The 72,089-nt window shown below is 35.4% G+C and overlaps 1 protein-coding gene across 1 annotated transcript; it reads right to left on the bottom strand.

Annotated features, from left to right (window-relative positions):
- Positions 1–41,095: 41,095 nt before the first annotated feature.
- LOC119635814 lies at positions 41,096–43,095 on the bottom strand. Its single transcript, XM_038030821.1, has 3 exons — positions 42,844–43,095; positions 41,331–41,495; positions 41,096–41,272 (listed from the first exon to the last, which is right to left on the bottom strand). Exons 1-3 carry the CDS (start codon positions 43,093–43,095, stop codon positions 41,096–41,098), a joined length of 594 nt encoding a protein of 197 aa, XP_037886749.1.
- Positions 43,096–72,089: the final 28,994 nt, after the last annotated feature.

The following is a 72,089-nucleotide window of genomic DNA, read 5'->3' as shown; positions in this document are numbered from 1 at the left end:
TTTCTTTATGCTCCATTACTCTGACAAAGAAAGGGGAATAAAATCATTCTGTATTATTGATAAGTTAATGTCGTATGGTTGCATAACAAAAATATTTTATTTAATTAATTTTTTTTTTTTGCCCCCTTACTATATCACTTCAGTGTGGATGTATGTTACACCCAGAAGAGCTTGAGATAATTTCAGCTTTTATTATACCGATCAACTCGAAAAGTGATCTTGTCTGTCCGTCTGGCTGTTGTGAGTTCTTGTACTCAACCTATAGATGCAATTTTTCAGTTAATTTGATGAAATGTGTTTTGGCCTAAGGATGGACGCTTTTGGAAATGCTTCGAATCGGACGATTTTTTCTTCCACTACGCCTACGCCTTCTTTTCAAAAGACCAGTAAATGGTGGTGTAGGGTATTTCATAGTCGGCCGTGACCTACTTCACGGTTTCTACTGCTTTTCATATAAGTATTCGCCAATTTGCTTAAATCTTAAAAATTTACAATTTTTTCGCGAGCGCGCGCTGTTTGTCAATGAAATAAAGAATCCCTTGTTTACTCTTAACTTTGCTCAAAGAGGAAAAGGTAGATGTACCGTTAATTTGTGTATAATGCAAAGTTTTCCTTATACACATATCGCCTCACCCAATTAGGCAACGCTGTTAATAGATCCCTATGATATCCGTATGGTACCAACTTTGGAAATATCATGACATTGCAACCATTAGTTAAGTTACTCTACTGCTCGCTTTGGATGTTAGTTGCTGTCCACTTGGCTGATTGTCGATTTGATTTTGGAGTGTAGTGATGAATCCACTTTCCTTTCATTGTCTCATACCGCATGGAAATCTTTTTTTTCACACAGCTCTTTGAGCCGTCAACACGTTGTTGACAAAAGTGAACAAATCCGACATCCACTTCGAACAAATATTGCTTGTGGACACATGAGTAACGCACTGCCTTCTGAGCTCTTTACGATGCCAACTATTTCACGCCATTACGCTTTTCGGTCTTTCGCAAACGGTTTTATGCGCCTTCTTCATATTTCCCAGAACAACTGCCAAGTTTGAGCAATCAGAGATTTCAGTGGCATTGGTATCAATACGACTTTGTTTGAAAGTACCAAACCATGGACAAATTAATCTTTTTGACAAACAACTCTCGCCATAACATCTTCCAAGCCCATGTTTATTGCAAACTTCCAGCTCACGCCATGATTCTTTTACTATTATTTCAGCCAATAGGGTTTTTAAGCGTTCGGCATCAAGTTTCGTGTTATGGCGACGATTCAAGCAAAAGCGAAAATTGTAAGTAAGCAAGTGGGCAAAATCTTTACTGAGATTTTTTAGCTGAGCGACGAGAAACAACTGAAACGATTTCTAAATAACTTTAAGTACTACTTATATAAAAACCTAGCTTAGCTAAAGGTCATGAGTAAAGAGTCATATAACATTATACAGAGAGCGATAAGAAAATAAAATCAAGTTCTTTTTAAAAATTAAACCTTAACATTAGTTAAATACGATGTAACCCTAAGCAAGGTGTTAGTCCAATATATACATATATATACCTATAGCATTTAGAAAAACGCTTTCTATATATTTTCCTATATTCATCTTTTTATACACATAACTGAAGGATGAGAAATACATTCATTTTGTCAAAACGTTCGCAACGCCAAAAAACACCCTTCAGAGACCCCACAAAGTGTATATATTAATGATCAGCATCAAAATGTGAATCGATTAGAGCACGCCCGTCTGTCGGTCTGTGTAAACATTGCCTGGCCCGCAAGAAAACAGCAACCGGCTTCAAATTTGGCAGAAACATTTGAAATTCTTTCACGCATTTGGGTATTGAAAATGGATGAAATCGGCCGAAGGATACGCCCACAGTACCGCGTAAACCTAGAACACCTCTGTCTTTCAAAAGGCATAAGACATTGGTTTTTGGCTCCTTACCAATAAATTGTAGCCGATAAATTCACATAAATCCAAACACCTATTCTATGGGCAATGCACAAAGATGGAAAAATTGGCCACGCCTACCTATTATTATAATGTATCAAATTTCAGTTTTTTTTTAATGCCTTTATAACGGGCAGAAATAAACTTCGCAAAACCCGTAAAGTATATACATTTTTGGCCAGCTTCAAATTTGGAAAGCACCTAAGCAAGTCCGTCTGTACGTCTTTGTAGTATCTGTGGTAAACAGTCTCCATTAGCGAGTATAAAGACCTGAAGAAGTGACCTACATTTTTCGTAGAAAACGCCTACAATGCCCACATGCCTATGCCACAAAACCCTTTATTCTGAAGATAGAAAAGATCGTCCACTTTTTCCTATGGAACATGAAAATTTAGTTCTTTTACTTATTCTACTATGTCTTTTTTGGTACATCGTTGATGGGCATAAAACTTACAGTCACGACCGAATGTAATTTTCTGACTTGTTTATTATACGCCTTGTCATGCTATTCATTTATGCATTTCCGTGAAACGTCCATACACTGCAAATACCTATCTAATATGATATATGTAAGCACAATTCAAATGAAACAAACACCTGTCAATCCGTCTGAGCACAACTCATGTGTGGGAATTGTAATTGCAATCGTGTACGCTTAGTTTTATAGCTGGCCATGTCTCTAAATGCGGTGATTTCATTTAATTTATTATTTAACATTTTTATTGTTGTCCATTATTTGAAATAAATCCATACTTGAAGTAAGCACACACATGCATGTAATATAATCGTTACCTTTGTACTGCGAAAGAAAACACCAAATAAACGTTTAGCCCGAGGTTATATGATAACCATTAAAATCCTTGAAGGCGGCACTTTGTACTAAAATTTCTAAATATAGGTTTTGTTCCCTAATGGTATAAATGGAAGTTGATTAGAATTTAATTTCATAAAATATAAATGACCAGCTATTAGAAACAAGCAGACATCTAAGCGCACGTTGACAAATTCGAAAGGATAAGCAATTGATTTGAATTACGTCGCTAACCGGAAAGACTATTACAATAACTACTTCTATGTATTGTAGTGACTCTAAAAAACCTATGGAATATGGAAAGCATAATGCAAACTAGTCTGCTCGAGTTTTTCGATATCTATACTGATGTATTTGTCTCATGGATTTTCATCATCATGTTATGTGTATTAAGCTTTTTCACTCCGCTTTTCTACTTGCGAATCAACTCTGGTTGGTTTTATTGAATTTTCGAAGAAGAAGACGAATATTATTAATAAACACAAATTGATAGCATTTTCCTGAAATCTTCATCTTCGCGTAATTAATTCGCAAAACTTCACTAGGACTTGGTCAATGGAACTCACCAGAAGCACAGTTTAACAAGGAATCTGCTCGTCTGAGCAGAAGCATTTCTGAAAGTAAGACGTAACGAGGAGAGTGTTAAAGAAACGATCAACGTTAAGTGAACTCTTTTAATCTTCCAATGTATTAGAAGGACTGAAACCCAAGTTAATACGAAGAAAGTTGTTTTCTTCAATTCGAAGGATTTCTCTTCCCTTGACAGATAAAGTTCACTTAACGAGTAGTAGAAATTGGGATCCCGGTAGTTACGAGCTCAATACGCCTGAATTCTTGACATTTCATTTGAGAACATTTCTATTCAGTTCATGGATTGGAAATTATCGCCCCCGCGGTGATTGCTTAAGGTTTGTGTCTGGATATGGGAAACTTTGACTTTTCATCTCTTTCCATATTAACTTGGGCTTCTAGCATTCAATGAACTAAAACGAGTTGAAAAACTATTGATAGGCAGAGAGAGAGAGAGAGAGAGAGAGAGAGAGTTACGGAGGGAAAAGATGATCCTACCTACTTATCCCACTTCAATTTTTTTTATGTCATTTCAATTTCTTACATTTTGAAAAGTACTTTATAATATGATATGCGAATGAAATGTTTTCACATCGTAGAATATGATGGCTTTCTCATGTAATGCCACCTATTAAAGTGTCATTATATTAAGGATAGTCATTCAGTCATGAAATTGATATTCTTTGTTTAACTTGTCGTCGTATACAATACACAGGCACTTTGTTTAAGTGTGTACAGCGACATATACGTGCTATGAAATGTTCAGCGTCATTCAAGTAAAAAGGCATTCGTTTGCTGTTCATGTTTTGTTTTAAAGCGATTGTCATATTGCTGTGGTTGTTCCAGTTGTTCCAGTTGTTGCTGTTGTTGTTGTTGTTGGTATTGTTAATGTGAATTATCCAATTATGGTCACGAAAAATAATGAAATCATTTTAAAAAACAATCAAAGATTCAGTAAAAGAAAAATTGCTGACACACAATCAATCGTTTTACTCAACAGTAAACGGAAAAGAAGCCATAAAATGTTAATATCATTGCGAGGCTGTCGTTAATTGTCAATATAAACGTTATTACTTTATGATGATATACCGGAAAGAAACGTCGAATGGCTATCAAATTTGCTGATGTGTGTTAAAGTTCATACTTGAGGCGTTTCTTTCGAAAGTGAACTAAAGCCATTATCTTCATTTAGATATAAATTGCGGCTAACATGTTTAATGAAATATTTAAAAGTAAATAAGAAAATTAAAACTGACTTGGGATACGGTTTTGATAACAATTACTACGATCCTCAAGCAACAGCAAATAGAGAAGAGCGCATATGTGTATCGGCCCCACTTCCCGATTACGTACTCACATTACAGGTCTCTCGACTACATTTCATGGGCCGTTACAAACCGAGAAGCCAGCATTAATTTGATGCCATTTCTACGTGTGGGATGCAAGCCTGTAAGAAAGTAGCTAAGCCGCTGCATATCAGACGTGGACGTACAAGTTGGTCGATGGGAAGGATTTTTGCGATCGGGATCCTCCAGAGATATTTTCTGGTTTTGGATCTCACATTTGCTGAAAGTTATATTTGTTTGTTTATTGCCATGCCCGTTATTTTACTGGTATTTTAAATTCTTAGTTAGTTGTTGTCAAGTGTAATCTCTCCGCCCTGTGATTGTTGGTGTGAGCGTCAATTTTAAGGTTTGGCTTCTGGTCGTTAAATAATACCGTTTGTGTCACTTGAGTGTTTGCAACCATCAATATACAAGCAGCCATATGCGGTCACCTTACATGGTTAGACGGACGGACATAGTTAAATCCACTTAGAATGTAACGCTGTTTAAGAAACTCATAGACTTTATGGGATCTTTGACTTTTACTTATTTTTTTTTTTTTCACATAAACAACGCAGAGAATGTATTTTATATGTGCGGGCATGGTAGTGGTCAGGAAGGCTCGTAGGTCGAAAGAAGTGCGTAGTATATGCGTACGGTTGACTTAAAAGTGGAAATGTGCGGCCCGCTGGGATAGACCATTGATGATAGATTGCTCCAAAGGCGGACAGTGTGATTAAAGAACGACAAGTCGCTCGGGATACGCAGACAATTCCAGGAAGAGTGCGTGAGGACGTTGAGAAAGCCGTGTAGTCCTGCTAAAAGGACAAAAATGGTGGACAAACCTCTTTTATTGCCGTAGAACATTCGCCCTGGATGTACCTGCACGTACGCACAACATAGACCACATTACGTAGCTGCTTGATGGTATCGAGAGCTTTGGGCGCACTTTGGTCGTCCATGTGCACCTGAGACTTTCGGGTCGCCCACATGAGTGGGCGTCTAATTTTGGCCGGATATGTATATGTACATGTACTGGTAATCTAAAGGACATGTCCGTATATTCCCATTACATCAGTAAAAGCGAATAAATCCATTCTTCTCGTTACCAAAGTAAATCGACTTGAACCATTTTGTAAATAAGAGGTTCACGTCAGTTTAGTACAATAAAAAGATGGAGTGATAAAGTTGTAAAGTAAAGTAAAGATAGATTTTTTCGTTGCCATAATAAACTCTCCGATGTAATCTTTCGAAGAAGTGTCAATGCAATGAAAAATTTAATTTTCTTAATTTCATGAAAACTTAAATTTATTTATATGCCCTGTTCCATACCACAAGTTATTGTAATCAATGTACAGCTACGATTGTTACTCGAACGATTTCAAGGAGGGACTTATTGTACGTATGTATATTCGCTTGAACTTTTTCAAAGTTTATAATTGACAAATAATCGTTTACCGCGAAATGATCGCATAAACGCAATACACTTGTACTTATTAAAATGTTGTTCTGTTTATTTATTTTTTTTTTTTTTTACTTCTTTAAACTTCTAACCACTAATTGAAATAAATGAAAATTAACTTGTGTGCAATTTTCTAGAAAAAAAAAAAAAGATTATAATACTGCAAGGTTCGTTAGTCGCCTATATATATATATATATATTCCTGTTCCGTTTCATTCATACGTGCACACGCAAACAAACGTGCGCACTTTATTATGTTATTGTAACAACATTTCAACTTTGGTCCTGTGGAGCCTTTCAACATTTGTAAACATGACCATTGGATAGTGCACTATAATTGGTTGTAAATTATACTAACATGGCCTAAAATAATTGTTTCATTTACCAGATAAACATGCTGCAACACGCACCAAAAAACATACATTCATATGTCCCTATGTAAATACACTTATTTATATACAAATACATCTGTATACACAGTGCCATTATTATTTGAGTTTATATAACATACGTTGATGTGATATCATGCTGTTTTTATTACTAAAAATTGTATTTTTATTTAGTCGGAATGCTTTTAAGCTGGTGATTGAGTCCAAAATAGACTGGACGACTGAACACATGTTGGTCTACAATTATGACAAAACTATAACATATCTGCATTTGCACGCTTGAGAGGGGAGTTAATGTTCATGTCACGTGTACACACATACATATATATATATATATATATATATATGTATGTTATATACATATATAGGCAAATGAAATTAAACAGAAAAACATTCGATTTAATATCCAACAAATCTGGAGTTGAAATAAATCTTGAACGTTATAATGACCGCTTATATGATATTTCATACAGGGTGATGACGTACGTTGAACATCTAAATTTTGTTCTCACAAGCCGTCGTTAGGGTTCCGTTAATGGAACCAGACGCTGCAAATTCGCGTAACACCTTTGAGAGAGAGAACTTCCGTAGAACCGACCTCCTTTTACAATTTAGTCTTGATGTAGAGACAAGCAGTTATGTGTGTTCTGAAAATTGTCAGTATTGATCGCTGTCGGTCCTCTCCCTCTCTCCCTTGTACGTGTATTTGTGGGTTCTTCTTCCTATACGAGCCGGAGGTAGAAAATTCCGAAGGATACTAGTGGTCCGTACCAATAGCATTTACGATGCGTCTTCCATAGCGCCTAACTATTAAAAGTATCCCCCACCTACAAATTACTTCAGTCAGATCATATGATTAGTGCACCTCCTTAGTGGAATATCTTATTGGCTTCCACTTGGGTTTCATTCTATCGGTAGTCTCTTCAAGCGCCTTAATTTCTGGAGCACCTTAGTCAGTAAGCCGTTCACAGTGTCCCATAATTCATGAATTTCGGCCCCCATATGTATATGTCGATCTTACGCTTCTTGGACAATGAAAGATCGCGTTCTGCATATCTCCTTCCGCGTCTGCGCAGGTCTACTGGCGAACTCTTATGATATAGGTGACTTCCGATAAAGCCATTACCAGTTAGAAACTTCTCTACGTGCCTGTGCTTGTTCTACTCAAGAGGGTCGTCTCTGCCGTATCTTCTTCAAAGAGAAATTTGATAGTAATTTGAGAACACTCTTGCCAAAAGGCCAGGTTAGGTCAGGTAGTTATGGATTATCGTGAAAAGGAGTTTAGTCTTCTGAAAAAAGCCGATTGCGATTGTCGCTTTCCCGGCAAGCGACCGGACTAATTTAAACAATATGTGAATTCAGTTAAATGGGGAAAAGCATTACAACCTGCGGCAAAATACAGATTAACGCTTAAAAGGATAACAGTGCGTCTCTTTTGGCATCAGAAGAATATTACATCATGAACGGCTGGCGGAAATTAGAAGCGTAGTTTGGAAAATTTTTTGGCCACGGTTAGAGCAATTCTGCTGATCCAGGATAAATGTGAGACGCTACGTTAGCCTCAGACTACACATATTTCTCGTCAGATATTTTATAAAATTTTTACTTTAAATCTTTAGATCATATGTGTATATAAGTGTTAAAATACTAGAAAGGGTTTGTGCTCACCATGCGTTACAATTTTCTTAATCGTACATCACAGCAATTGTAGAGCAAGGATGTTGCGCTGTTTTAAGGAAAATGGCAGCAGATTGAAATATTCGTAAAGACATTAAATGCATTTTTAATTATGATCAATATTTCTGTTTAGGTCAATATTCAATCTTCAATTCAGTCAATAATTGCTTTGAAGGCATCGACTTGTGGCTCGATCAATTTGTGTCACTGTCTATAAACGCGGTACACACTCGAAACACGGCTCTTTCATGCCCAAACTATGCCTTCAGCTTTATTTTCTAACTTCAACCGACCTTACATGGTGCGTGCTGCTGCAATATCGGTGCGCCTACTGCTTCGTTCAAAATCAGCAAAGCAACGATAACCTAGTACATGCGATCGAAAAACTGTTGCAACACTTTTGAAACCCTGGCTAACTTCGAACGATAGTCTACCAATCAAAAAGCTACACTTAACCGGCATGCGAAGTTTTGCTTTTTGCAAACAATATTACTGGAACAGTGCAAGAGGGAAGTCCAGGGAAGTAATGACATATAAATTATCAGGGCTCTACACATCAAGTTTACGCAAGATCATAAGCGAGTGTAAGAAGGTAACTTGGAGATGGTTAAATTCTAAAAGATTATTTCTTAGGTCAATTAAAAAAGTTCTTCCTTCACTTTATATTAAACCCTGTATCAGCTTTTGCTTAATAGTTTAGATCACAATATCTCATTTTATTTGCAGTCGTAGTGATTTTTTATTCAACTATGATATCCTGTAATTCAATTTTATTGTAAACATATTTGTACGCGTGTGGACTTGATGAATTCATGACGTTGTCTAACCGCACTAACTGTCGCAAGTACGATTGATATGCAAACATATAAAAATATAAGTAGAATATCTTAATGTAGGCATATTAGTGCATACTCGTATAAGCTGCAAGGCTCGTGAGCACATATTTCTAAGTACAGTAAAATCTCTCCATAACGGGTAAACATTTTACATGTTCAGAACCATTGCAGTGAGATTTTAAAACAAACAATGTACCGAAAATTGTGCGGGTTATGCAAGAACGAAAAATGCATTCCAAGTCATAACAAAAGTGCATCCTGTCGCTAGCTGCAAGAGTTAAGTCTAGTCATTCGGAAAGTAATGTTTGCAGTGAACATTATTTTGGAAACGATATAGTAGTAAAAGGAACAGGTATATATAGGCGACGTGAGCGATTTGACCCACTTAGCCATATTAGTAAAAGCCGCCACCTAGAAAAATATAATCTTACTTAGGAAGAAGTAGAGTAAGAACCTTGAACTTTGGGTTGAGAATCAACCTTGTACTGGCAGTACAAGGATATATTAAGTTTGTGCGGATGTATGAAATACCAAGAAGGCCACGCGGCAGAGTCCATCTTTATTATTCCCGACTTGTCCGTCTGTCCACCCAATTGACTGCCTGGCCGTTTGCCTATATATCCGTCTAATTACACGTCCAGGTATTCCTGTGCTCGTCGTCGAGAGCGCAATTTTTGATTTATTCGGATGAATTTTGTTCTTTTAACGCAATGAGGAACGCTAGTGAAAATGGTGCCGATCGAACTACTTCTTTGACCACTTCATTTACAATGCTTTATATGGAAGAGTTGTTGTAAACGATTTAAGCGTAGTGGTGTAAGATATTTAATGATGGGCCGTAAGTCGCTATAATGTTTTCTCCCTAAAAGCAGACAATATGTACTTGAAAAACCTTCATTCAAAAGATATGTTAGACAATAGGAAATACTTTTTCGTTCTCCTAAGTGTAGGCAATTATATTTCCTACAGGTTCTATTTATTATATTAAAAATTAAATAACTGAGAAATTTGCACTTTGTGAACGGCCCGTTTTGAAAGCATTTCACTGTTTATTTAAAGTAAGTATATGGTGTGTTAAGGAACAACAATAATAACAAAAACAACGATAACATCATTATCATAACCGGCAATTGTAAGCATTTTTGCCTGCATTGCATGTTAAAATAGGGCGCTTACTCGCAACATACACTAATGCAGACAAACATGTACGAAAATTCTAGACGTTAAACGTTGTGCTGGGCGCCTTAGCAAAAGATTTTTTTTGTATTTTATAAGTAATCCAATATTTGCTGTAGCGCTGTATTTGTGTAAGCGCTGGTATGGAGTAGTAGTAGCGTGCTCCATTAGTGTTTGAAATTATTATTAAATTCCATTTGTGGCACAAATTACGAATATGCATGAATATCACACAGAGTTATATAAATACATCATCATGTACATATGATTAACAGATTTTTGAATTCCGCGAAAATAATTCATGAGCCGGCACCCGCGAGCTTTTATGATAGTAAGTTACAGATCTTTTTATACGAGAAATTACTGTTTTCCAACACTCAGTTTATACATTCGCTTCTACCGGTTTCATCGATCGTCTTGACACGCTATGATTTTTACGAGTTTTGATATATCAGTGTACTTCTAAACACTGATGGCTTTGGTTTTCAAATAATGTTAGACATTGGTCAGCAATTCGCGGACCTGATGAATGTATTCACATTTAGAGGCTGCAACGGTTTAAGCAAAACTACTTTTCAACGTTATTGTCTTGATTACACATTGCTTCTTAGTCCTAGAAGATACCATTAAAGCTTAGCATAGCATGTAAAGTGTTACGATGGCCCCTCTTCGTCGAAAACAGAAATTAAACGGTGCTTAGCTGTTTTTAAAAAGTGGGCATTTTGGGGGTGGACTTTCCACCAGAAACTATTGAAAAAGTTCGAAAAATCTGTCTTGATAATCGGAAAGTAAAGTTGCAAGTAACAACCTAACTGTATGAAAATTTTCATGGATAGAGGGATGTCACGTTCATTCATACTGAAGCAAAAGCCACGCAAGTCGATAGTCACAATGACCAAATTTGTCTAAATCAAAGTTTGAATTTTTACAACACCGTGCGCATTCATTAGATCTGGCGCTCAACGGCCCAAATTATGTGGGAATCACAAGAGTTTTTTTTTTAATGTGGGCTCTTAATCAGAACTTGTCAGTAAGTGCGTGCTCAATCTATTAATCTTGGTGCAGTCTTTGTCGACTGACCACTGCGAGTAAGCATGTTCTACGGCACTTCGATTTGCAATCACGAAGGCGGACTTTGCGCTGGCGATTGTTATCTGCTCGACTACTCATGCAGTAAAAATCTCAAAAGTAACCTTCATGCAAAGAAATGTGATCCAAGTGATGAAGTGATGGCAAAAACTGAGGCGTCCTTTTGAGAATCTTCACACATATCTATAGCCAAAGGTTAAAGAATTTTCGGCTCTGATTGCTTGTTTCTTGCCTTTTTCTGGAAAGTATTGGCTGAAGCAAAGGATGTTCGCTATATTGCTTTTAGGGGAGGAATTCACAAAATAAATCAAGTCAAGCCAAGTCGAATATTCAGACAACCAAGCTGGTTATCAAGTTGCAGAATCAAGGCAGAGAGAAGGAAACTTTCGCTAGATAGTTGACTGATATAAACAATCTGGCCCGATTGATTTGAGCAAATGCAAACCTGATCTCCTAGCACTGTTTGGCAGTATTTCAGGATCGAATTTATATATTCATTAATATTCAAAACCAAAGAGTGAACTAAAAGGTAGACGCAGCCCCCTCGCAAACGTTTTAATGATTCGTCTTTGCATATTCCAGTCATGCAAGCATGTTAATATGCATTCTAAATGAGGAGTGGTAAAAATTTCATGAAATCTGCTAACAGGCAGTTTATGAACTCTTTTAATTTGTTGACAGGAAAATATTTTTGAGCGCATGTGAAAAAGCATAAATGCATTCATTCATGTATATTGTTTTATACTATTTTGTTTATTCTCAACAACAAATGACACAGAGAAATTCGTGGAATTTTTATGAACTCGTTTCACTGCATGAAAAGTGGTAGCATTGTAGCATTCCTGAGGAAAGAGGTTGCTTTACTCTCTTCCTCTTCTTTTTTTTGCTTCTTCTATTTAAATTACCACAATAAATATAACTTTACTGTAAGTATATAGCCTAGGAATTGTTGAGCTTTTATTACTGCTTTCGTATAACTAAAAATAAATATGTTATGGAATTGTTTTATTGCAATAATTGTTACTTTATTCCATTTGCAATCGCATGCAGATGGAAAGGTGCTCTGTTCCATATTTTTTTTAATGACAATAAGTATAAGCCTAACAGTCTTTAGGTTCAGTATTCAGGCAAATGGAATAAATTATTAAATGATGTGTTCATTAAAAGGCTTTTGCTTATTTAAATGCGGCATGAGGAAAAACCTTTTTTATATTTTTTCAAACCTTCATTACTAATAGCAAAACCTGCATCAACTTGATACGTTTGCTTGAGCTAATAATGCGTAACTTTTATGTACCGGCTACGTATTTAAATCCTCTCTCTCTCTCTGTGTAACTATCAAACCACTGACTTTAGTATTTTTAGGGCTACGCTTAAGTTAAGTACACTTGAAGCGGATCGGAGGTTGTAGAGACAGACAGATGTGTTATTGCTGAGCTAGTTAATCCGGGAGATACAGTGAGAGTTATATTATTTTCCCCACGGATACTCTGCAGACGGCTTTACCCTTATAGGAGAAAACGCACGGACGGAAGCTACTTAGCAAACGGGCAGGTCATAAGCCGAGCGCCATTCTGTACCCTACCCTACCTATGATCTCTTTCGGCCTATGATTTGCAAAGGGAAAAAATAAAAGTTATTTTTGGGTTTCATTCAAAAATAGTGCTTTCTGAGCTGCCGGCAATGATTCATGTGGTCTAGCAAAAGGTTTGACATCATCAAATATTTTCGTCCGTTGGTTTTTTCGGCTCTTACCGTAATCCTTGTAATACCATTTTACATTACTGTATGAGCGATTTTGATTAAATTTCTTGTTCTTTCATCGCCGCGAAGCGCATCCGTTTCTTTTGATTAGTATTGCCTCAAAGAAAGTATTTTAGTCCTAAATTCAACTCAATCCCAAATTCGATATTTAGTAATTTTCTAATAAAGACAAATAAAAGCATGACATTGGGTCGCGGGTCACGATTGAATGCTGTACGTCATATCGCCTAAGACACTTATTCGGATAACAATTGTTCAAAACGAGCAGTGTTATGTGGGAAGTGGGCGAAAAAGTTTTCCGATCTGAACCGCTTTCAATAGCGTTCCCCCTTGGGCCCAAAATGCGAAATATATCAAAAGTTTTGGCCTGTAGTTCGAACAAACGTTACGCAAATCAGACGTACAGATGGACACACAGGCACTTCTATATCGACTCAGAAAGCGATTCTAAATGAATCGTATATGAAATTCGGTCCAAAGAAAGCAATGTATATAATATTATTGAAAAAGCGGTCCGATGTGAACCGTTTTCAATATCTTTCGATCTTAGGCCAAGACGCATCATTATACCAAATTTCGTCAATATCATCAATTTCATCAACGAATTACATATTGAACACAGGAATGCACGGCACACAGACGGACCAACGGACAGAGGGACAGAAAGATAGAGTAGCTCGCCAGGTATGATAAAACAAGTGGGTCTACGGGTGTCGTAAACATCTCCCACAGTTAATATATCATTTTACTATAAGTGGTGTAGGGTGTGAAAGGAAAAAAAGCCGATTACAGTTAACTTTACGCGAATAATTAAACTAACAGAAAAACTTTTTATTTAATGTAAACATTGAAACACTTAAATAAATATGTAATATATTAAAAAATTACTTTTTATTTTTTTTTTTGTTTTTTAATGACAAAGACACGCTTTAATAACATAAAAGTGACATTTTTTTTTCTGCCAAAACTTAAAAAAAAAAAAAAAAAACTAACAATGTTTTAGAGAAAAGGAAAATATAATATATCGCAGAAACAAAAATTAAAAAAAATTAAAAAAAAAACTGGCTGACTGCCAGTTTCTGTTCGGAAACACATGAAATACCGCAAAATTCTCAAAGAAGCAACAGAAAAAAAAAAAAAAAAAAAATGGAGAAACAGTTACCTTAACTGATGGCGGTTTAACAATGTTTTGAGTTGTGCCATCATAAGGACGTCTAACCGCACTTAGTATCAGAGTAAGAAAAAAATTTTTTCAAACGTCTACTTTTCCACAGGGTAAAGTACAAGATAAATTGAAAACAAGAAAAAAATAAAAAACAAAAAACCTTTTTACCTCAAACTCCAGTTCTGGGCAATTAGCACTTTTGGTTGCCAAAGACAAAGTGGGAACGAGAAGAGAAGCTAGAATAGCCTGGAAACTTATAGTAACGCAAAGCAAAACGAAGTCAACATTCTAATGAAATTTAAATAAGAAGAAGAAGTTATCCTATCCGTGAACTAATAGAATATGCATTACATTAGCAATGTGGAAAGCTGGTACAAGCGGATGTCATGGTAAGGATAAGAGAGCGCAAGCAATTCGTAATATTTCATGAGATATAAGTGATTTCGTTCATTCATTCGTACATATGTCCGAATCATATTTCTTGGAAAGCGTTTTCGATTACATGTCGCATTTTAACTGAAGTGAACTGTTTTGAGATTTTGTTCTCTTCTTGTTTTCTTTATTTTAGCACTTTCATCACTTTTTCTATAATCGACATTAAACGCTTAGTCAAGCATGTTACTGTGTATTCGTGAAGTGCTCTGAGCAGCAACTACATTTTCTCTTTCATGCTTTTTAAGTGAAGGCATAATTGACAATACTATCTACTACAAATGTGCACTGTGGAGTTGTGCTCAAAGCTATGTTGAAAATTTACTCCGGTACATAAAGGCTGTTAAAATTGTGAGTAGTGAAGTCTTTTTATTTTCTTCTGTTTTCCAGTTATTTGACCCATCTTTTGAATACCCTATGCTTGCTTTTCTACGGGCATAGCTAGTACTAGTACTAGCAAAAGGTGACAACCGATTTATTTTAAAATTAATTGTGTTATACGAAATCTGTTCAGAAATTTTTCCATGTGTGGCCCCAGTATAATATGAATACTTTAACAGCCACGATGATACAGACCCAACTTAGTATTAATGTGTACACAACAGCTTTGAGGGTTCTTTCTGTAACTTTGAAGCTCTATTTGCAGAGAGACATTTTAATCAAAGTATTGTCCATCGCGTAATTCCGTCTTGAATAAATTTCTCGGCCTTTGAGACTATACAAGAATCAACAAACATCGGCATCAACCGAATAAGTGTTAATTGAAAAAAGTGATGCCTGCTAACAACATCGGTGAAATTACGACATTCCATTAGAATTTCAAATATTTCCTGAACGAGTTTTGTTATATGGGTTTAAAGTCTTTCCTATTAAATGCTCACAATATCATGAGTCTTGGCTTATCACGCCCATTTTTTTCGCAATTGGATCAGTTATTACTGGTAGCACTCCTTAGTTAGTGTTTTTTTTTTTTTTTGGTTTGAATAAACCACTAGACATGGCACACCACGCAACCACTATTCGGCTAAGTGCGGTAAGTTCTTGATCCGTTCCAAATTGAGAGTCTGTCTTGGCAAACTAGTTAGTTAGGAGACTAGGGCGGTGAATACTTGTTATTTAAGAGATTGGAACAATAAATATTTGCGTAGCGAAGTGGATGTGGGGAATAGTGCGCCAACAGACAAATATCTTCTTAACTGTGCCATGGTAGAATGGCTAAGTAGATAAGATAAATAGTAATAGCGATTAATGGTTTCGACCTAAGACATGGTGGCATGACAGACCAGCAAGTTCGTCTGGTTTAGGGAAAACAGCGAAACAAGCAAATTAATTCGAAGAACAACGCAGCTCCACGACTAGTTGAAGCTAATGGGACCAAGCTGCCAAAAAGTAAGGCTGCATTTCTAACGAGATGCATTGTGGATTCCTTCAGCTGGGCACAATTATTAAGAAGGCATGTTGTTTGAGCGGTGGACGTGGAGTTATTTGCCAGAATTAAAGGCAATATTTGATGATGAATTTTCTTGGATAAGACATCATGCCAATGGGTCTTTCGTATGCGGCCTCAGTTCTGCCAGCCGTCCCACCTAGAGTTCATTTATATCGTTCCCGCATTGTCATATATGTTGCTTTTGCTCGATCTAACTTTGAGATAAAACAAAAGCCTTCATGTAATTCAAGTTTTGTCATCTTTCTATGATAAGCCAAACTCTTGCTTCCACTATGCATCATCTCTTGAATCTCTTTGGAGACCCATTATATATTCTGTTAATGGGGTCTTCAGTATTGAAGACCTCAGACAAGCCGTCCTCTCATTACACCTTTTCGAGGATTATCTTATATCTAACACACCTTATCATTAACTAAAGTTCTATTTAGTTTAATTTGGCAAACACTTGCAACACAAATATTAATACTCAAGGGCGAAGTTGAACTCGCTTACTATAGTTATTAATATTGGTTTGGCTTTCAAAGAATTTTCATTGTATCGCTTAAATTCGAGTGTTTTCCGGTAAAATCAGTTTTTTTTTTTTTTTTGTAAACAGGCTGAACTTGATTGCTTTTGAAATTTTAGAGATAGTTTTATAAATTTAATCAAAGAAAAAAATTAAAAAATACTTATATATATATATATATATCTATATATTCCAAAGAATTGTTAAAAGCCATTCTAAGCGGACGATAAAAATGCATAGATACTTTAGCAAATACGCAATAAGAACTACAAAAGCGTAGAAAGTTATTTACTCTGCTTTGTTACGAGTCGTCAAAATTGTTTCAAGTTTATGGTTAGCTGGCAGTGGATTTTGCTAAGTAGACTAAAAAACTCTTGGCAACCTCATAAGCGCCGCTGACAGCCAACGAAATTCGGCTTAATAACAATCATAACAATGATAATAGTGTTCGTGATGGCCAGAGTTTGTTTGGAGAGAGACCAATCTACTTTCATATATATATATATATATATATATATATATGTGTGTGTGTGTAATACTTGCAACAATTATTGTGACGATGATAATAATGATGAAATTGTTAATGTTTTATAAAGTTGGTCTTCGATGTGTATTTCATAGTGGACTTACTTGCCCGTTGTTGATTTTATATAATTTTTATACACGCACACACACACTCTACACTCTACTACACATTTTCTAGTAAAGAAGAAAATCCTTTACTGTCCGGTAAGAACAAAGAAAACAAACCAAAAGCAGAGAACACCATATGGCATTTGGATGATGGCGGTTAGTGATGATGGTGACACAAATTACAAATGTCCCTACGGAGCATAACTTTACAGACACACATATTTGCCCTTACCGACTATCAACGTAACATGTTGTTGTTTGGCTGTCGTCGTGTTATTTTTTGAATGCTTTCTATTCATTTGCACGGTATACAAGCGAGATACTGAAATAGATACAACATCAACTTTGCATTTGCAGAATATGTTGGACGTGGTAGTAGTAGTGGGCTCTCGGTTAATGTTAATGATGTTGATGACAGTAGATATTATATAGTTTTTGTTTTTGTTTTTGTTTTGTTTTTTTTGTTTTTTTACTTTCTATTCCTATAACAATGTCAACACTGGCTACGACGATAAGCTTTCATTCATGTGGTGAGTAGTGATGAAGGCGGGGGGCGGAGGAAAAAAAGCGCTACAAACAATAAGTACATAAAATAATTAATGTATATGTTTGCTTGTGTGTATGTGCATTTATTAGTGGTACATTTATAGCGAAGTAAAAGGCAAACACAAAAAGTACATCACTTAATTTACTGGACGAAAAACTGTGCAAATGCACACACGTTTGCCCTGGCATTTGAAAGTGTGTGAAAGAGTTTTCGAGTTAAACACACATCGGTTTTTATGCATAATTTCTCTCTCTCTCTCTCTCTCTCTCTCTCTCTGTCTGTCTATCTTTCTTGGTCTGGCTGCTTGGTTGCCTGCGTGTTTTAAAAGTTGTGTTGACCATGTCCTTCATTCTGCTTCTCTTTCTTTTTTTTTTGTTTTTTGGTTTTTTTTCGTTGTATTGTAATAACATTTACTCATATTAGTAGTAGTTGATGTGTAAGTAAGTTTTTTTTTTTTTTTTTCCATCTGATGCTTCATTATGTAGCACACAAGTAAGTTAACAACTTTAACGTACTTACTTACTTTCAGTAGAATTTCCTACTTCTTTATGCATATCATCTACTTATTCGTGAATGTAAATAATATGCAATTTTTTTTTTATTTTTTTTTTTTTACCGCATGCACTCAATCTTGCCATAAGCTTCTGTACATTTGCTTTGCAGACCAGTTGTGTGATACGAATTCTTAGTTAAGTGCTGTTTTAATTTGTTCTCCGCTAAATTGCTGCTGTAAAGTTTTATGCTTTTAAAATTATTATTTAACTGTTGGAGAGTATTATTGTTATCTTAGAGGAAGATTACCAACGCGCTCATTAGTATCATTAGCAATCAGTTAAATTTCGCTTTGCATTCCATCATCTTCTTAACGAAAGAATTATTCAAATTTTTTAGATCAGACAAGGGCAACATGTTAACGAAAACTTATGCGATTCAGTATAAGGGCGGTATTTAAGTGGATAGTTACAGGATGATTTAAGGTAAAATGAGAAAGAAGAAGAAGATTTACTTTAACGCTGGACGTGAATAAAAGAATACTTGATTTTAGTCACTTTATTAGCAACACACCAACGATCCTTAATACATTAGATAGTAAGTTTAACTGCCTAAAAAATTCTTAAGTCACGTGTGTGTATGAAAAGATCTTAAGACTCTGGTAAACCAAACTAACAATGTAAGATATAGAAATGCATCAAAAATAGTTATTATGCTCAAATTTCTCCGAATAACAATCCAAACGTTAAAAGTGAGATTCTGCCTCTGATTCCCGCCTATTTCTATATCACATTCATAACACTTTGTGGCAACGTTACGTAGCTTTTATATAATCCAAATTTACTATATAGTTTTCTGCCTGGCAATTTAGAAAAGAATGAAAAAGTTCGAACACTGAGATCAGATATTATTATATAATTATGGGTTCAATTATAATTTTAATACACTACACTACTTATGGCAAAAAAGTGCAGTAAGATTGTGCGAATATATGCAACAGACAGAAGGATTCGAGTTAAAACCACCTTGTATTATACCGAATCGATCGAAGCTTGTCTCTCCGGGTGCCCACTCTGATGCCTTGTGCTCAACTTACTTCCATAATTTTTAAGATATTTTAATGAAATATTGTACAACGACATGTTTTGATCCGTGAACGAACGCTATTAAAAATTGGTTCGGATTCGACCACTTTTTCGACCTCCTCTCATAACTTTAGGATGGTGGAGAATGGTTAACGGCGGGCCCACTATGGTGCTGCCACTTTTCTAAAGAGAAAGTGTTTCTAATAACAGGTTGTTATCTACAAAGCCTTTCCCAACCCTTTGCCGTAAAAAGGTTTAGATTGCTTTAGATTCTTTTAACGCCTCCGGAAAAAATGAAGAAAGGGAAAAGATAGTGGAACGTGGCGACCGCAATCCACCTGGTGCCCAATTAGCAAGTGTTATACTTTTATCGACTGTGCGCTCACTAAAGCTACGATGAAAGTAAATTCTTCCCCACCTGAGATTTGAATCAGCGAACACTGACTTGGTAGTCGCGATTCTTACTTACTCGGGTACAAATGCGAATATTGCATATATTCTTGCCTTGCAAAGTCAACCTGGTATCTATGAGTCTTTTTGTCCAAATTAATACCAATAACATGGTAGATTTTTTTACCATAAAATATCCAAACAACGCCTTCAAACGATCATAGAACGCATGATAGCTATCGGTATACAGATAACATTACAAGTACGAGGCTTTACTTTCTTATGTTTTCACGAGCTTCTATTAAACCGAACGTGCCTCATTTCGATGGTAAACAGGTTCTACGGAATCTTATCGAAATTGTTAATCATTGGTCAATCAGGGCATCGTTTATCTTTAACGTGGCAGCCTCTGAACGCAGAAGTTTTCACGAAAGCCTTTACCTGCTGACAATTTTAATAAGCCATTGTCAGCTGCAAAGCATTAGCGACTCGAACGGACCGATATTGTAAAATGTAAACAATTTTTGAGGAATTTTTGGGGGTCATTCCCAGGGCGTCACAATATTTTTTCTTAAATATTTATGTACTATCGACTTTCACATGTAATGCAATGTGACTTGATAAGGCTAAGCATAACGACAAAAAAAAGGTTTGTTCCTGTCAACTTGGCTTGCCCATTACCAGAAAGAAGTAATGCGTTTATTACAATACTTTTGTGGCATAACAGGAGTTTTCTCAAAAGGAATTATTCTTTTTTAAATGAAAAAAACCAAGAATTATCATCAAAAAGGAAAATTCATCAGTTAGTAGTTTAATAATAATGCCTATTAAAGTAATATAGTTTTATATTACGTCATTATTTAAATATTTTCAACGAAGCGAGGAACATTATAATGTTAAAAAAAATATGTAGATATATATATATAAAAATATGTAGATATATATATATAATAAAAGAATGCATTATAAAAAAAAAAGATTGTCCGCGAGCAGCGGACAAGTTACAATCAATCTCGCTGGTTACACCATTTATTAGCCAGTGACTTAGGAGGCTTGTAAGGAATTTATTATAAATATCAAATGACTTTGTTGAATACTACGCAAGCCTCTGGGATATGATTTGCTTCCGCTGAATTGGCGAACGTCTTGGTTGTGATTTTCTGTAACGTAGACTGTGTTAGGTCTCCAATGGACCATTTCTTGCGTAGATCACGCCTCTTTTGTTATAGACGGGTGAATGTAATATATTAAAATATTTATGTCAAGTTGACTGTGCATACTGTACTATGCCCCATGGCCGCTTCTTTCTTATCCGAAAAAGCTTCTGACAGCTTCTGCACATTATATCGACAAATGTTTATGCAGGCATTGAAGTTTCGCCTCTACTCGTGTATGCCAAACCTTATACTCTCTAATGCTTTTACCAATTTTGGGCCCAATTATCAGGATTACAAATTTTTTTTCTTCCAACCAATGTGTTTTATTGAAATATCTTTAGTGCTACAATCGGGAGAGTCCAAAGAAAATCATAAAGGCGTCCTTGAGACCTTACCACAAAAATTTTATCGTTTGTTGGTGTTAATCTTTATTATTCAGGAAAGTTATTATAATTGTAGAGAGGTATAACTACACCACTTTGCTTTGACGTTTCAATTTAATATTTTTTAAAAAGTCGACTTAAGCGAATTGTTCAATGAACGGCTGAAACTACATAGTAGGTGAACAATTTCTAAAAGTTTAAGCATGTAGAAGTGCAGAATGAGGTAAAGAAATGCAGTACATCACATGTCTAGAAAGTAATTTGGTCCTATACATCCAACATATGATGATCGTGAGAGAAAGACAATTAATAATAATCGGAAAAATCACTAAAGCTTGAAAAGTGGTTTGTTACAAAAGGCATAGCGTTCCGCTGCCTATCATTCTGTCTATGTTGTCTATACTAGGTTTCATGTTTTTTTTACCCCTCGCTGGAAGGAAGCGAAAAAAACGAAAAAGATAGGGAAGCGGATGTGTGTGTGTCCCCAACTGATAAGTGCTATGGCTTTACCGACTCACAAGCTTATGAACAAAGTAAACTCTGCCGTGCTTGAGACTTAAACGGGCGACAGTCGCAATTCTTACCTATCTGGCTACTCGTGAGAGAAGGCGATAAGAAAAATTTAGCACGAAGTTAGGGCTAAAATCATAAACCAACTTTTTAGGTAATAGGCGTTGTGCCTACGAATAGAGAGGCAGAAGAACGAAGAGGCGGAAACAATCGAACCTATTTATCTCAATTCTCGTTGAATATTTATTTCATTTTTTCAATCAATTCGTGCCCAACTGCGTTCCATTTAGGATCCGACAAATGCGATGTCCGCTCTTAGTGCCAAAGTTCTATATAATTGACTTGTGACTTCGCCCGATTTAACAAACTTAACATGCTCTGCTTTTTCCTAAGCACATGCGGTAATTACATGTGTTAGATGAAATATTTAAAATCAATTTGATGAAGATAGCAACTACTTGACAGTTTTCAATAAAATCCAAAGTATTTAGAAAGTTTTTACATCAATAATAATATAATAACGGTATAAAGAAATTAATGATAATGGATGATAAAGAGAGAAAACCACATGCAGACAAATGACAGCTCGTTTGATGTAGGTAAGTGGGTGTGTGAGCTTATGCTTCTGTGTCTGTGGCTGTGTCATTCACACATTATCGACCACAAGCCAAAAAAAGCAACAAATAAAAAATATAATAAAAAGCATTTTTTTTTTATTTTTTTTATTTTGTTTTTAAACTTGAAGACATGTCAACCACGCAATAATAATAAGAACAACAATAAGAGAGAAAAACACTTCAAAGTCATCAAATGATTTGATATCATTTTGATAGAACGTAATATTATGGGTGTTGAAGTAACTTAAGTAAAGGAATTAAGATAATGTCGGTTAAGTATTAACTGAAGTTGGTAAAGTGAAAAATTAACAATACATTTAGCTGATGTAGTAATACATACATACATACATACATACATGCATACAAAAATAGATGCGATTAGTTTGCGTTATGTGGGGAATAACTTTTGGAAGAAGAAGAAGAAGAAAGAAACACACTTTCTTAAAATACTTTGTATAACGATGATGATGACGATGATGATGATGATGATGATGTTGATGCCAAGATACGCAATAAGTAGGTGTGAGATTAAGTAGTTGGGTGCCTGCACTAGTGGTATTACAAATGCTGATGACATTTGTACTCATAAAGCTCTGACAAGCTAAATTGTTATTTTTATTCACTGATAAAAATATCAAAGTAACGAATGAAAGGAAAAATCCTTAGATGAATGTACGTTTGTTCGTAGTATGTCTTCTATTAGAGATAGAGAGTACGATATATATATATATATATTTTGCTTTCTTCCTTCCTTTTTTTTTCTTCTTATAAATGTGTTAAAAGCATCAGAAAAAGTTTTTTATGAGTTTTTATTTACTTTCTTACACACTTTCTTGGGGTTTTTTCTTCTCCTCTTGTTCTCTTTTAAAAAGAAAGAGAAAACAGGCCGCAATACATTGAGGTTTCTAGTTTATTTTTATATGCCTTAGCGAACTACTTATTAGAAAGTTTAACACGAATAAAATGTGTTTAGGGTCAGTGGAGCGTATGTTTTAACAAGTTGATTAAGTTCATATCTTATCTTATGATGACAGCTACTTTCATTTAGCCTATTGCCTTTAAATGAACTAAAATTAAAACTCGGACGGGATAGTGTTGGGGAAAATATTAAATAAGAGAGAGGAAAATAAATAAAAAAAAGTAGTTAGCAATACTTGTATTATAACTTAAGCAAAGTAGGCGTTAGTAAGTTTTGGTAAAGCGTCTTAATGTCGCCTGCTGCATACCTAACTGTGAGTGTATGTGTGAGTATTCCCTTTCAGAATAATCGAAGAACGAAAGAAACAAAATTGAACTATTATTTACTGCTTCATCTTCAATGTCAATCATTTGTTAGGAAAACTAAGTTTCTTTCAATCGCTTTTCTCTTTCATTTTTTTGTTTTTTTTTGTTTTTGTTTTCTGTTCTTTCCTATTCTCCTTTAGACGATATTGATTTTAAGATAAAATCTCTCGTTGGCAAACTTTATTCTTTAGCAATAACAAAGAAAAGGAGAGCTTAAGTGAATCTTGAAATTCATTTCCGTTTGTGTGTGGTAGGTTGGTAGGTACGATGTTTTTCTTGTTGTTATTGCATTAATTTTCTATCTTAATCTTATGTCTTATTTGTGATTTATTAGCTTTAACATTTCATTTAAGCTTTTAAATATGTTGTTCAGGCGATTTTACCGGTGGGCGCCACTAAAACAATTTCAAAAACTTTCAATACGTTCACGTTTATCCAAAGGTTCTGTAAGGTACAGGCGATGAGTATACCTCAAATTTAATGCACTTGCAAGGAATTGCATTCACCTTTTTTGTGAATATAAAACACAAATAGAGCTTTCAGCAAATGTTCTAATATTCCATTTAATGTATATGTTAAACGACTTTTGTGCTCGCTATGTAAACTCACATTATTTTCATGCATCGTTTGATATTATGTTCGGCACATTTATGAGAGCGAAGGACAACCGATCGGACGGACAATGGCAGGGGAGGATTAGGATAGAACAAGAAATATATCGATAAACAGACAGATGACATAAGGTGGGTAGAAGGACAGGCAGATTGGAGAATACAAGGACTGAAGAACAATCGAATCGTAGAAGGGACAAAAGAAGAAGACGATAGAAGAATCAACGGAGGTAGCAATAAGCGTGCGGCATGTATGACAGGCAGAGAAGTGAGACTTGATGGACACTAGAAGAGGCGGACGAAGGAAACTTGGGGAAAACAGAGGAACGGAAAAATAAATCGACAGAAAGTAAAGCGGACTGAAGGGGCGAAGACTTGAAGAACCAAATATAATGGAAGGCGAGCGGAGGAATAAAAAAGCGAATCGCAGGTCAGGAGGACAGGAGAATAGATAAGCCGTAAATTAATTGGACAGTCGAACACCCGGACTAAAGAATAGGAGTTTGGAACAATACAAAAAACGAAAGAACAAGAGTATAAAAGACGGATTGCCCAAGAGTCGAACGGAAGAACAGAAATTTGGAAAAGAACAGTGATTGGCACAAATGGTGACATAGTTAGGCGATCGTGTTCGAATGTCTCTCACTTGCATATTATAGCACTACCTCGCTATGTTATAATGGATTGAGGTATGATTCTATACCATATATGATCTATCTAATACTTGTTTGATTTAATCGGTACAGAACTTTCAGTTTCAGCGAAAAGTTATGCGAGGAAGAACTTCCCACACACATTCTGGCAGTGCAGTGTTTCGACAGCACACCATAAGTACATTTCAAGTTATAAAAAATTCACTTTTCTGAATGCTAGAAATGAAGTCGAAATGGCAGTTGAACGAATCAAGGTCGTGTGTGTTGAGTGCACGCATCGAAACTTCTCACCCAATCTTTCTGAGTTATGTGGCAGTACAGTGTTTCGACAGCATACCATAAGTATACTTTAAGTTATAAAAAATTCACTTTTCTGATTGCTAGAAATGAAGTGAAAAGTCTTTTACTTTCCATTCTTCTTCTCTTGTGGTGGTTGTAAAACTAATGCGAACGATTGACTCTTTATTGCCGATGGCAATATTGTACTGTACGTACTGTAAGTTGCAAAGGAAAAATGTAAATAAACATTAATACATATTTTAAAAGAAAATTGTAGAAAATTGAAATTTTTATTTTAGGGGTGTTTGGAAAACATGAACATGAACATCTCCTGCGATATTCTTATGAAGTGAGTCAATCAATTTTTATGTTTTCCATTTGTAATTCTAACGATATCGATGCCTATTCGCTTTCATAGCTAATATGTTATTCAAACTAATGTTCCTTAATACATATGAATACAACTACATGTGTCATTAGTGTTGGTGGAACGTAGTTTCGGAAAAATTATTTCTAAAGAATTTCAATATTGAAAAAGCACTGAGGAAGTAGTGCATCTACTATATAAATACTCAGGCAATAAACATTTGAAAAGGGAAAAACATTAAGCCGTGCAATGATTCTTGAGTATTTAAATTTTGCCGAGTCTTCATTCGAAAATATTTCCTTGTGCCTTGAAAGCCGCTATCAAAGAATTTCAACTTTTTCTTCCCGCTTCGGGGGAAGCGAAAGTCGCAGTTGTTAGCCGGAGGCAAGCATGAAAACAATGAAGAGCCTACGCACAAAAAGCTATTGGATCATGTAAGCAGGCCGTGAGAAACGTTACCCTTTAAAAGACACCTAGGATGGCATAGTGATTAGAAATTCGGATAAGGTATCAGTGTCGCTATGGCCAAAGTTACCGTTGGGATTGCTTTCCCCACGATCTCTCTACGCTTTACGACCCTTCTTGGATAATTTCCTCTTTCCAAGCCTTGGCAAATCGTCCCGTGACACACAATTTTCAACAAACGTGGTGCGGAGCCTGCCATAGACGGCTTTTTTGAACATCCTGACTGCGATAAAAATTATTAAGAAATGTCCATCGAGCTAAAAGGAGATTACGCTGATTATATATATTTTTGTCAAATTTTTTCATGTATTGTTTGCTAGGAGAGGTCGGTACACGGGTACGTTCAAATATTTAATAGGATATCATTTCTCGCTTCTGATATGAGAGAGTTTATTGTTCCAATGAAGTCGTCGAAAAATTATGCAGCTGATGATAGCACAATTAAATACTAACAGTTCATACATTGCTACACACCCATGCGGGTTTCTACTTAGCTTTTTCGAATGTGTTAAAGAACTTGTTTCTTCTTCTTAAGTAGAACTGATAGAAAGCACATCTGAAGAGATTATAGAGTTAAAAGTTATTCAATATTTCGGCGATATAAATGAATTTTTGTAGAAGATTACAAGGCGCTCATCAAACAACATTACAAAGTGATCTACAGGGACATTATTTTGAATATACATTTGTACACATTTTAATTACACAGAAGGAGCTTTTAAGATGTCTGTGTCACAACCATGCACGCAAAACTACATCGTATAGTTTGTACAGCGAGTAGGCAAAAAGTGTAGGCAGTCGCGACTAATGGCATAACATGCTCCCCGAAAGTGCACGAGTTGAGTAGTGTCGGACCAATGTGTCGAACCAATGTGTCGGTCGACAAATAGACTTAAACGTTCTAAGTTGCGAAAAGACTGTTAAGTCAAATTAGGATTAAACTTCCAAAATCATAGATAAATTTCTAGATTTGCTTCGCCTATTTGAAAAAGCATAACGCGATGGACATAGAAGTGCTTGCTACAAAGACCCATTCGGTGTCCAACGCAATCATAGAAACCTTCATAATTAGGCATAGGCTTACCAATGTATTGCATATTCAGCTTTTTATTTTAGTATGTGGAAGGGCTCAGAGAGAGCCAACATCCATTAAATGTTTACTTAGAAGCGATTGTTTTTTTGGGCGAACATTTTTCCATTTCATTTTTCATTTTTATGTTGTAATATTGTTGTAATATTTTGCAGCAGCATTTTGAGTAAACTTCGTAATGACAGATAAAAAAAAGACGCTTTACATTCACACACGTACGCATATTTAAATGCAACGTGAGAGAAAGATTGACTTTGTTAGTTAATGTATGTATGTATGTATGTACGGATGCGTGTAGTTGTGTACGCTTTTGTATTGCGTTACATTTAAACTGTTGATGTGACATGTCATCAGTTACTTTGTATTATTGTTATTTTTTGTCTTTGCTTTTTCTGTTATGCCAAAGTTACTCGTCAAATAAATTAATGGAGATAATGTGTGAAGTTGTGGTGCTTGCGTCTGTGTGTATGTATTTATATATACATGGGGAGGGCATATAGTTTGCATATATATTTTCAATGTCAGAGTAAATAACTTGCGTACATAAGGAAAAACATGAAAAGTTTTGCTGAGCAACAATGAAAACGATGACGATGACGATGACGATGACGATGATGATGACAACAATATTAACATTTTAAACAGTTATTTTTGCTCTTTGTTGTTGTTTTTTTCTTTTTAACAAATCACTGCAGACAAACGTCAGTCAGTCACTTGTCTGACATCGTTTAACATAATTTATCATTTTTATTGCTTGAGAGTGATTTTTATCTTGGATGAAAGAACCAAAGGGATACATCTATTTGTAGCTACGAGAGAACGTAGTTATCATATGTAAATATGAAATATTTGAATAAAGAAAGCGTTTGTCAATTTCCTTACGTACAAGAAAAATAAGATAAGAAGCAAATCTTGAACTTACTTTTGGCTATGAGTCTTCACAAAGCTCTATTATTTACTGCAAGGAAATCGTTTCGCTGAACGGACGCATTTTTCGCGTCGAGCCATTAACTTAACAAGGCTTTATTAAACCTGTAAAGAAAAGTTAAGTTTTGATTGCTAGCAATATCTATGAAACTTTTACATTTTTTCTTGCTTTTATCGCAATAGATGTCAGTCGTTTCCATCTGCGATCTTAGGACCTCAACTAAAAGTATTTTCATAAAGATCCAGCTTTTTAGTCTGCCGTTGAAAATTTCCTTTTTAGGCCGTGCACGGACGGACAGAAGGACGTTAACAGTTTAAGAGCTAATAATCCCTTATATAAGGTGCAATGGTAGAAAAAGACGACTTAGGGCGTGAGAAAATTTTAAATGACCTAAAAATGTGACTTTCCGAGCACAGTTGTACAGCGGTACAAGGGACTTGAAATCTTACATTAACGAGCGTCGTGACAAAAAAACATTGCCACTAGTAGTGCGATTGTAGTGAGTATCCTAAAACAGTATTATGTGGCGTTGGTGGCTCTCTCATCTGAAACGGTTAATAAGAAGAGATACAATGGCAGTTGTAAAGTTGGCAGAGAAAAAAGGTTTACTCGCAATGGAGAAACACGTTTCCTGGATATTAAAAAATGAACTCTAAATAATATCTTTTGTAACTAAACCGAGAAGTAACACCACTATGATCAAAACCTTTATCTAATCTAATTTATATAAACGTTTTGATCGAAAGTCGACCATGTTTCTTCTTTCTTTCGAATGATTTTGATATAACTTTTCAAAGGAAAAAGGGGGAGGTAAAGGGTGTGTGACTTTATAAGTTAAACATTACTTATAAGGAAATAGTTGCCTTCTTTGGTCGAGAATACAAGTTTTGTTGTTTACGGACAAAAGGTCACAAGTAGTTCTCCAGCCACTTGACATGTAGGTTAAGGGAAGGTCTTCGGTGTTTCTATTTGTTAATACTGTTCAAAAATGGTATATGTTTCAATGTCTAAATATACGCTTAGCAAACTCCTCGAACGGATGTATTGCATAAGGTTTCTGAGACCTATAAGAGAGTTTTACGTACTGAACTACGTTCCACTATTTTCTCGCGGACATGATCAGATTACTGAGATGAAGATAATTAGTGGCAAAGCCCAATCGCATTTTAAATAAAAGATGAGTTCATCAGCAATCGGATGCACGATGCCGAGTACGTTTGCAGTGCGCATCCAACGGATAAGGTCTATACTCAGCAGATCGATAATCTTCTGAACTGAGATTGAAATCTCTGGATAGAAATTTAGTAGATCATCTTCGTCGGATCTGAACTTCATTTCCTAATGTGTAACATAAGTATTGGTTGCTTCCTGCGTTGCTTTCTTCTGGAACTCATATCAAATGAAACGTTTTATCCACTGCACCTTACACGCTCTGCACTTCGTAGCTAATTGATGAAGAGTATTACGGGATAACCCCAAATAATGCATTCCACTTGTTTGTCTCGAGCTGATAACTAAAATTATCTGCAGATAGTGAAATGCTGCAGAACTTTCCCGCCAACCTATTAAATGAATATTAGCTCTAAGTAATTAATCGATGAAAGTTTTCCACTAGTATTATGGTCAATAAGTGCCAAAGGTAAATGAAAATGGATATTGCTGTGGAGATGTGTATTCGTTCGTCTACTAAGACTATTCAGTTCATGTTTATTAAATTTCTTAGGGTTTTTATAAAACAAATTTACTGTTATTTGAAAGTAAATTGTTTAAGTCTCCAATTAGAATCGATTTGCCAAAGAATGCCATCTCGAATAATTGAAATCGAATAAACTTTGCAGACAATGAAATAAATCAAAAGTTCAATAGCAGCAAATTTTAACAATATAATCCTTGAAAAAAGAAAAAGAAACGAGAATAGTTTGAACAAAAAAAAAAAAAAAAGAAAAAAAAGAATAAAAGAAAAGTTGAAAAGAAAAGCACTGTAAAATTGAAAATCGGAAAAACTAAAGTAAACTAAATAGTAATAAATTTTATTATAAGAGCAATTGTTCGCTCGCTCACTATTCATCACCAAAAAATATAAAATTAATAATAGATGACAAAAATGTTCTCAGTTGAAATTGAATTAAGATGTTCCTTAACGGAGCAGAAGGTGTTCTTTAATTTATTATTAATATAATGCCTTGAACAGTGGAACCATCGGGGTTTTTGCATAAACATATTTCTAGCAAAAGGGTTCATCCCCTATTATTGTCGACTGGCCACAGCCAACAAACAAAGAAGATAAGAAACTGTACATTGGCATAGACATTCCTTGACAGCAGACCGCCACCATAAATGAGAAACTAAAACTATCTTGAAAAAAGAACAAAAATCTTTTCATATTCCTGTGAGGATGTTTCGGAAAACCTGCAAACTAAATGGTCTCGAATAAGTCCGCAATTAACAATAAGATCGCAATTCCAATTTACTTGCAAATGGATTGGAAAAGGTGCTAGTGTGTGTTACATGGGAAAATAAATGGGAAATAAATATTAATAAGTCATTATTACACTTTGGGCTTATTTCGGGATTTAACATGAAAGTCAGCCTAATGCACACTTGGATCATATCTTGGTTTTCATAAATATCTCTACGGAATCGAAAGTTATAGACAAAGATAGGGAAAAGGTTATCGGCGTTTTTCCGGAATTGTTTCAGTTGCCTGCATATTGCGTACCTGCACATAAACGAAGCACGCTCAAGTTTTAACCTCACATTCTTAGTCGATCAAGAAATGCCTTCGCTGAATTTCAAGCTTCTAGCATTGGCACCTCGAAAGCTAGACCCCATAGGAAAATAGTGATTATAAGTATTTGACGAACCTTGATATAAACAAAGTGATGATAAAAGTCTTCGAACATTACATGCCTTATAAGAATTTTTGCGAAGATCGGAGAATAGAAAGTGTATAGACTCTCCGAATATGGATTTGATTTGCTCAAAATAAATCTTTGTAAGGTTTGCTAATAAATTAAGAAAATTTCCCAACATGTGTTGCAAACAAAGTTGTAAATATAGTTTACCCCTTGTAACTAACCAACTATTCTTCGTATTTTGTTTTTTTTTTTATTCTTCAAAGGATCTTGAAGGTATTTTATTTTATTGAAACATTCTTTTTTTTGTACATTTCTGTGTAAACAATTTCTTTGGCCAATTGCTAGGTAAATACATTTCGATACAATGGAAATTATTTATTTTTATGCATATTTTTAGTACAAAAATTTTTTGTTATTCTTTAATAACAACTGGTAAAGGAATTTTTTGTGGAAATAATTGTCAACAAATTACGGAGTTATTCAGTCAGAAAAATTGTTTTCGTATGTGCATAAGGGAAGAAGGAGGGGTGGGTAATAAATATCTAATGCCTGCTAACACAGGTATTAAAGTGTTTTGTCCGTGTTTTGGCGAGAGGAGCCCAGTAGACGAGGCTGTAATTTTCACAAGTTGCTTAGGAAGCAATCCGGCAGGCTGAAAAGATGCAAATATTTCCAATTGCTTTTTATTGATTGAGAAGATGGCTTTTCTTTTCAAAAACCAAAATTTTCAATATTTCTCTTGTTAAGTATTTAGCAACGTTACGGTTGGCCGGCAAACAATTTCAAACTTGCTCTAAGGCACCCCATGCTGTACATATGACAGGTAAAAAAACTTTCCTTCCTTATCATCTAGCGTCGTCGGAATCTGTTCGTCAATAGAATCTGTTTACCTTTTATACCCTATACCGCTTGTGATACGAAGGAACGAAGGCGGTGGACGAACCAGTTCTAATACCGATTGATCAGAAAGCGATGTTAAACTTGCTCGTCCGTCTGTCCGTCTCGGTCTCTTATGTTCAACCTATTTCGTTGAAATTTTTGTACACCGACATTTTTTGCCCTAAGCACGCATAACTATTGAATACGGTTTGATCGCACCACTTCTTCAACTATTTCTATGCAATGGCTGCTTTTGAAAAGTTGTTAAATGATGATATCTACGACGATGTAGAGTACCTAATGGTGGGCTGTGATCCACCATAGCACCTTTAATCTAATTAAAAAAAGTACCTGACAGGGTGCTTCAAAATTAGTTTGATCGCCTCCAGGGACAGAATCTAGTCATGATGCACATGCGCTGGAAATTTCTTTCAAAGATCACATAATTGAAAGTAATTTCAACATAATTTCTTATATATTTGGTTTTCTCCTCTGTCACTCTCTCATTAATTTCGATTACGTTTGAAATCAATCAATTGTCTGCAACAGGATTGCGATATGCCAACCGGCAATTTGAATCTACTTGCGGATAAATCCGGTCAACGAAGAATTGCTGTGAACAATCATCACTCGCATTTTAACTATGGTAAGCAGGCACAATATGTATCAAAGAATTCATCGCTATATATAATACGTAATGCGGTGCGGACTAATCGAAGTTTAACGACTTTGTGGATAATCAATATACATAATTTTCTCAGGCCATATAAAAAATGTTATATTATATAAAACGAACAAAGTCCAGCCATTAGCGCCTGCTTGCTCTCTGTATGCAAGCGAAATTGAAAAAACCTGAACTCGTTTGACGAGATGGAATTGCTGAGCCCCCAAAATCGGAATTATTGAAAAGCAAGTTCCGTGAGAGTTCCCTTCGCGATATTAAACAACTTATGTTATAAATCTTATTTACGCGAAAAGTGTCTCTTAACCGAAATCCTTTACATGTGGCCATATGTAGGGGGATATCTATCTATATACAATGTGTCCGTTTAATTCTTGTGTTTGATTTTTTAGATTCAAGTAAATGTTTTGTAAAGTTTCCGTCTGTCCGTCTGGGTGTCCAAGTGTGCCTTAATTCATTCGTTAAAGAAGAGATTGCAATCGTAAAAATTTAAGCAAAATTTGATCTTAATTTAAAGATAAAAGTCAAGTTTGTAAACCACCTTAGCTCACTCACGGTTAAACCGAAAGTTGTTGTCAAAAATTAGCACTACAGAGCAAAGCATATGACGAAAGGTGTCACTCGATCCTTCACAGAATCTGGATGAATCGGTTTCACACATAGCGTGGATATATTGCAGAGCTCCCTTTTTAGCTTCAGTACTTCGTGTGTTGTACCGAAAGAATTTTTAAGTCTTTCCACTTGACGGTGTTCTGCGTTGTCCTGCCAGTGGCAATCCGATTTTCTCTCTACCCATTGCGATATCGGCCTACTAATTTCCGCTCTTCGTACGCTACAGAAAGGTTCCCGACCTATCATGGTTACTCGGGCTACCCTGTTAGCTAGACCGTTAGCCGTTTCATTGCCTAAAATGCCAACATTAGGCGCAGCTAACTTCTCTTTTTATAAACGCCTTTTACTTTGTCACTACGAAATTTCTTATTTGCGAAACGTTCTTCCCTTCTCGATTAAAAAATGTACTCCTCTCCGAAGCGTTTTATTCGTTAATATTAGTTTCCATCTATTCTTTCGTATTATTTTCATTTCCTTTGCAGTGATTACGAGTAACTTAGAGACTAATTGACTCTGCTTTCATAGTTCATAGATCAAATTTGATGCAAGCAGAAAATTTGCTTGAGCATATCTTCAATGTCAATGAAGGTATTGCACGGTTTAAGATGTAAGGAGATTAAAGGGGAAAGGGAAGGAGACTATGTGAAAAAGATGCAATTAGTTTCAGAGGACTTGCATTTCTTTCTTAGTAGCGAAGCCATGGCTGACATTTCATTATGTTCTTGCATTAACTAAAATTTATTTAAAAAAAAAATCGAATGACGTTATAACGAATTGCATTTAACAAAATAAATCCGCTTTCAGCTGTTAAGCATTCTTATTGATTCCAGGCAATATACTTATTAAGTTTATTCAAAGGCTTTCACATATATCACTTACTTTTCTCTCTCTCTCTCTCTCTCTCTCTCTCTCTATCTATCTCTATCTCTCTTTATCTCTGTCGCTTATAATAAGAACTAATTAATTAAAATTCTTTCGAGCCGCCACAAAGGATCCTTTATTCGGGACTGCAGTTGCGGTTAACCACAGGCGACAGAAAAAGCGAAAATTAAATAAAAAAATAAAAAACCAAGAGGCACTTATAATAAGACGAAAATATGCAGCTGCTATCAACCATTCCTGAGATTCGGCTTCAACCCAAATAATGTCCTTGCTTCTGCCTGAGTGTGCTTTATAATAAAGTTCATTACTCCAAAACGTTAAAATAATGTCGCGAATGCGAATATTTATTCATATGAAAGTAACTTATTTGCATAAGAATGCGTTCATTACGCATTACAGAGCCTTACGGTTACATGGATCTGCCCATTAAATGCACAGTTACTGCCGTTTTGCGTTAATAAATCAATTCAGGCGGTATTTTTGACTTTTTTTATTTATTCATATGTATGTGCAATTTTAAGTGAATGAATTACATATAAATTCATGCAATTGCATATGAATGCGAATGCATTCAACGGAAAAAAGCGTCAGAAACTGATTTAAATTAATTGAAATTTTAACGCTTTTAAATGCCTGCAAGTGATCGGATCGCAGTGAAAGTGAAAATTCTTGATGAAAGGACAATGTAATGCTTGACAAGAAGAAGAATAAACTCAATTTGTTTCCGGTCGCATTTCGTTCGAATTATTCGAACTATTTGCAAACAGCCGATGATAGAGAGACGGGGGCAGTACCGGTGGAATTCTCACACAAAAGTATGATCACAAATACCAGAAAATTTCAACGAGCGGGTGATATAAGGGCACACAGGAGGACTGGTATCTTTTATCATACCGGTTGATTTTTATCTTGTCGGTCCGTCTGTCCGTTTTGTTCTCTTGCGTTCAATCTCGAGGTCTCGATTTGCTTTGATGAAATCCCGTGCACTGGTTGATTTTGGCTCAAGCAACAAAGCTATTGAAAATGTTTTGGATTTGAGCATGTTTTCGACCAGTTCCTCCTTTGAGAAGCCGTTATATGAATACCTTTAGGTTGATGTAGGGTATTTAAGCGGGGATCCTGATTCACAATAGCGTTTTTACTTGATTTTCAACTACGTATTTGATTTATTATAAGCAACACATTTTCACTGATCACAGCTAAGTTTTTAATCCCTCAATACAATTAATTCCTAAGAACATGTCAACGTCTGGTTATTTCGGAAGACAAATGATTCTTTTACAATATTAATATAAATTCCAATTCCAATATAACTAAGTTGTCGAATATAACTAATTTTTCAATAGCATTTTCGTTTCTACATTTGCAAGGTATACGGCTCCTACAAGACTTTCCTTTCGATGCGAATTCTATTCGATTTCAATAGAACGCGGTCGAATATTCTACATACTAAATTTTGGGCTGGACATCTTATTGGAAGAAGAAACAACTATTCAGGGTCGTTTCTTATATAGAAACATATTTGTAGAGAGAGAAAAAATTTTTATGTTCCTAATAGATGTGCACACATAGTATCTATATTCAAATCGGTTGCTTTATAAAATCGAAATGTGACGTTAATTTCTTCCAAAATTTCGGCTATGGATAACTTTGACATTGGTTCAGTTGTTTACAATCGTCGTTCAGTATATATAGATATATAAGGAGATGAATGCCATTTACGTAATTTGATCATTTTTCGAAAGTAAGGAAAAAAGTGGGAATCGTTGTATTATAGAGCATATTAATCTTCTTCGGTGTAATGTTGGTGTCGGCGCACCCATTCTAAGCGGTTCTTTTTATTGCACTCAGTCGGCAGAGGCTTTTTTCTGGCTTTAAACCATTTTAAGCTAATAGCTGCTAGTCTTCTTCTTGCCGTTCGGTAATTAAATCACTTTCCGATGTCTTATCTTATGAAGCCATAGTAACATTTTTTTTTTTTGGAAATACCTTTAAATGAACTTGCTAACACTCTCCAAAGACCTCCATTTGTGGGTCATAGACGATAGAAATCAAACGGTGCAACATTAAGTTACTACAAAATACTCTTGTGGTGCAGCTCGGGCGATAGCTGCAACTTTTCAAGGAAAAAATCGTTCGCGGGAAATAAATTTTTTCCCATCTATTCCACGAGGTCCAAAGACTCTATTAGCTAAAACAAAAAAAAAAATCGATTTTTGAAAAATCTACCGTAGTTCATCCCCTTAATTGTAACTTGATTTCAATTCTATTTCTATGCTATTCGGATTGATCTCATGCTAAGCAATGAATTTTTATTCGATACCATTTCAATTCAAATTTAAGTTTTGCATGTTTCTCAGTTGATTCCCATTCCAATTTTATTTAAATTTTGCTTTTACTTTTTTTACCTTTATTTCTATTTCGATTTTATTTGAAGCAAAGTAAATGCATTTATACTTTACCAAAGAGAAGATATTTTGCTACTTTATGAATCTGGCCATATGTTATGCTTTTGTGTTTGCTGCTCACAAAGCAAGAAAGAAAAAAATTAAAGTAAGCTACGCACGAGTTGATTTAAAAGTAAACGAAACCTCGACTATTACAGTATGAAAATGATGGAATCATCCATCCATTCATTCACCATCAACCACAATTCTCAAGAGATTTTTAAACTGCAGAAGAGAGAAGACGCAAAAAAAAAAAAAAAAATCAAGTTCTTATGCGCAGAGAAGCGTTACAACCAAAAATGCTGAGGAAACGAAAAAAAAAAAAAACAAAAACTAAGGATAATACCGCAAAGAGTTGTTTTGACGCACGGAAAGAGGAAAAAATTGTTAACAACGCCTTCTCCGAACAATAGTCGACAACGAATGCTGATACTTCGCTAAATCAAATCAAATGATTTCAATAAATACATGTGTATTGAATAAAGTCCTCCAAGCATAATGTTATCAAATTGCTACATACTTCCTTCCTTCCTTTATACTTAACTGGTCAACTCACATGAGTACTTTCCATATGACCAAAGATAGTTTGTCCACATAATTGCGAGTTTCCAATACATTTGGCAAATGGTTTGTTTTACTTAATAAGCTCTATTTTTATGAAAACACATGCAAGCAAAAAAAAAAACGGGGAAAAAAATTGCAGGGAGGAAAGTGCAAAATCCACGTGGACAAGTGAAGCGGATAGGCGGTAAGCCATAATCTAGTTGTCACTCTCGACTCTAAGTAGAAGAGAATATGAAAACTTCTTAAATATTAAATCAAAGCGATAGAAATCCGCCACCACGGAAACGTACCTAACCTCAAAAAGGTATCACCATTAAGTAAGTTTTCTGTTCTCATATATCTTATGTAAAATATTCCGCTGCTTTGCTTTAAAAATGTTATGTATTGCAAACATATTTTTGTCCAACTTTAACGTCTTGTCTAATAAGTATCAGATTATTTCTTTCTAAATAGTTGAGAATTATTTCATATTAACCGTATTTTAAATTACTTTTGAAAGTAACCTGTTCTTCCTTTAGTTTGAAATGAGTTTTGCAATAAATAGAATTTGTAATTCCTTACAAGGTACTGTCAAGTCTTTATTAAGGCAATTTTGAGCTGTAATGCTACTCTGTGCTCGGTTTATCATTCCCGTTATCGAGCTCTCGTAAGCTACAAGTTCGATAGTTATTTTGCTTTCAGTCATCCTCCACATCAATCTCATTCGTATTAACGAGAACCATCGACCCGAGAAGCAAATTTTATATCGCGTTTCTTCAATAATAAAAATCATGAACTAATCTCGATATGACATTTCAATTCGGTTTGTTTATTTCTTGTCATTCCTTTGTGAATGATTACAATCTTTAAAAGCTCAATGACTCAAATCACCTACAAACATCCTCCCAAGACCTAAGCAATTTTAACCACCGAGATATTTTCTCCACCGACTCCCATATCGAGCCAGTTTCGACCTTGTATTATTTAACGCTCTAAATGCTTTTCCTTTTGAGCTTAAATTTGATGACTTTTTGGCAAATTAATTAAGGCATTAATGGTAAGCGAAAAAAAAGAAAAATTAGGAGGTAAAAGGGATTAAAATTCGACATCTTTTAATATAAAAATATTTTTCCAAGTATAAATATATTTTATACATTGTGACGCAAGAGTATATTAATATGCAACGATGCTTGATATAGACCCGCCTTTTATTATATAGGTGGATTCAGAAAGTAATTCTGAACTTCAAGTAGAGCCGCCATTTTTAATACGCTAATCCAAGGGCGAACGCTAACACAAAAAGCTTCGGATCGGATCTGTTTCTCATACAACGCCTTGTTTGAAAAGGTGGTGAGCAGTGCTCTTTAATTGTTTTTAACTGACTAAAAGAAAGAAATTCTAGGTCTACGGAGTAGGAAGACCACTAGGGGTCAAGACTATATATCTAATGTATTCATCATCATGGGTCGAAAGTCCTTTGAAATCATCTGGATTCGTTTTTGGCCCAAGCCGAGGTTTCGCTAAATACAAATATTAACTCAGTGTATGCTACGGCAGTCAGTTTTTTTATCTTTTTCTTTAATATGATCGGCTAATTAGAAGATATCGCCTATTCGTGCAGCGCGAGCGGAAAGAAATGAAGAAAGGGAACCAGATTTGAGGTGTCCGGTGTGTGCTCAACCAGTAAGTTTTATGCCTTCACCAACAGACCACTATAGCTACGACCACTGTAAACTATACCGAACTCAAATTGAAACCCGAGGATAATCGCCCTGTGACTGTGACTCTTACCTATTCGGTTACTCTTGAGGATAAGTTGTTCACAATAAAGTCCACAAATTTCCCATTCAATATCTTACGTTTTCTTACCCCTGCTCTGGAAAGTGTCATGCGCACCGACATTCGCTTAGGTGATGGGTGGATGGGTAGAGCGACCTAATGAAATAAGTTCGAAAGACGTATTCTTTCCGCGACTTGGAAAAAGCATTATTGGGCGTCCCAAGTCAAAGCCATATTTATGTTTTCGCTTTGGGGTAACTGCGGGTACTTCAGTTCTCTTACTCGTTTCAAGGCTTTTTAATTTTCCGAATATTGTTTTCAAAATTTTCAAAACAAGAATCATTTAATTTATTATTGTTGAATATTTCTAAAAATATTTCAATTATTCTTTACTTTAGAGTTTTCACTGTAGATAAAATTTACTTTTCTTTATATTATTATTATTATTATTATTACTCTTTTGTTTGTAAAGAGCTTTTCATTGTCATTTGATATTTTATTACTGTACAATGTTTCATAATAATACGAGAGAGAGAGAGAGAGAGAGATAGAAGAAAAAAAAAAACTCATAGCAAATTGTAGCCAAGGGCAACAATCCCTTCATAAATAAATCTATATGCATCTGTACGTATGTGTATGGGTGGTATTAACTGCGAAAATTCTGTAGAAAGGCTAGTAAGTGAGTGAATGGATAACTGAAATATCTCTCTCAAGTCAAGCAATTCTTTAATATCAGTATTACAAATGAACACTGTCATAAAGTCTGACAATGACAACCAACTATCTTGTAGCGGTAAAGTCATCATGTAACGATGTATCTACGATAGCTTCGTGTAACGGGTGGATATATATTATTCGCGTTGTATTGTAAATTGCGCACCCACCGTCTGTCTGTTCCACCAAACGGAGGCCGCAATGCATTTTATTATTCAGGTGGCTGTATACGCGATTTCCTTTTTTATTTTTACATTTTTTCGCAAGAGTTTTCTTAATAAAAGTCTGCTCATAAAAAAAAAATTATGAAAATTTTAATTTTTATTACATTTCACAGAGCAAGTTATGAATTTATTCTTTCCCTGCCTTCTTCTTGTTTTCTCCACCCTATCTCATTGCTTGGTCCTTGAATTAGTCAGCTTACGGAAAATTTCGACAATTTTTTTTCCTTTTTACGCGGTAAGTGAAATGATGTAATATTACATAATTTGCTCTCTTATTTTTGAAAGAAACAGGAATGTTTACGTTGAAGTCATTAGTGGGAAATGTTTTTGTTACATCATATTGAGGTATCGTAATCTGTATTAAAAAGCATTCATTCTTACAGTGTAAGACGGCAAGTTTTATTTTCTTACCTATCATAGGCGGTTGGGGTTGGGATTAGATATATAGAAGCACTTCGCAAAATAAACCCGACTCTCGCCGAGTTCGATGTTTTGAAGCGTTCGAATTGTCCAAGAGGTACGGAGGAGAGAAGGACAGGCACTAATTTCCAGTGATTTGACTCGATGGGTTATCGGACAGTCCATTAAGTTGTAAAATCCTTGACTATGGCCCACGATCTGTCAGCTGTGAGTTCATCTCCTATACCTAACATTAATCGGCGGTCAACTCCATGAGCTGTATATAAATGGTTTCTTGGATTAACTTGTGCATTGTGCTGCATTTTGGCGAAATGGAGAACAGTCACGATGCCTGATCAAATTAAGAAAATTGCTTTCTATCCTGAATTCAAGATCACATTTGTTGCACTCTGTACTTCAATTTAGTAACTATTTTACAATATAGTTAAAGCTTTTCATACCCTACAATATTTGTGATGCAAGGGTGTATTGAAGTTATGCGTACGCAACATGCAGAAGGATCTTTCAACCCAGAAGCGATCAAACCAGAAAATGATTCTAATGTTAGGTATCCGTCCGTCTGTCTGACGTATGTGTGATGTATTTTTTCAATGTACAGTTTGATGTATTTTTGGACACGGAACGAACACTATTGAAAACGGTTCGCGTCGGACGAGCTTTTAATTTGAAAAGTCGTTACATGAATAACTATTATGCTGTATAAAGCACCATTGGTAGGCCACTGGCCACTGCCAGCTTAGCATGAGTGTAGTCGAAGTTTCCAAAAATGAATTTTCATAATAATCTTCGGCCGTAAGAAAAAACAAATATTTATTATCTTCGTAAAATTAAAAGAAATTGAACAAAACTGATGTAATGCTTAAAAACACTTCAATAAAATTAAGATGACCAAGAGGGTCGGATAAAGTGAGAAAGAATTCTCCCAAATGTAGAATTCTTATCTCCTAGTTTTAGCTCGCTATTTGACTTTCATAAAGTCGCCTGGAACTTCCAGACAGGCTGACTTACCAGGTTTCAGATTACCGTTCTCATCATATACACGCAAGTTTTCAACGGCTCTGTAGCGGCCTTTAAACGCGTAGTTTTTTACCTCCACTTCAACTACACCTGCGAACGGTTCGTGACGATACCTTGTCTAAATTTAAAAGATAATTGAGAGAATTTTAAACTTAGAATTAGAAGACGGAACGTACTCCTTTCTCGAAACATTGGCGATCCTCTGGGAAAATATGTCTCACCCAGACATTGTGAATTTTTGAATTAGGATCTGTCATTTCCTTACAGAAATCCTCAACAAACATCCCGAAAGGGGTTGGCTGCCAGGAGCTACGGCTGAACTTTTCTAGTTCTGCATGTACCTGTAAAAAATAAATAATTCTCACTTTCATAATTAGTTCAAATAAGTCTCTAATAAGAAGACGCTGGCGAATGTCTGGACTGTTGATTTCTAGGATCTTGAATACATTGGAAAGCGTGTTTAGATAACGTTCTCACGATTCATTTAAATACATTTCCAAATAAAATGTCAATGGGGTTGAGAACGATTTTAAAACGTCAGTGTCTTTTATATTCTTGCTTTCAACTAAACTCCTTTCCATAGAGCCTTAACAATTAAAGATGCTTCGCAATAATTCGATGTCGGTGTTGCCATTTTTACATATTTTTCAAAAATAAATTTTGCATCTAATACTTGAACATGGGGTTAATAGTGTTCTCGAATGTTATTGTTTTATTAGCGTTTCTTCCATTCCAAAAAGCATGAAACTATTTATTTAAAAAAATAATTTAAGAAAAATGAACAAAGCCACTTTTGGCCAATCCTCAATCATAGCTAAGATCCTGCAGAATTGTATATATAAACTGACAGTCTAACTGAATTAGAGACGGACGGACAGACATTGATGACAACAAACGGACGGAGATGGAGTACAGCAGCTTAAGTATGTTAAATCGATAGGCAGTAGAGCACCCCAGCTGCTATAGCTCGAATGTTCTTTTCTTTTGAATTTGGGTTAATGTTCCCTATTGGTACAGAAAGAAGTCAAGGAACAGAAAGCGATAGGAACATGGTGCTCACAGAGTAGTGGGTGGCCCCCCACAGAGTGAAGTGTTATCCCTTTACCTAGTAAGCACTGATTCTAGCTGCGACCACAGTAAAGTCGTACGTCTTTGTTTAACGTTTAGAGTTGTTTGTCATTTTCGTGTATGGACGGATATTTATCTTCAAACTTATTTTATGCCTGTGATTTAAAAATTTTAAAGGTATCGCTTCATTTGTAAGAATTATAACGCCCACTGACGAAATTTCCCGTTAATTAGGCACATCCTCCAGATGATGTCCTAAACAGTTTATTTAGGTGTCGCAAGTAGATTGGTAGAGATTCCAAAGAGACATGCATTCTTGGTTTGGGGTAATACGCATATATACTTGACATGTTCCAAGCTTGAGTGGGTCCTTATATACCCACGTAAGACTTTTATCTAAAATCGAACATTAATAAGTCGCGTTTTTCCGAAATTATGTTTTCTATCTGGTCGCACCTCTAATGCACCTCAATTCTCGAATCCAACAAATGTGCATTTAAATTTACCCATAATATCGTCCTTCCCTGATACCATCATCCTCTAAACTGAACCCATCGAATCCATCGTTTTTAAAACCTTTAATCAAGAAAAGCGTGCAAGATTTTTAACTGGAAAATTTACCGTTATACGATCAGTTTGTTTCACATCCCAAACAACGGTAGCAGTTCCGTTAACATAAAGTCCTTCGTCATTGAAAATTATCTCCAAATCACTCATATCGGCCATCTGTTTGAAACCTAACATTTCTGGTGCATGACGACAGTCTCTGTATATTTCGGGCTCGTCATGTACGAAACGGTAACGTTCAGCCGACTGCCTTTGCACAAATAATAAAACTGCAATTACTACCGTTATAGTGGATAAGAACTTCATTACGCTTCTTTTGAGTCACAAAAATTTACTGGCGAATCTGATAGTTGAAAACTTCTATTTATCGTTTAGAGTGCAGGAAGCAATTACTGTTACTATATATTCCCATCGCATGTGGAAATGAAAAAACCCCAATTAGTATTTATCCTATTAATCTCGATGCCGCTGTATGACATGCACATAACCAGAGGTAGATGGAAAAATGCTTATCTGCTAATTTCGACTAATCTTCCGAAAACAATTATTTGTAGCCAAACTCGAAATACTTAAGTGAACAAAGTATGCCACAGGGTTGCAAGCCGAGGCATAGCACTTATACATATATTCTGTGTCTCCGAAATCTGTGGATGCTTCTTAACCCGTGTCTCCTTTCAATTCAAACTGGTGCAGATGCTGACTTCATGCGTGAGTTTTGTAAAGGTTGGATGAAATAATAGATAAGCTTCATATGGGAAAAGGACCAAGAAATAGAACTACGCGGTTTAACTTATTACGTTTTTCGGGCTTTATCAAGATTTGTAATTTTTTAAAGCAGAACGTTTCATGGAATGTGGTCATGGAAATTCTCAAATTTCTTCGGCTTTGGGTCAACGCATCCAATTTCATCATAATATCTCGAAAGTTACAAATTGTACGTGGAACGCAAAGCTCCTCATACATATATAACAGGTAAGCGGATGAACGGACGAGCGGACACGGATCAGCAAACAGGTTAAGCACGCGATTTGTGTTTGGTTGGTATAATATCTACACAGCGTTTTGGGTGCTCCATAATATATACCCGCACAAACCCAATATACACACTCACCATAAGAGGTGTAGATTGTGTAAGAATGGTAACAATTAAGAAAATTTGTTACATACACGTGCGGGTGCTGTAGCCGTGTTCTTTGAGATGTTTGGGTCAAGTTTGTAAGCGATATCTTCATTACGGTCAACAGGAGAATGCTTCCCATAGAGGGATTGCATTTGAATTTGAAATTGGTTAAGAATTTATATAGCTTGCTTCTGTGCGTTATATATAAGGTTTTGAGAAAAAGATGAAATTGTCACAAACTATAAAATTGAGTACGCGGGACAGATTTCTTCCATTTCCATAGAGGTACTGCAGCATCGCCCATAGAATACTTGTTGGAATTTGTTGAAGCTTTATTTGCTCTAGCTTATGAGTAATGGGCAAACAACAATTTTTATTCCTGCTAACAAACACTGATGTCCTCACTTTACGGAGTACTGTTGGCGTGCCCTTCGATCGATTTGTCCCAGTTCCAATACCAGACTGCGTGCAAAACTTTCCAATATTTCTGCCAAATTTGAACTCGTTAGTTTCACTATTGCAGCCAGGAAAAAGTATACTATACAGGCGGACAGACATCCATTCAGAATTTGATGTTGCTCAACAATATAGATACTCTGTGTGGTGGCTGAAGCGTCTTTCTGGGCATTGAAAACGTTTTTACAAGATCAATAATCGGTGATCGATATAAAACAGCTAACGGTGTGAGCATGTGATTGCTTGTGAAAATATGTGTTTGTTTTTGTTGCTAGTGCTTGAAACGAAGCTGTTTATAATTTAGTATAAACATGAATATATAATTTGGTCGTCATTAACACGCTTTTGGTTGTCCGTGTTTGTCGATCAATAATGTCGATCAATTTGCAAGCACGAATCTAGTCTAATTAATATTAATTAAGTCGAACTGTGTCATTTCTGACTGATTGTTGAGAGTAATTAAAGTTGATAAGTCCTTACGTTCCATAAGGCAGCAATCTCGCTGTGGCGTAGACCAACGTTGCGAATTAATTGAGTCGAGGGAAGCAACCGCGGTATATGTAAGTGTTTTAGGAAAAATCGAATGTAAAGTTTTTAACATGGAAAAGTGGAGACAGTTGTCAGTGTAAACCATAATATTGTCAGACTTTCGCGAAAGTTACTATGAATTTCTTCTTTCGTTTCTACCATACCCTAAAGTCTCTATCGCAGACTAAGATCATTTGCTTATTTGAATATTTTATAATGGCTTTGTTCCTTAAGTTTTTAAGATCATGTATGGTCAGGAATGTTTTGAGATTATATTCGTTACACTAAATTTCCTTCTCCACATTTGGACTAAATTAAAAAGTATTAATTGATCCAAATATTTTCAAAACCAAGTTGAGTATTGACTGAAGTATGCGATAATAGTAAACATTGCTTTCAATTAAAACTGAATTCATTTTCCGATGATGAAAACTAAAACTGTTTTCATCAAAAGATCGCAATTCAGTTCAGTGTATGGTTTCGGAAAGTCATTAACTGTAATATTACGGCAACAGAAGCTTGCGATCCTTATCTGCATTTGTACACATGAAAATAAATAAGAATTTGGCTGAATGAAACAATACCACCTAAAAAGAATGATTTTTCATGAGCCAACTGTATACTTAAATTTTTAATCAAACCTTAGTTCACCTACTTAAAAAGAAATTGAAGCACAAATTATGGTGTGGCACACCATTGAAGCAAATACTTCGTAAGTGGTAATGATAGTCGGCCAAGGCCGATTACATCATCTCACTTAATGCAGATACTCGTTCACTTTGGGGATAATACTTTAAAAATTATACATTATTATGATGTGAAGCCATAATTTTCATGAAAGCCCTCACATTGAAGGTCGCTCAAAAAGTCAACTAACGTGGTTCAAATTTAGCAAACTCAATTCAATTGTCAAAAGTGTTAGTAATTCCCACTTTCTTCCATCCCAACAAACTACAGATTGAACTTATTGGTCACAGAAGTGTTTGCTTTTCATGAGAGCCCCTTCGTACAGTTGGATCTTCGTAACAGACCTATTTGATGCAACTTTTACATCAAATTAGTCTTACGAACCAATTTTCATCATAAAATACCAAACATTGGTCATTTTTGTCGTACACGGGTTTACTTTTCATTGAAATCGTTTTATGAGGTAGGATCCAGAAAACAGAGCTATGTCGTCCAAGTTCGGTAAGATTGTGGTTAATGTCAAATCATTATTATGAACAAATTCTCATTAAGAAATATTGAAATTGAGGTCTTTTTACGGCATAAAGATTCAGTGCCCATAATAACCTTTATGTATCAGGAGTTTCAAAAAATTACCTCATTGGATCCATATTGTTCACACCAATATAAGATGCCGAGATACTATTAGTGCCTAACTTTTGTTGCGAAAGTTTAAAAACTACAGTATTTTATCTTACCATGACCTATCAAAATAACTAGTTATGTAGGAAGTGATCGAAAGTGTGGTCCAATCGCAACCATTTTCAATAGCGGTGGTCCAAGGTCAAGAACAGTACACCATATTTCATCAAGATATCGCGAAACCCGCGACATGTAGTTCGAACACAAGGATGTATGGACAGACACACAGACGAACAAATGGACAGACAAGCTTAGAAAATGATTTTAAATCGATCAGTACAACAAAAGATCGATCTCTCTCACGTCCTCCGCACAAATTTAATATACCCGGCACTAGAAGTGGTGTAGGGTATCATGAGAGTACTTATTTTATTCGATGATTGTTAACAAAATTCCGTGTAGCATTTTTAACACTATTTCATATTAAGCTATTCCTTCACATCTGTTAAGAAGTTTACAATATGTAGGTTCGATACGAATCACTACACCCTCCAGGCTAACATTTCAAATGATTGCATATGTCTTAAATGTCATTCAATATTGATTTATGGTCTATAATTTGCGTAATCACTTGCACCACTAGAAGGATACAAAATTGCTTTAGACTTTGGCTGTAATCAAGTACTTAATAAAAAAGATTCACTGATTCAGTATTCATTGCTTGTGAGACGTCATGTGGTGCTTCGCGATCAAATAGAAAACATTTCATTATTATTTTGGGAATTGTAAAATCTACCTTAAGGCTTTTTAAGGCTTTCACTTTCACTTTCATTTCCTTTTTTTTCAAATAATATTTTTTCTGTAAAAAAATCTTGACAGATGTATACATTACGGCTGTAAATGATTGCTAACATTTGTTCAGGTTATGCCCTGAACAATGTCTCTGTACTTAATTTATGCGGAAGATATGTTGCAAAAAAATATTTTAAAAAACTTGTACGTCAGAGTGCCATGCTATTGGGAATGATAAACTACGATTATTGCAGGATAATAAAAAAAAAAAAATAAATTCATAATAAGTTGGAAATATTTTGAAACGTTTCAGAAAAGGAAGATCTACATACTAAAGCGATCAAGGAAGCCCGATGTTTTTAGTCATTGTATACCTTGGCACTTCATTGTTGAACCATTTAAGTCCCACCCTTGCTCCCACCTAACTATATAAATAGGGTCCTCCGCAAAAGTAACTACGGAAATTTGTGCCCCCACAAGTTTTTACTTAGAGAAAGAGAATAATGTAGAGTTGGTGCTGTTCAGTGGGCATGTGCTTTGCTCAATTTGTCTTATTTCCAATGCCAATCTTCTTACAGGAGCTTGCAATGTTACTGCCAATCTTGCTGCCGATAGCTTTTCTTCTTTTATTAAGGACGTATACTGGATACAAGCGATTATATGCGTCTTATGATGTTATTGTGCACTAAGCTATTTTATTGACTCAAGCCCAAAAATGTTCTCGTCTCCTTGCTGCGTCTATGATTTCGTCTACGGTTCTCAATCCTCTCCAGTCTTGAACGTAGACAGGCGTACAGACTTACAGACGGACATCCTTCAATCGGTTTAAAATTTGATGCTGAACGCTCCTAAGCTTTCGACAGCGTGTTGTTGCCAACGTTCTGACAAACTGGATATACCCATCACCCTTGATGAAGAGAGCCAAAATCTAAATTTCTAAAGGTTTTTATTCTGAATCATTAAAGTCAAGTCCATCTACCGTTACTGCTTATGTTGCTTTATTAGTCAAGGTCAAAAGAAAAAACAAAAAAAAAAAAAAATTGAAAACTATACCTCTCACACATATTTTTTTCTTTCCTGAGGGCTGCAGTTTGGCAAAAAATTCGATCCGCTCGCAAAGAAGAAGAAGCCTAAATAAGAAATCAAATCGTATCGTCAATAAAAAGCAATCTATGCCAGATTATGTTTTAAAGTTTACAGGACGGTTCACTGCACAAATAATGCCAATTGACACACCCTCTTTTAACAAAATTTATTTCAATTTTCTTACATCTTCATGTGCCTGAGATGCTTATAGCGTAACGTTTATTTCTTTTTCTATACGTGTTCTATTCAATATGAGATGATTACGTCTGTCTGCATGACAGCATGTGAAATATTATAGATCTACTCACACGTTAGCTTTTCTATGCATATTATTTGCGAATTTATTGTGCATGTGTGAAAATGACATTAAAATTTAAATACATTGAAGCTTTCTCCCATCATGCGCATAAATTGGATTAATTCAAAATAAAATGAATTATAATAATAATGGCCAGGAAGTTTTGTATGCGATTTCGTAAAGGGAAGTGAGCGTAAAATCTCAATACATTTCCAAATAATTTCTATAGAAAAATCCTGAAGATGATGTGCTTTGTATTGTTGTATTAAATATACACTCTTTTGTACGTACCTTATGAAGACTTTACAAATTTAAATTAAGGGCTAAATAAAAAAATATCAAAAAAAAAAAAAATGAGAAAATAAATGGAAGATCAAGTTATCGGCCTTTAGACTAAGTAACTATCATTCAATTGATAAATTATTCGGTTTTACATTTAGAAACGAAACGTTTCACTTATACTCTTATAAAGATTAAAAACACTTTGGTAGCTAAGCAAGCAGTGTTCCAAGTGGATTTTTCCGTCAAACTTGGCTCTGCGATATTTTTATTGCCACTCAATAACTTATTTCGGCTGTCAGTTCCTTTTTTATTTCACTTTATTTTTCAAACTGATGGTTGGCTCGAGATTGGACCTGGAAAGAATAATTAATAGCCAGGAGTTGAAAGAAATTTAGTTCAAACAGATATTTGCGCAGTATGTCAATGCATAACACAAATATTTCATTTTCCCCATATAAACTCTGTCTTCCCTATTCGGAATTGATATATCCGAGCAAGATTTAAAAATTTCAAGGCAAGTATAACTTTCTTCGTTACCTCGAGCTGGGTTTTATGGATCAACTTCCTTCCTTAATATTATATATACTTTCGAATTAGTTGGTAATATCGGAAATATTTTCAATAAGGTGCGTTTATACCTATTAGACGTGTAAATAGGTTTCGAGGCAGATCTCCTAGATATGACTGCATCGATTTAAAAAGATGCTAATAAGCAGAAACCAAGTCAGGCGAGTAAGACGCAATCGGGGGAAGTTACCGGCCCAAGTTGAAGATCCCTTTGTTGGTTTCTTTTTCGGCGTGCTTACGAATATTATAAGGGACAATGGATATTCCGCAAAAGGCAAATGTGAAGAGTTACCCACAACCGTAAGGAGTTTGCCGGCGAAGTTAGGGATCATCTCCTTGGTTGCTTGTGCTAGATCAGCGTCGGGACGTTGTCATGAAGAAAACTCACTACGCGAGTTTCTTCGCCAGTAAAATGTCTTTTTTCGTAAAGCGTTTCATTTAGTGTGGCTTCAAGGGCTTGATATCGTTCGCACGTAAAAATTTCACTAAGCTTTAGAGCTTCCTTCAATGTTATCAAAGGCAGAGTAGAACTTTCTGTAGATGAATACTCGGCTTCGCAAAAGATATGGGGTATTGCCCTGGATCAACTTGTGCTTTTCGTATCCAATCAACTTACTCATGTTAGTAACTTCAACTGCATACTTTCCAGTTTGAAAGTGAAGAACATGACGTGCCGTAAGTGCTGCTTGCTGACTTCCATCCCTTTACACTTTGATACAGACTGAACGAGGACTACATAAGAACTGAAACCTACATCGTACAAACACTAATGTCAAAACAATGTGTACCCAAAATAGCAAAGAGAAGAATACATCGGACACGTTCTATAAAGCAACCAACTCCATCACAGCGAACTTATTTGCACATCTACGATGATAATCGTACGGCTTCTTCTTCTTCAACTTACGCAACAGTTCTGACGATGTTTTTAATGCGATACGTTATGGAAAAGTGCTGAGGTATTTTTGCACATGCTTGTGTTTATCTAGCGGATTCGATGCCAAGGTATACTCGATCATTACCTTGCCTAGCTGAAGGTACTTCCTTACCTAAGGCATGTACATTCAAATTCTTACTGGTTTTTATTTTCGCAAGTGTTATTTAAGGCTTTCGTAGGGTCTATTCTTTGCGCTCCCGGCTCATACATTAATCAGTGTTGACAGAGATATGAATGCTAGGTACTGTCTAACTAATGATATTATGTGCGTCCTAGACAGCGTGCCTCTCAGGTACGACTTTCTGTCTAGTATGCCTGGTGGCTCATTCAGTTCAATACACGCTAAATTCCGCCGTGTCGCCCGGATTTGTTCAGGTCAATCTTAAAGGACTTATCCATCGTTTTTGTTGAAGTGATCTTTCATATCAGAGCGATTGTTGGAATTTTGGTTTCAAATTTTGCACAGCTTAATAAGAAATGTGTACATCTTGTTCTAAACTATTAATTACGAGTCATTAATGGACATGGAAGTATATAAAGCAAAAGTTTCTCATACACACATCTCCTACGGCAAATGGATTCTACACTTACTGATCTATGCAACTGTAAGGGTATATGCCGATCTTTTAATACCAATTGCTTTCCGCATTTATTGATTTACTTGTTTAAACAATGCTTAAGTCTATAGACAATAAAAATTTTCATACGAAATTTAACTAACATAATAATCAATGAAACTGTTCCAGTGACAAGTGAAGGCATAAAATTAATACGAATTGACAACAATTTGCTATGGGATACAAAGAAAGAGGCAAAGGCTTTTTTTTGCTTGAAATTTTTGACGTTATAATAGAAAACATTGTAATTTAACAGACACTTGGTTAAACGCATGCATGCACACGTATATGAGAATGCGTCTATATAAATAACACGACATGCCAACAAACATTTGTAAGTACAAACAACTTCACTTAAGTATAGTGTAAGTATAGAAATTCAAATATATAAGTACTTGGCTGCGGCAGAGCCTTAGAAAGAGTTGCTTGTTTGGAAGATAGACAGACAGATAGATGTGGAGACACCTCGTCTTTTATAAAACGGAAACGGAAGTTAAACATTTACCCACACTTGTGCGCGGACAATTTCATATTTCTCCTTTTGCAACCAGTATTCCCTGATGAAAATGTTATGAGCTCTCAAGGTATGATTTTGATTTCGCGCTTTCCCATTCAGCGCACATTTAAATATATCCACACAAGTATAAGTGTATGTCTGCTCCGTACATATTCACAGATGTATATATAGTTCTAGTATCAGAAATTGAAGTTTATTGTTGCCGTTGTTTTTCTTTTCGTTGTAATATACATAACATTTTTATTTTCCCCCCGAAGGCCTGGTTGAAAGGCGTTCTTTCTGCACTTTTCTCCGAATTTGCCTTTTTTTTTGTTTTGATATGAAGACAAGAAATCATTTTCAAGGTTTGAATTTATATATATATATATATATATATGTATATATAAGTTGTATGCCAACATATATATAAGTTGTATGCATACAGATATATAACTTGGAATATATAAATGTAAGTATATTACAAGATATATATCTTTTCAGTGTTATGTTAAGCATACTTTAAGGGTTACTTGTAAGTAATCACCGTTATTTTGTTTTCTACGATAATAGGGTAAGTCTTTGTTATTCCATGACACCATCCATCTACACATATATATCGATACATATATAATATATGTATACATATGCGTATTGTCAACACCGTTTATTTTGGGTATAGACAATGTTGTCTTTATAATCGTCAAGCAAACGTTTTCTATTTTCTTGCTTTTCTATCATTTATATAATAATATCCTCATAACGTTAAGGGTTTGTTTTTCATATATCAAATTCTATGATATTTGACGACGTAATAAGCCTCCAAAGAATGATTCAGCTATTGACCTTTAAGTGGTTGTTAATAAATTGCTTATCCTTTCATATCTATGTTAAGCTTAAGAGAGGGTTAATCTTACAAAATATATGTATGCACGTATCGCTTTAACCCTAAAATCTTAGACGGGGTACAATAACAATTAATAAATCAATCTAACGATTGTTCATATATTTGAATGCTGTAGTAGTCTTACGCACTCACACATACAAGTTTGCAATCTCAAATTTCTAATAAGTTAAGAGAAAAGATTCTTTTCTCTTCTTTGTCTCGACATTAACGTATTCGGCCGAGAAAATTTGTCATTTTTTTGTTGAACGTGCACAGAATTTCTACACAAATCTAGGAAAAATGTGTCTGTCATCTCTGTTTAGCTTTTGAAGGACCTTATGTGTTTCTGATATAAGCTCACGACGTATAAGTTGGCTCTATTCCGATTGTTCTTGCTGGATAATTGGAACGAGCGTACTTAACCGTAGGTGATCGGATCACTGCAGTTTCTGATTTTGAAAAATGAACGCAATACATCTGTCGGTGTATCGTGCACAGTTTTTCTAGAAAACGCGGATCAATGTCACTAAATTCTGACGCGACTACAGTGCCGTGGCTTGCAATCTTGGATTTCGGTTTTTATACTTACTACCGAGGGATAAAGAGTATTTTCAGAACCAAGGCCAGAAGGAAGCTTCACGAACTCCACAAGGGGTATATGTTCTTGAAGAGCATAAAATTCTGAATCGATTTAAACATGTCTATCTGTTCATGTCTGTTGTAAACATTCTAGAGCTATCAACTTGAAAATTACCAGAAATGTTGGATGCAGGTTGACATTGAAAATAAACCAAATCAGCCGAAGGATAAGTGTACAACGTCTACAGGCCTTCGCAACAAAAACTGTGAACACCTTTGCTTTCTATGTTTATTGCTTGTTACTCATACAGTACAACACAACAGTTCAACAGTCTAAAATGTAGCGTAGCTTAAGTTGAGTGAGGGATTCCAAGAAGAGAAAGCGATTTCAATATTTTAATGCAAAAGCGAATTTAAAGCATCATTCATCCAACTACGTCTCTGTAGATTTATTGCCTTTTCTATTGAAAAACTTTGGTGAGTTTTTAGCAAGACTTTGTTTGTAAGGGTTAATTATTTCATTTTCAGCCTTCAACCAGAATGTTTCTGTTTTTATAGTTAGAGATTTTTACGCAAAGCTTTCGAGAATTGCAATAACGATAAGCGGACTGACAGACCCTCCTCAATCAATTCCAATTCTCTTATCAGAAATATCTATATTCAGAAAATCTGTTGTATATCACGAACTTCAGTCCGGCTGCGCATAAAAGCAGCCCCAATTCCCCTTTTCTTGCTTCGCCTTTTGTACGAATATGACTCGCACGGGTAATTATTGCTGTAGAGCTCACGGAGAATCAAATGACGACCGGTTTATCAAAATCAATAAAAGTAACTTGTCGGTCGAGGAAAATACCAACGGCCTTTCTGTCTGATAATTGCTACGCTGTCTGGGACGATACTCCAATTTCACAATTGGATAAATTTTAGTTTGAAAGCATTACTAATTTTCAAAATGGCAGAGAAAGGCTTAAAAATTTATTGCTAAATGAATAACAACAAGGTAAACTAAATATTAAATTGAAATAATCTTAGCAAATTTGTGCATATAAAACATATTAAGCCGCTAACTACGAACGCAAAACCAAAAATACTTAGTTATTGCTATTAATCTCATGCAAAAGTACGTTACAAAGACCGAAATAATGCAATGTTAAAGTCGTGTTATAACCATTTTTCGACTACAGATTTTTGATATGTCGTGAAAAATGCTAAAACCTGTTAGAAAAACCTAAACCCTTCATTACCCTGGTCAGGGTGTCGTCACCTCGAAATTCGCAAAAAACCAGTCCCCTCCGTATACACAAGACCGTAAAGGCAAAATGTTGCAATAATGTTGCTAATGAAATAAATGTTCGATATGTTCGCACATAATGTTTTTTTGTCTTTCTTCAGCATGTATGTTTAAGATTGTACATTACGGGCATTTGTTTGCAATAGTAGCGCATTTCTCAGTGCATATGCTTAAGACATGATATGCATGTCATTGGGTTGTCGTCATTTTTCTGATTATGAATCGCGTACAATTCTATTATTAATTATTTAGGCTAATAGAATATATATGCTATGGGGAAAATGTTTGTGTACACTTGTTGATTAGCAGCCACTTAACAGCGTGCTTTTCCTTTCTCACTATTTATATCGGTAAAAATTCAGTTTATATCTTTTCGGTATGACGTCGCATATTCTAAGCCTCTGCCATATAACTTATTTTATTTAAAGACAATATGGTATCTAAAGTAATTACAATATAAATACAAGGAGTAAATCAAACTGAGAGTATGACTTCTAAGCGAACAAAAAGTGACAGACATGAGTTCTTCCGTTTTCCATATGAAATTTACGTTCCACAAAGTTCGTAGATTTATAGTCGTAGGCAGCAAAAATGACATCCGTTAGTGTACACTGTTCCCCTTAATCGTTACATTTCTAATTGAATTTGCTTTTCCTTTCCGTGGCAACAGTTTCGCGAACGAACGGGACAAAACATCTGACACAGTTACATAATTAGAAATATGGTTGCAATAATGCTTACTGTTGCCGGCATTCTGTGATACACAATCGGCTTTAGCCGATGTTTTCATTCGGAAAATCTAGTTGATACCAATTCGAAGATAGCACGGACCTATGAAAAATCTCAACGTTTCCTCAAGTAAAGCAACAAAGATTTAAGTCTACCGTCGACAATTTAAGTTATCCGTTTCGTCTATCTGATCCCTATGAGTCTTTGGCCTGCCATACAAGAGGCTTGCAGCTCATAAGACTTGGGGCACAGACATATCGTTTTAATCTAACCTCTAGAGTAACTCATACTGTTGGTAGTCTAAGATTTCTAGATCAATTTTGTAAAGATTTAAGACTTTTTCCTCTTTTTGTTTATATGCTTAATTTTCCTTATTAGATTCGTAGTATTAATGGACACAAAAAATGTCACCTGTACGTATATATTCTCTTTATTTTGCTTTTGTTGACGGAATCACCACCGAGTGGCCGCGAGGTCCGCATTCATATACATTGCAATTTTATTTATGAATATTGCTCTGCTTGCAGTAAATTCACTTCTGATACGAAATATTTCACATTTAATTTAGTGGATAAAACCCTACACAGATTATACCTGAGCACATATAACTCACTTAAACGATTCACTTTATCAATTATACGTGGTTTCTCGTCTTTATCTTGCGATCAAGCGCAAAAACTAAATTTTTGACTTTTCGTTCCCACTAGACAGTATTTTTATTAATTATTATATAGACATGCGAGATATAAACGTCCGTGCGTTTACTGGTAAAGTAAATCGCTTCGGGTTCTTTAACAGTTGTGCCTGTCAACGCTGCAGTCACCATAATTTTAGAGCTGCATCATCGGCAGAAATAGAGAAATTGATGATGATCAGAAATAAAGGGAAAGGTGGGACCACCCTTGTGGGCGACCGAACGTTATAAAGTGACATTCGTAACAGTGTGAACCGATGTAAACTTTAAAAGTCCGAGAAGTTAGGAAACTTTTTGTTGCTTCTTCAAGCTCTATAGAGAATCGTTTCAAAGACTAGTCCTTCAAGCAAGACTGTATCAAAGGCTGCTTTGGCATTAAATAGCACCATCGCTGTTCATTTTTTTTGGTGGGTTTAACAACAACAATCCGTGCATTTTCCCAACTCTATCTTTAGTCTTTTCCAAATGTTTCCAACACATATGACATTTCACACGTTAAATTCGTACGATGACACATAGATGTCGCCACAACTGGCAAATCCATATCTTAGCGTTGTTTTAGTCACCGTGGCCTCGTTTTACTAAAACAATGGAAAAATTCTGAGCTTTGTGTATATAGTCACTCAACAACTGTAGTTTGCGGAATCCCATGGAACTATGACACGTTCCATTTGAAGATGGACATCAACTAAACATCATATGCACTTGTTAGTGTCATTCTACGTCTTTAGGTCATCTTACGAACTTAGTAAATTGTATGCTAACTAAATTCAATTATACCTATTTCTAGATGCTAAGATTTCCTATACCTTTTGGTTGGCGTATGGTACACGTAGTTCAACCCCGGCATAAAACGACACCTGTTTCGGTTTTTGAAAAAAAAACACTTGTGTCGATATTTGAAAAAGTTTTTTTCTAATCACATCTTCTTTGAATTTTGCTTTTTCAAGTTTTTTGATTTTTCAAATTTTTATTCATTTGTCGTACATACGGAAAGGTAAGTGAAAGAACAAAGTTTAGTATCGTTTCAAGAATTAAAATAAACGAGATTTAAATTTCCAGAAACACCGGTTGAAGATATTTAAGAAGCTTTGAGAAGTCCCCTGTGGAGGAGGTGGTCAACCTGGGCACAGCTGAAGTCCGGAATGCTTTGGCCATAGACTTATGAAGTGATTCTAACGACGATGAAGAGGATAGGGCTGTGCCGAGCGTCGACTATGGCCGTAATGCGCGTGGCCGCCGGAACTCAAGCGGAGGGTCAGGAAGCTCCAAAAAGACGACATAAATCCCCTCCCTCTTTGCAGAAAATTATAGAAAAAATAAACGCGCACACACATATATTTTCAAAAAATTATAGAAATAAAACAAAAATACCGCACAGCAATTTGCTTTGAAAATCAATTGTTAAATGAATAAAAATTTGAAAAATCACTTCAATATTCTCTTTATATTATTTAAACAAGTTCACCTTAGTTTTTGATCGCCAGTAGGATGTTGGACAAATGCGAAGAAAACTTCATTACTTGGAATGTCCTTGCATATGATAAGTTACTAGTTATGTATGGAAATTATATCTGCATGATCGCATACACTTTCTTTCATCTATCTATTAGAAACCAACTTCCCATTCTCAGCTCAGTTAATTAATTACATGAATCATTCAGTGGATTTGAAACGAAATCAAATTAATTTTTATTTTTAATTTACCTTCGACATGCCTTTAATGTTAACATTAACCTTATGTGTTGTGGCAAATTAAAACAAAGCCAAACACAAAATCTACACAAAAGCCCACAGATCTAGTCTAGTGTAGTGTCGACCGTAGGTAGATTCACATACGTATTTAGATAGACGCGTATAACCTGTCGTTAAATCTCTAGGGCGGTTAATGCTAGAATAAATGAGCAGCTCGTAAACTCTAAATCAAACAACAAATGCCGTCAATTGTGCTCAGTACGTGTATATATATTGGGTTTATTTATGCAATTTCAATATGGAACGAATGGAAAACTAATGCATCCCCAGAGAGAGAAAGAGAGAGAGGGACAAAGAGATATAGGGACAGAGAAATGCATACTGTAGCACACGTTACTATCCGTAGTAAACATTAAAAACCAACAGGAATTACAATTGTTGCCAAGGGTTGCAATAAAACGTTAATTTTATAGTTTATCTAACGCATTCAGATGAATGTGCCGAGTCCGTCTGCTTGTCTGTGCGAGTCATTGCCACCCATTCTATTAGGAAAAAAGTGAAAAATTGTATTATTCTTCTTTTTTTTTTTTTTCCTCTCTTTTTATTTGTGGTCTAACGCAAGCAGGCTTTTCTGATTCCTTTTTGTTGTCGTTGTTGTTGTTGTCGTCATTGCAGAGTGTAAGGAAAACCGTAAATTCAGTTAAAAGAACAAACAGTTAATAAAATGTTTACAGTGTTCGGTTACACGTTATTCTTGCACGCCAGCCAGTTGTTGTGACCTAAAATGTCTGATCCCCGGGGAAATGGAAAAATTTCCAAAGTATGTAGGTGTGGATTTAAACTTTGGTTTGTGTTTGTTGTCATTAATGAAAATGGCAAAAACAAAAAAAAAAAAATAAAATAAAAAAAAAAAAACAAAATCATATGACAACAAAGAAAACGATGAACACAAAAAAAAAGAAAAAAAAAAAAGGAATGGGGAAAAGCATTACTGACGTTACACAAACATTGTAAGTAAACACAAAATCAGTTGCATACATACATTGCATAGCGGAAGACTAAACAAAAATGCGCAAAAGATGATATTACGCGAAAAGAGAATATAGATAAAAAATTAAAAAAATGCTGTTCAAATGTCGATGGCGGTTGAAACAGCTACACCCGATTTGTTGCTTTTGTTTCGTTATAAAACAAATCTTTACATAGAAATTTGGTGTGTGTGAGGCACAAGTGCAAATGCTAAATGGAAAACGTTAGGTACTTTTTATACTGACTTACGGAAAATTCTTACAAACTTATGCATAATTTAGCAGAAACGTGCCTGCTTCCTTGTCAAAGTTGCCTCCTTACATCAACCTGCGGCATATGTCTAATATTCATTCACTTGCCTTGGTGCCGGAGTGTTTAAATATTTATGCACACATTGTAAAGCCTACAAATACAATTAGTATTAGTCGCAAGGGAGAAAAGGCATAAAAAATTGAAATAGTGATTTTTGGTTACAAAAAATATATATATATATATATACATATATATGGATATAATTTAATGGTTAGAAGCACACCTCAAGGGAATTAAGGCTGCACGTACTTTTTCTAAATCATTAAATACAAGTACAATACACTCGCTTTTTCGTTCATGAAATGGTAACATTTTAGGTTAATTAGAAAATAAAAATATCTAAAACCCTCCTTATTAAGAGCAAGTACTTTGGAGAAAATATTAAAAAAAACATTGCAGCTTAAGCTTCGATTAATAAACAAAATGTTGGTTAAAGAGTCTTGTTGAAAAGCTAAACCTGTTGGCTTTGGCATCAGTACACCGTTGCGTATAAGCATTCTTTCCCAGGGCTCTTCGATTAATTTATGGTATCCATGTATAAAGAGGTTTTCTAAAGGTTTCCTTCAATATGCTTAGATAAAGGAACACAAATGTTTCACTTCAAAAGCTTGCTACGTGGAAAATATCCGGACCTTAGAATCAAAAATCCCAGCAGGCATAGTAAATTTGATGAGTTGTTGGTGCAAGGTTTTGCTTAGGCAAAAGTTTGATTTCCAAGAGCAGCTCTTTTTCAAGGAATTGTAGACTTTCGTTGATCTAAATATCCGGTTGCCTTGGTTCTAGGTCAGTCACATATGATTTCCTGATTGCTAACAAGAACTAACGTACTACGAAGCTTTTCTTTTAATCAGTCTGTTGTTGATTTACTGCATGACAAGAGTAGAAGAAAAGGATCAAAAAGTATCATGTCGACGATTCATAATAATATACAAACTATACACAGCTAGTAGACCCGTTGAACACTGTTTCAGACTGTTTTGAACGAAGACAGGTAAAAACACTATAGCGGGGCTACGTCCTACTGTTGAAAACCGTACAGCACTTCGTTAAATATCATTGGTCATATAACGATATTTTGAAATAGTGCGTTGCATGGGAGGTGATCCAAACGGAATCATTTTCAATAACATATGTCCATGCGCTAATACATGCCGATTTAGCAAATTTCATCAAAATGTCTCAAAAACTTGCGACCTCTGGGCTGAAAGCAGCAATACAAAACGGACAGATGGACAGACGCGCTTAGATCGATCCAAAAAGTTACTCGGGATCGATTGGTACAAACAAAAATTTCATGCGAATAGTATAGATGGCAGTAGTTCTCCTTGACTTTTTTCTAAATATTCTTGAGGATCGAACCCTTCCATTCTGCTCTTGGTAATGAAAAGTGCCGAATCTAAGGACTTGGCTAGATCGGTACGCTCATTTCTCATGAGTCCAATATGACTTTATATCCGAAAAACTTTTATTTTGTCTTCGTAAGTGTCGGGGCTACTCGTTAGCTTTGTTAGGGAACTATCTTCTGGAATTTAGAGGATCGACAAACCATCTGTGGTGGTAATCGTTTTAACTTAAGCTTCGCGAGCGATGTTTATGGGTTGAAGAATAGCTCTGGCATAGCACGTAAATCTTGACGGGCCTTAGCCTTCCCAATGTTAATATAATTTTCAAATCTCATAATTAAAAAACACATTAAATAAAATCGTAAGAGTAGCCAAAGGAGCTCGGCTAACAACTCAATGGTCGTGGGTTCAAAACTCAAGCGCGGTAAACTTTTCAATAAAGCCGATAACTGCAGATTGTAGCGCTTTAAGATTTTAATCTTAAAATTTAATCCTAGCACCATCTATGGAAACCTAGTAACCTTTCAGCCTAACAGCCTTGAACTGCCACAGAAATTAGTTATGAGCTTCAAATTCTATCGAATGAATGGTTGCAATATTGCCATCGTATGTGTGTTGGGCACATTCGTTAAAGATTAATTAGTTTTTCATAACATGCGAATACCGAATTTGCGGCCGTGACAAGCTAATTTCAGTAACATGAGAATCTAAAGAAATAGCTTAAGGACGGGAAGCGATTACATTTAGACTTTTCTTGAAGCGTTGCTTCTTTCATCGAATGTCGTTTAATCCCGCGTCAGTGTAGACTTTTATTTTTTTCTCTTTTTCTCTTCTTCTCTTTATTTAATAAATTAATCTCACTGGTGATTTTTGCCATCTTGGTGCAATCAAACTCTGTCTTAAACTCTTAAAAGTGTCACGAAATAACTCTTAACGCGATATACGAGACGTAAATATTTATTATATTAACTTCTGGGTTCATATGTCTTCTGAGCAAACTTTCGCCCTTGCCCTAAATCAATTTGTAATACAATATCTATTATTTTTCAATCACATCTACGCATTTCAAGTAAATTTTATTCGTTTTTCTTTTTATTTATTAACAGGAAATACAAAATAAATAAATGAAAATACGTATGTGTATTATGCAGGAACGTATGTAAATAAATGGAATTACATAATGTCTGGACACAATCAGAACTTCAATAAACAATAATTTTCTTTCTTTCCTTCCCCCTCCTTTATGCAGAATAAGGCAAACATTTCTTCTTGTTTCTCTTCTTTTTTTTTTATAGAGAACATGCAGCTGTGATGTCATCGTTATTTAAGGACAATTCTATCTTTGTACTTGAATTCAATACGAACTTGAAATGCTTTGCCTGGATATATATGGGTGAGCTGGCTGAATCGGTCAGACAGGCTCCGTTTTCTTTCCACTTTTGTAAAAATAAGTTGCCAATAAGTAGTTGATCGTGCGTAACATAATCATGTTTTCCGAGAATATGTCTTAAAGTGTTTTAAGCTTTGCTTTGCTTTGGCTACAGTTACCTGTCGATTAAAAGTTCAAGATTCGATGCTACTGTCTATGTGTTTAAAATATAAGAGTAATTGATTCCTGGAACATCCTTTTCGCTTAGCAAATACACCTGAGACTTTTTTGAACGATTGTTCACTTCTTTTGGATCGACTTAGGTCACGAATTTGTCCTGCATGACAGCCGCGGTAACGCTTACAGAAAAGATTTGCTTCAGTTAGCATTAGTCGACCTGAATATTTCCCCATTTGCAGTAACTCTCCGGGCGTTTCATTTTAAATTTCGAAGTAGAACAATGCGCCGTTCAAAAAAAAAAAACAAAAAACCCTTGCTCGAGAATGCTCACGAGATGTTTCCACACTTTCTAGGTGACAAAGATTTAATTGACTTCAATATCCTGTTTTTTCTCAGCACTTTCCATTTATGGGTAATTTATGGTTTAAGGCTAACTTTACCTTCAAAAAAGAGTGATTAGCTGCTCTGTCAGCTGTCGATGATACAAGCCTACAAAAGGCAAAGGTTCGATCGACAAGTTGACAGTGGCGTTGACATCCGTTATTGCTTTTTTACAGACCTCTAGAACCCAAGCACCAAGCAAGGGATAATGTCACTGCTATGCTCCCTCTACGATATGTCACAAAGAACTCATTACCTGAAAAAAAATTTTCTCGCGAATTTTTGACCTTTTGCTTTAGTACTCTAAAAGGAGGACCTGTGTCAAATAACTCTCTCTGTACACTTTATTTTGTAATATTTTTTCTAGGACTTTAGGGCACACGCCCACTAGGCCCATGCCATCCCCTCCTTGTCTCTTTTTCTTTTCTCACTTCGTTCTGATTATCATCGAGGTACATGAATAGGAGACATCTCTCATTGATTGACCCACATCCAAAAAAAAAAAAAAATAAATAAAGAAAATCTTACCACGAGTATTATTTTCATAAAATACCCGAATTAGAAAGACGTATCTTATTCTATCTAAAAGTATGTCAAGTCAACTTCTAAAAAATCATAAATAATATAAATAATTCGATTAGCTATTGAAAGGACCGATGTATGGCACTGTATCAGGACACGGATTTCGCAATTTATGTCATCTGATCACAACAAGTAATACCAACCTACCGAAAATATGTGCAGATCGATATCATTGTTTGCTCCTTTTTATTTACCATTGATTAGAATCGTTTTGAAAGTTTAGCTCGTAGCAAATGGGGGTCAACTCCCTTATATCCCTTAACTTGTATCTGTTGTAGATGGAGCTATGATAGACGGAACAAACTATTCAGTGGGTCTTTCAAACCTTTGTGAGGCTTTTTAGAGAAATAAAATTATATATATATATATATATATGCTAAAGCATTACCATTGCCTAAAATGAAAGGGCAAGTAAATCACTTTAAGGTATTTCCGTTTCACGTTGACCAACGACCAAAGGCAACAGCGACGACAAACCTGGCATGTGTAAACAAGTCTACATATCCTGCAAGTAAGTAACACAACGAAACAACTACAACAATACCCATAATAATAACAGTAGAAAAATAGATTTTCAAGTCCATAACATTTGAGTTTAGATAAAGTTTCAAGAAGCAGAAAATTGTATGTGAGGGAAGAAAAACAAGCAACAAAAAGTAACAAAAATAAATCTGATACAAAACACAACACTTTACAAAATAAATATTTAGAGAAAATAATTTTCTGCAAAAAAAAAAAAAAATTTATCGGACACAAGATGGTCGAAGGAAATCAAGCAAAGGGTTGATTAGGTCATGCAAACAGCAAAGGCTAGCATCTCTGAATTCGGGAGGACGAACACTATGATGATGATGATGATGATGATGAGGATGGTGATGACGATGACATCAGCATTTAGGTAAAAAAGGGGAAGAAATAAATAATAAAAAAAAGGAGGAAAAAGTAATAAAAAGTAAATTAGAAAACTCTTCTTTTCTTTGAATTTTTATTTTTTGCTGCAATTGAAGGAAATGCTTTGTTAAGAAAACTCTCTAAAAAGAAAAAAAGAAAAGCAAAAAAAAAAAAAAGAATTCCATCAGCTATTCATACGAACATAAATACAAACATACATATGCAAATATGTCAATATTGTTGCTATATTGTAGTAGTTGTTATTGCTTAAGAACATATGCAAACCAAATTGTGTGTTAGAACTTCCTTTTGTCTACAAACTTAATGACATTTTAATATATATCTAAAACCTCAAAAGATGAAACAAAATAGATGAAAAAAAAAAAAAAATAAAAACAAAAGAAGGAAGGAGTACTTCTAACACATAACCAGGGAACATTAAATATTCCTTTTCCTGTTCATATTTCTTAAATTTTAATAAATTACACGCCGATGAATATGGCAATGAATTTTATACAGTTCAAGGCGAATACCTCGAGATCGATTCAATTGCAGTAAAGAAAATTTAAATCATTTTCTTACACGCCTATAGAACAGCGCTGTAAGTATCACATGCTCCGTTGGCGTAGGCATTCGAACAATAGCAACATTGCAACAAGATTGTTTTAATTAAAATGAATTTTTCGATAGCAGATAATAGAATGGAAATATAGCGTAGTTAAGTTTACCTCACTCTCGCATACGAGAATATTCCCCCCCAAGCAATTTGAAAATATCGCTTCTCAACTTTTATATACTTGCTGAACTGAATATTCATTGGGTCTAAAGCAGCAAACTTCCTAAGGCGATGTGAGAGATAAAGTCTCAAGTCAGTTTCGCGATACACTTAGGCTACGCATTGTCCTAAGCATTTTAGTCTACGCAATGCCTTAAGTTAAGTTGCCGTACAGTGGGCAATATGTTAAGTTAGCCTAGATATGTTAACTTTGTTGTGTACCCTTTGACTTTGAGGAGAGTTATCGCATTCATAGTCAGCGGCAACTGCGTCACACCAGCGTTAGGCAAATCAAACCTAAAAGCAATGCCAAGGACATTTCCCCGCCGCACAACTAACACAGTAAGTTTTCAATCCGTTTCAACAGCCCGGCCGAGCTATCTTCATAAAGTGAGACAAGCGACTAGTCCAACATAAAATAACAGCTGATGAAAAAGATTTCTTCTTTATGTTTGGTAGTATTAGGTATATGTTATCTGCTATTTGTATTAAGAGATCATAAGATCATTAAGAGCGCAACGAAAGTTAGGAAAAGAATTTCGAAAGTCAGTATGTATTCTTTCCCTCTCACTCAACGTAAATATATTGTTTCGGAGATCTTCAAAGAACAAGATTACATCGCACATCTTGACCGAAACCAAGAATCGTAATAAACCACCGAGCCCTGGTCGTAGATAACAGTTGACGAATGTCATTTCCCTAAAAAAAATCTCGTCTTTACAGTGAAAAAGAGAAAAATAGCATTCATGTTGATCAAAGGTTCTTGAACGGTATTTAAATACTCTACAAGGCCCTACGGAATATTTTGTCTTAATTTTCAGTTTTCAATTTCAATTTTTGGCTTTGCGCAAACTTCAGCAACAAGTGAATGAGTAAAGGGAGCTGTATCGAATCGGGCTCAGGGATTTTGGAGGGATGTACATATATAAGAGAACATCTTTCAGAGAATTACGGACCAAAGCACGAAATGAATATATTACCAGACTTGCCTTACAGATAAGCAAACTACATTTGGCCTTGGAGTTACTTTCGAATTTAACACTTAATAGAGCTCTGTAAGCGCCCCAACGAAGCTTTGTTAAGCAGTTATAAAGTAAAAATATTTCCGAAAAGCAGAGTTTGAATTTGTTTAGCTCTGTCGAAAGTTATGTTCATATAGATTTGCCAAGTGTCCATTGAAATATCCCACCTTTGCTAATTTACATGGAGTACACCCCCAGAACCAGCAACATCTTGATTGTAACTACTTACAGAGCTTTGCTAGTGCCTTTGCAGAAATCGGTTACGAGCATTAGCGAGTGAATGTCTTTGCTAATTAAATATGAATTCATTTTCGCGCACTTGTCATCTAAAATAAATAAAATATGAAAATAATGGCATTGTGTTTATTGAAGTCCCGAAAATGGACCGATAGAGAACGATCTAACTTGGATTTCTTGTCTAATCCCGATTTCAATTTTTAAATTGATACCCTTAGCTATGGACTATTATAAATTGAGCTTGTTTGTGGATGGATTATATTTATATTCCAAGAGAGCAGGCGGAGAGGCTGGTGAAGATCGTCAAACGCATCGAATCCATTATAAATTTAATATACCTCCTAGTTGTAGGTGATGTTATAAAAACGATTTATAAATCCGGAACGTAAGACGAGTAAATCTTTTAATTTTTCAAAATGTAATATTTATAAACTCCTTACGTCAGCTTTGGCAAATCTTTGTTAACTCACACAGCTACTAATACGCAATCATACGCTTTCTCTAACTTACCTGTAAATGCATGCGTTCAAATAAGTATGCATGTGCATGAGTTAGTGCGTAAGTGCATCACATCTTGAGCTAAGTTAAGCTTCTCGTACCCAAAAAAAAAAAAAAAAAAAAAAAAAAACAACAAAAGGAAATTGGTAGCTGTCATGTTTAAGACTAAGGAAATTATGAAATTCATACAGGAAGATAATTTTCTTGATCTTCTTTTGCAAATATTATATATTCGAACATGTTCGCATGCATATACATGCATACACTCTGTGCACAATATAGTTACTATGCAAGTGCAGAGAGTTTCCTTTTCTTTGCTTTCGCTTGACAGTAGAAGGAAAATATTTGCGGTTATTTTCGTGGCTTTCGAAGCAGTTTTTTATTTTTTTTCAAATATTTTCTTTCTCAAGGAAACCAAACCACTATCCCAGCTCTGCATTCTTTCTCTCTAGTTGGTTTTCATCTTATTCTATTTATATTTCTCTCCCATTCTGTCCCACTCTATCTATTTAGGAAAATACTGTTAAGTTTTATTTAAGTCTGTGTCGATTAGTGTGCGTGCGTGTGTGTGTATGTGTCTGTTATTGGAAATTTAACCAACTTATATATTTGGATTTATTAGCTTATGCCTGTACACTACCAACTTACTCAGTACTTTTTGATTCATTTTCAGTTTCTTGTTGTTGTTTTGCTTTTTTTATTCTGGAGGCAACCAAAAAAGGTACTATTTGCGTGCAGCGGTCGGAAATCCTTGTCGGTAAGAGCCTTCCTATCAAGCTGTTTGCATTACAATATGTTAAGCGGTAAATTTTCTGGTCTATGTACACTGCACCCTTTGGATGTTGCTGTGTAATACTTAAATTATTGCATTTATTGAAAGCTCATTCTACAAAATTATAACAAAACCTATTAGTGATTAAGGATTTTAACTTACAAAAGAGTCTTATGTAGAGTTCAAAATAAACTTAAAGCTGTTTTCGAATTTTGCTTTTAATTAAAAGTGAATTTTTGATAAGAGCAGAAAAAACATAGCAGAAGGGGATGGCAGATGACTTTTAACGAGTTAAAAAGCCTGCCTCAATAGAGAAATGTAAGGCTTTAAAAAAAAATTTTTAAATTTTATTTATTCCAGATATGATATTGCCGGCATGACGGTGGGTAAGGAGCAGACAACATACAAATTTCGTTGAAGTTACCTGCTTAAGTAAAAATGGGCAAAAATAAAGTTTAGGCGGATGGAGAAGGAAAGACATTAAGCGATTGAACTCAGAGATGAGAAATACACAAAGATAAGGTCAGAATGACATACGCACTCAGCAAATTTCTTCAATTCACCTGCATGCAAATAAGTGGAACACATCCTGTGCAGTTAGCTACTTTTAATAAAAAGGATTGCGAGATCGAGCAGGACCTAGTCGGCGAAAGCATAGCAAAATGCAAAGAAGAAAAAAGGCAAAGCATTCTTTCAAACTATCTGTAGAAGATATAGTAGAAGAGTAGTAGGTATATTCTTTGAATTTACCTGCGTAAGCAAAAGTGGAAAATATAAGCACATGCACAATGAGGGACCGAAAGAAACAGAGAGAATAGCCAGTCGGGAAGAGAATACATGGTGAAGTGCACAAAGCCAATGAAGAGTATAATATAGACCCATATACATATTGTGAGCAGCAAGAGCACTTTGTCAAGTTCTATAAGAAACAAGCGAACATGAACACGTGAAAAAAGGACGCAATTGCAAATGAACGCAGGAGAAAGTACAGCAACGTGGCAGTTTCTTCAAAATAAGTTTATGAGATGGAACGATGTTTACCTTATCAGCGGGATAGCATGTAAGTGTCTTCAAGTTACTTGTATCAAAAAAGGTGAAAGACGTAACGCGAAGCCACCGTAAGAGATGAAATAAGCAAAGAGAACAAATAGCACTGTCTTTAACCTGCTCATATGGAGTAAAGTTGGATGCACTTTATAGGCAATAGGTATACGATCGTAGCTCTATAAATAAAAGTACAACACTTCATATAAAACTCATTACATAAAAATAAGTGTGAGGTAAAGACTTAGTGGTGTTTTCTCAAAGAAGAGCCATCGAAATGCGAAAGGAGAACAGAGAACTACTTTCTTTTAACTTCTAACGTAAGGCAGCTAGGTTTACGCATTGTCAACATTAGGTAAATTTCTTTAATTGCATAAGTGATAGTGTAACAGGTAACTGCATGCGTGTAAAACATTGCGAAAAATGGATCTAAGCCGGAAAAAATAGGACTAAAGCAGCATACAAATTGTGAACAGCAAGTCTTCTTATTTCTTTTTTCTGTCTACCTTTCTACGAGGAAAAGTTCACGTAAAGCTATATAAATGGAACAGTGCGGGATATAAAGAAAATGAAAAACAGCTTAAGAAGAAACCGTGGAGGGTGTAATAGGATTTGATGCAAATATCGTTTCTTCATGTAAGCACTTCAAAAAGACTGCCTCGGTAAACTAGTTTTTATATGTACTATGGTATGGTAAGTTTAATCAATCCCGTAGTAGACAATTCCCATTAAACGACTTACTAAAGTGATAGCTTCAAAGTAAATACTACCTGTTCATCGGGTTTGTTTTTGACTTCTCTCATAAATAGCACCACATGGCCAATTTGGGTCTTATATTGGGCGAATGCAAATTGGATTTGTATCTATTATTTTGGCTGGATGTCGTTGCATATTGGGTACGGATATTAAACCATGTCTCTTTGAGGATCGCTGAAAGTGGCGAAATGTGTTGGCAAACTGATGCTATATGCGACGATCAATGTGCTAACTCATAATAGAATGCCAACCGATCACTTTGAATTGTATGTGACAGAGTGAAGAAAAAGTAAATGAATTCGGTTGCATTTTCCCTTTATTCGTATTTTAATGAGTTTCACTGAATAGGTTGTGTAAAAGGGAACAGAACGCTCCGACTGCGATAAAAATGAAAGAAAGAGATTAGTTGAGAAAATCAGTTACGGTCTGTTTACTACGACTTATTGTAATATTTTTAATCATAAATCAATGACGAGATGAAAAACTTCAAAACTTGGAACGAATCCGGAAGTATGCGTTGAATCTCTGAACCTCGCAATAGATAAATTATCAGTTGAAGGTGTGAGGTTCTAAGATAACATTTGACGACAAAATGAGTTCTTGACGTCTAAACTCGAGACATTAAAAATAATTCTTCTAAGCAAAGAGATATGAAGAAAGGATTTTATTAAACCAAAGACGAGACCAACCGTTGCAAAACCTGATAAACGCCTACAGTCTTTTAGATCCATACGACAGTCTTTAAGACGCATATCACCTACGAAGTAGGAGGTGGTCCGTAAATTGCGGCAAAAGACATAGGACAAATAATCCATTTTAACTTGACGGACTGGGATAGGTGTTCTTTAGTGACTTTAGTTATGCTCTTGAAACTAATGCTCTGCCATCAGTCCACCAACACTTAGTCATGGAATTAAGGCACTCTCATGTAGAAACACTGCATGTATTAAGAAACCCTCTATCAAAATCCCTTCTTTATCCCTTTACACAGTACACAGTTGTCAGTAGACTTACTTGAACAACAAATTTTTCTTTTAAAACGGACTTCGCTCCCTTAAGTTAAGTTCGTTACAATAATTTAATTTGTTTCGCGTTCTTATTTTTAACTTTTGTTTAAAAACGCATCACGAAAAAATTTATTACAAAACTTGTGAAACGTAAATTTTCGAAGCTATCTTTCTCACATACGTAAGTACATGTATTTCTCTTTTTTTTTTGCCATGCCACGAATATAACGAGAAAAGAGTAATGTTCGCATTAAATTTCGAATGGCAGTAAAAATTTTTCTAAATGTGTAATTTTATGCACATAATACCTTAAAAAAAAACAAAAAAAATAAATAAATAAATAAAAAAAAAGAGTTGACAACTTATTTGGTGCTACACAGTGAGTATGGCTAGGTTTTCGTGTGTGAGAGGTGACTACTTGTGGCGTACTTAACATGTCTAGCGGGTGGATTATTGCCAGCATAATGCCAACAACAATGTAATGCTTAAACATGCATACACCACGAATACGTATGTAAACAATAGCAACAGTGTGTCAACCGCAAAATTCGATATAAAAAAAAAAAAAAACACAAAACAGAACTTGAAAATGCAACCGGCAGACGGCTACACAATAAGCAGTAAACTAGAAAAGTCGGTATACAGTGGCATTCACGCGAAAAAGAAAACATGGAGTGAATAAATCGAATGCGTAAAATTATTATTGATTTTCCTGGAAAACGTTTGTATCTCGCTTTTGTATTCGCATCATAACCATTCGACAATCGCTTCAAACAATTGTGATTTTTTCCTCAACGTTTGGTTTTTTCGGTTATAAAAATTACGCACTGAGTTGAAGTTTACATTACAAAGACAATGGTTGACAGCAGTTTCCCTTTATTTAATGTCTTTCTTATGCTTTTTACAATGTTTCCAAAAAACCAACAAATGACAGTAACTGTCATGTTATCTAAATATTCAAAAGGAGATAATTGCATCAATATGTTCGTGCCGCAATAGCTTCAATAAAGATTAGGAAGTAGATATCTTCAGGTGTTATATATTGTGTTTTTTTTTTCTTTCTGGGACAAGCCCACTTTGCTATTTCTAAATGTCTAGACCTATTTTTCTACCGCAACCCGTCCCGTTGACGGGTTTGTGCTTTCACAAAACCTTGACAGCGATTGCATTGGTTTTTTATTCCTGAAAAACTGTAACGCAAATATTCCCCAGGATCGCCTGCATGTTCGGTTGAAAAATGGTCTTAATCGCTTTACTAATACGTACACAACCAAAAATGAAATTTTAAGTTGAACTTCTTTCCAACGTATTTAAGTGCTCTTGATCGAAGGCATTTGTCGACGGCAACTAGCCCGAAGCTTTAATATCTGCCCGGTAGGAGCCAAAAAAAAGAAAAAGCTCAAGCTTCTCGTGCTTATGATATATATGTAATGTTACGAAAACTTCCACGTTTGATAAAATGAATTTGAGTGAACTCTAGCCGATGTTCGAAGAAACCAAATTCTACATACGGCTAAACGGAATACACATTCAGGAGGCTTTACCTGCCGACGCCAGCAATTACCAGAAAATTTCGCAGGAAAAGCAATGAACATAAAAATATCACAATGAAGTAAATGGTGGGAGGCTTTGGGAAGTTGCTTGTAAATGGATTTATAAGCAGATGTTTGCGGAAGAAGGTTAGATTGAATTATTGAAAAAGACAAGACCAAAAAAACCGTTGTAAATAATTTGGTGATACGAACTTAATCTTAAAAGAGGTCGGATATATATATATAAAGTCGCAAAGGACGTTATACTATAACGTCCTTTGTAATTTTACTCTTAAAAACTATAAGTATTTATATTCAGGTTACGGTATGGGGACAGCTGGGTGTTAGAGACAAGAAAACCAACCAAATACACTTCACCTTATCTTATACAAACACTAAGTAAACTTTCGTTCGTGGTGCCTTCAAGAATCAAAGTCATATGTTATAACAATTGTACTGGAGGGTTATTTCGTTATAAGCCTGCATCTGCTATGGTAGTAAAATCCAAAGACCAACACCGGATTTCTCATGGCCCTGAATGCATTTGAGTATTTCTGTTTCCTTTCTATTCTTTCATTTTGCTGCATTTCATAGAGCTGTAGAGTAAGTGCTCTCTGTTCGTGCTTATATACCCATAGCTCGGTTCTTTCGGCGCGCCTTGCTTCGGATTTTTTTGAAATCAGGTTTTAGGAAAGTGTAAGTGTGTCGGAGAAAGATTTCACAGAGTTGCAGACCAAGCCAGATTTTCCCAAATCTTGAATTTCTTAACTGCGATAGGATATAGGAGTGGAGCGGTATTAAGATCAAAACACGAGTAGTGTGGACGAAGCTGTCGATATATGTTATACGATATTTTCCACACAACATTTTTGAAATGTCTACATTTTCATGAGCAGACTCCAACGAGTTTAAGACACGAAAGAGAGCTGGATTGAATTTAACAAAGTAACTTTAAAGCAATTAACTGAAAATAGTCTATAAGGTGTAGCTAGGCCTGGAAAAGTTTGCATTGCCGCATTTAAGTAAAGAACGAAATTTTTCCATTTTATGGGTGGAAAGTCTTAACGACCTAAATGCTGGATGAATGCTTTTGTGGCTGTCAAGTAAATCAATACTAAATGACGGTCTTTATGAACAAGCAACCTACCCTTTAAACAATTTTATAAGCTTTGAAGGATTATCTGCCATTCATGGTATGGTCGTATGAAAACT

Source organism: Glossina fuscipes, unplaced genomic scaffold (assembly GCF_014805625.2).
Source record: "Glossina fuscipes isolate IAEA_lab_2018 unplaced genomic scaffold, Yale_Gfus_2 27, whole genome shotgun sequence".
NCBI classification, from domain to species: Eukaryota; Metazoa; Arthropoda; class Insecta; order Diptera; family Glossinidae; genus Glossina; species Glossina fuscipes.
This window is presented reverse-complemented; position numbering and strand designations above follow the sequence as displayed.

What these genes read in the sequence shown, in the direction of transcription:
- LOC119635814 (XM_038030821.1), bottom strand. Translation starts at nt 43,095, where the DNA reads ATGAAGTTCTTATCCACTATAACGGTAGTAATTGCAGTTTTATTATTT. An exon ending in AACAAACTGATCGTATAACG is followed by an intron (nt 41,496 to 42,843) that starts GTAAATTTTCCA and finishes TATTTTTTACAG; the next exon opens with GTACATGCAGAACTAGAAAA. An exon ending in GCCAATGTTTCGAGAAAGGA is followed by an intron (nt 41,273 to 41,330) that starts GTACGTTCCGTC and finishes TTTTAAATTTAG; the next exon opens with ACAAGGTATCGTCACGAACC.